This window comes from Hemicordylus capensis, chromosome 1, assembly GCF_027244095.1.
Source record: "Hemicordylus capensis ecotype Gifberg chromosome 1, rHemCap1.1.pri, whole genome shotgun sequence".
NCBI lineage: Eukaryota > Metazoa > Chordata > Lepidosauria > Squamata > Cordylidae > Hemicordylus > Hemicordylus capensis.
The window spans coordinates 310,339,350-310,406,527 of NC_069657.1; the positions used below are offsets into that span (position 1 = coordinate 310,339,350).

At 42.1% G+C, this 67,178-nt stretch overlaps 1 protein-coding gene and 1 long non-coding RNA gene across 6 annotated transcripts; one reads left to right on the top strand and one right to left on the bottom strand.

Annotated features, from left to right (window-relative positions):
• Positions 1-11,699: 11,699 nt before the first annotated feature.
• On the bottom strand, positions 11,700-53,529 carry LCA5 (lebercilin LCA5). Of its 4 annotated transcripts, XM_053287005.1 has the most exons (11): positions 53,261-53,529; positions 42,088-42,464; positions 37,723-38,252; positions 32,663-32,800; positions 31,580-31,676; positions 27,799-27,947; positions 26,627-26,762; positions 24,046-24,839; positions 19,735-19,819; positions 18,185-18,379; positions 11,700-12,051 (listed from the first exon to the last, which is right to left on the bottom strand). In XM_053287005.1, exons 2-10 carry the CDS (start codon positions 42,281-42,283, stop codon positions 18,333-18,335), a joined length of 2,172 nt encoding a protein of 723 aa, XP_053142980.1. In that variant the 5' UTR covers positions 42,284-42,464; positions 53,261-53,529; the 3' UTR covers positions 11,700-12,051; positions 18,185-18,332. The 4 variants fall into 4 exon arrangements, with proteins under 4 accessions (XP_053142980.1, XP_053142979.1, XP_053142978.1 ...); XM_053287004.1 differs by lacking the exon at positions 18,185-18,379 and having other exon boundaries at positions 42,088-42,461; XM_053287003.1 differs by lacking the exon at positions 18,185-18,379.
• Positions 53,530-53,666: 137 nt separating this feature from the next.
• LOC128341017 (uncharacterized) lies at positions 53,667-60,116 on the top strand. 2 transcript variants are annotated; one of them, XR_008314148.1, is made up of 4 exons: positions 53,667-53,975; positions 56,228-56,303; positions 58,653-58,742; positions 59,743-60,116. It is a non-coding gene; the product is annotated as an uncharacterized LOC128341017 (long non-coding RNA). The 2 variants fall into 2 exon arrangements; XR_008314147.1 differs by having other exon boundaries at positions 53,667-53,920.
• The last annotated feature ends 7,062 nt before the right edge of the window (positions 60,117-67,178 follow it).

Consider the following 67,178-nt stretch of genomic DNA (forward strand, 5'->3'; position numbering starts at 1 on the left):
CGCTAACCCTGTCTAACCCCCTTAGTAATGGGGATCTCTCTTGTGAGCTGACCACATATATTATACAGATCCATCATTCAAGAATTCTCATGCAGCTTAAGTAACAATAGTAACAGTATCCTATTGATTGAGGAATTTTTCAATTTATTCCAAAGTCTCTCTCTTGCAATTGAGTCAAATGTCATCTTAAAATCAATAAATGCAGCATATAAAGCTGTATCAGATCCAGTGCTATACTTCTCTATCAAATGTTGATTGATTAAGTGCCATCAAGTCGTTGTCGACTCTTAGCAACCACATAGATAGATTCTCTACAGGAAGATCTGTCTTCAACTTGGCCTTTAAGGTCTCTCGGTGGTGCATTCATTGCTGTTGTAATCGAGTCCATCCACCTTGTTGCTGGTTGTCCTCTTCTTCTCTTTCCTTCAACTTTCCCCAGCATTATGGACTTCTCAAGGGAGCTGAGTCTTCACATAATGTGTCCAAAGTATGATAGTTTGAGCCTGGTCATTTTTGCCTTGAGTGAAAATTCTGGATTGATTTGTTCTATGATCCATTTGTTTGTTTTCCTGGCTGTCCATGGTATCCTCAAAAGTCTTCTCCAGCACCAAAGTTCAAGAGCATCAATGCTTTTTCTATCTTGCTTCTTCAAAGTCCAGCTTCTGCATCTATAGAGTGTCATGGGGAAAACCATTGTCCAAATGATTCTAATCTTTGTAGGTGTAGACACGTCATGGCATCTAAATATCCATGGCATCTAAATATCCTTTCCAAAATCAAATATACTTTCCAAAATCAAATATACTAAGGACTAATATATGATCAGTCATGGAGCGCCCAGGTCTAAAACTGGTCTACTCCTCTGCTATGATCTGTTCATTCTCCAGCCACGTAATCAGCTTCTCATTAATATGCTTTGCATAAAGCTTGCTGACTGTACTAAGAAGACTGATTGGTCAATAATTGGCTGGTAGATTTCTTTTGCCTCTCTTATATAATGGAATTATTACAGCCAAACCCCAATCTTGTGGTTCTTGTGTGGTCAAATCTATATATGTAAAAAGTGAGACAAATACTGATATCCACCACTCCAAGCCACTCTTAGTAGCGTCCGCAGTGATAAAACCATATCTAGGGGTTTTGCCCAGCTTAAGCTGATTAACTAGCCATTCGATTTCAGCTCCAGATACAGGAGGCCAAACGGGTAATTGTTCCACCTCTAAAGCCAGGGTAGGCTAGACTCCTTCCCAGATGTCAGGGAAGATATCAGGGGTTGAAACTGGGGTTTTCTGCATGCAAAGCAGATGCCCTACCACTAAGTGACAGGTCCATCCCTTGCACTATTGACCAATGGTCATGCAATAAAGATGTCACCTAACCTATGCCCTGCACAACATCCATCTGTACAACAGGTTGTGTGTGTTTCTAGAAATTAGTTATAAGTCAGTGGTAGGGCATTTAGCTGCAGATCAAGTGGCCTACTTCAAATGCTGAACTGTGGGGAACCACACTGGGTTGAGGCAGTGATGGGCTGGATGTGGGCTAATACACTGAAAATTAATCCAGACAGTGGTGCTGGGTAGTGGTGAACAAGAGAGCTGAATAGGGGGACAATTCAAGATGTTCTAAATATGTAGCAATCTCTCTGAAAGAGCAGCTACATACACAGTCAGGGGATCCTGCTGGACCCAGCTTTGTTCCTGGATACCCAGATGGCCAGCCACTTTGGCCAGGAGTGCCTTTGTACAGCTTGGGTTGGTGTGCCAGCTGTGACCCTTCCTTGAGAAGGCAGATCTTGCCACTGACCCATGCCTTGGTCATGCTGCAATTAGATTACAGCAGTGTGCTCTGTGCCGGGCTGCCTAGGAGCTGGAGTAAAATGCACTGGCCAGGTTACTCTCAAGGGCCACCCAGAGTGATTATATTGCTTTGATTTTGAAAGATGTGCACTGACTGCCAATTTGTTTCTGGGTTGAATTCAAGATGTGGGCTACTACCTTTAAATTCCTAATTGGGCTTGGCTTGTGCCCAAGAGATCATAAGGACCACCTGCTCCCATGGAACTCTACCCACATAACAAGAGTCGTAGTGGAGGCCTTCCTCTACATACCTTGTTGTTGTGCAGACATTACAGGGCCATTTAAGTGGTTGCCCCCATGCTTTGGAATTCCCTCCTTGAAGGAAAATCTGCTCTCTCACCTTGCAGTTGCACCATATTTTTTATCTGGGTCTTTGGATAGTATGACCTTCTGCTGAGTTTTTTTAGTTTCTGCTGATGTGCTGCTTTGGATTTTGCTGTTCCTGTAATGTGTTTCATTGCTTCAAATTTGTTTTATTATGTTTTACATATGCTGTAAACCACCTGTCTATTTTTATAAAAGTCAGTATAGAATTGTAAAAATATATAAATAATTAGCAAATGTGAGTGGCCTAGTGCCTTTTCCATAGCATGCCTCTTCTAGTTCAATTTGCCTGCTGTCTTCTTAATCTCTGGTCTGTTATTGTTCCTTCCAGAATAAAGAGTATGTGGATTGCTTATCTGAATAAAAATCACACAATCTTTTTTTTTAATGTTGCCCATAGCTGTGATTCATGCATTGGCCCTGTTAGTGTGAATATCCACACTTGAAACCTCCTAAGTGGGTGTTGCACTGACTGCTCCATTCTGCTCTCATCCTTACTTGGTTCCGATGTATGATCCAACACAGATGGAAACAGGGGATGATGGCCCTTGGGTTTTTCTTGGCTCTTCGAGAGATTAGAAGTCATATGCTTATGATTTATGGAAAAAGTCTTCTGACAACATTCCTAATTGGAGTGAAGTGGAAGATATATTCATTAATGTGGCTAGGTGGTATCTGGAAATGAGTGTTATTTGAGGCACCTCACACATGCGAGATACTGGTGTGTTTGTCAGAAGCAGCCGTAAGGATCTTGAAATAGATGGAGGCATAACTCAGTACCAGAGCATTTCATAGTTCAAATGTAAGTGTCCTTTCAGTGCCTTCACTTTAGCAAGCCTATTGCTCAGCCTGTCAGTTCTATTTTCCTCTGTATTCTGCTCTCTTTGTGACTTTTGTGATTTCTGAACTTCTGAAGGACAAATTAATGAAGACATGGGTGAATTTCTAAAGCCACACAAACACTTAATAAAAAAGCCTGATTCTATTCTGCTGTATACCAAGTAGTGATTCATCCAGATCCTCATTTGTGGGAATCCCCACACATTGGGGATTTCCATTCAGCTGTTCTCTGCTCCTTTCACAATTGCTCTGTGCTGATATGCAATTATAATAGAGAGCATCTTTTTGGAGAATTGTGGGGAGAACATACATGAACAACACACTTACTAAAATTAAGAAAATTATCCATAGAATCCCAACATGCACAAATGGTTGGAGATGTTTCCAGGTATAAAAGCTGAGTAAGTATCCTAGCTGTCTCTAGGAATATCCATATCAAGGGCGTAACTGTAATAGGGCTTCCTTCAGTTGTATTCATCCTCAGAAACTGATGTGAGTGTTAAGACCTGGAGCTACCAGAACAGCATGTCTTTCTCTAGTACCATTAAATGACTTGCATCGTCAACAATTTACAAAACCTTTTAAAAAATAATTTAGGATTATGTTCTATTGTGGCACATAGGGGAGATATATATAAATTCTACTATGCCTTTTGTTACCACTATTCAGCCTCATTTAAGATTTCTTTACTTCATGAGCTGAGCTTCAGTGGTGGGGGGCATTTTAAAATCTTGTCTCTGGGCCCACTCCAACCTTGCTACGTCCCTGCTCCATATGGACTACCTCAGGAACACCGTGGCTGACAAGAGTGCTTCTTTACAAGGCTGATGTAATATTGCACAGAGTGTTGCACAGTGTTTTCACAGTTGCAGGAGTGCTCTTGCACAAGTATGCAAATGCTCCATTACAAGGCTGATGGAACATTGTGCAGTATTTCCACTAGTCTTTCCAAGTGTTCGTGACACAACCTTCCATAAGGTATTTCTTTCATGATGGTGGCACACTTTTTCAAGTGCTCTGGTCATGGGAATTGGATCTGGAAGGCTTCTGCTCTGTCTGTGGAAGGGCAATGCAAGGCTGGGACACATGTTAGGTCCCAGAGCTCTAACTGGAATGGGGGGAGTCTAGAGTAAGATATGTAAAAGTGGAATATTTCCACTCACACATGGCTGGGGAGGATTGATTTTTCCCAGTTCACCTTCCCTTCTGCAACTTCTTGTGCCTGACCCTGAGGACCCACAAGCCTCAAGGACATATTTTAGGTGGCACATGGACTGCAGAGGGAAGGGGAGATTGGCAAAAATGGCTCCTCCACCCCATACATGAGTTTAAGCATTCCATTAATGCGGATTTTACTGTGGATGCTGCCCAGTGTGTATTTTGGCCCTTACAGAACATTTTGAACATCTCAATTGGTCCTTAGAGATCCATGGAAGAGAAGTTAGAATGGATGTGACCAAGAGAAAGCTGGGTATAGGCTGTGCATTTATTGGCTTGAGCTACATTCTGTCTTCAGGCCACTCAGACTGGAATATTTTGACCGAAATACCCATCAAGTGCCATGGAGTTACCATACAACCTGGGGAACACTGAAATGTGGATGTTCAGATAAATAGGAGTATTACTTAGATATACTTATATGCAATAGACTTGTGCCCAAAATGTTTCAGAGGCCATTATGAAGGCCTCCGAAATGTTTCGGCTCTGGGGGCTGTTTCGGTGCTTCAGCACCGGCGGAGGTAGTCCTTTAAGGGGGGGGTGCACTCATCCCTCCCACCGCATATCCCCTGCCAGCGCTCTGTTATTTTTAAGCCCCTCAGGGCAGCAGCATTCCTCCCTGCCGCCCCGTTTTCGTCATTGGCTGGAAGTGGCCGGAAGAAGCAAGTGCGCGTGTGCCCGTTGCGGGCGCACACACGCCCGTCTGCCATGCTAATATACAACAACATGAGGGTCACAAATTAATTTGGATATTATTATTTTTTAGTTAAATTATCTCTACTTCAGCTTTCATGTTGGACTAAAATTATATTAGCATGGTTGGTCTTAGACCTGCAAAGAGAAGTGACAGAAGCCCTTGATGCTTATACTTCTAAGATGTAGGGATGTGCTTGAGCCGGTTCAGTGCCTCCTTTGGGAAGCACCAAACCAGCTTGGGTGGCCACAGCCAGATCAGTTTGGCGGGGTGAGGATTAGTTCCCTTAAGGAACAGGTAAGCAGGTCCTTACCTGCTCTGCTGTCGCCCTGTTGCTTTTCCGGCTGTGGCACTCACTTGATCAAAGGCACATGTGCACCAACCACATATATGCTGCCACGTGCAGCCTGCAGGGAACCGTGCCACAGCTGCACTTGGCCTTTGCTCGAGCGAAAGGAAAAGCAGCCTGGCAGCAGCAGAGCAGGTATCACACAATTTCTTATGAATTAGTTATATGAGTTGCCCTTGTTCCCCGGATGAAGCAAATAAGCACATTACATACATTATTACTGGTATACAAGGTTGTTTTTAGATCAGATTATTCTTTGCTTTGCTGGTCACAGCCAAAGCACTGGCAAAACCATTTGTCTATTTAGAACCATTAATAGAAATAATTAGTAATACATTCTATCTGTACGAATTTAAAATAGTTCTATCAGTGTATATGACTGATAAATGTTATATGACTGCATGCTCTTAGGATAATTGTGAGATTCTTCAGACTGAAACAACATCAAAACCTCTGTGCAATTGTGCTTTGTTCTACAGTCTTACTAGTCATGTGAAAAGCAGTGTAATGTTGCAGGAAATGGTTGTGCCACACACTGGCTGATATCCTGACTACATCCTGACTCATAAATTTCTAAATATCACCATTCAGGAGCAGAGGTGCACTTACCCCTGGCTTCTGGGCAGCGGTCCAGGGCCTCCACATCCCCTGCCCCCCCACCCTCAATCCTTTTTGGTCTGTTCTGGGTGGTGTGGCCACCACGCTGCACCACCAGCCCACACTGCACCAGGCGTCCGAGAGTCATTATGGCCTGCGTTGGGTGGCCGAGCGTGACCTCTGCTTTAGAGATGGGGGATGAAAGAAATATGTGGGATGGGGATATGTTGAGTTGAGTGTTGAAATGTTTCTGCTAGTGTGTTTTGCATAAATATACCTGGTTTTAGCCTACTTTCCAGTAGGTTTATGAGATCCCCTGACATTTTGTGTGTGTGTCCCTTATCAGCTTTGCAACACCTGGACCCAATATGAACCAAATTGGGTACGATTGTAAGGACACCTCAACAGCATAGTTTGTGATGATGTCATCCACCCTGATTCAAGATGGCAGGCACATAAACTTATGAGGTGCAAGTGAGCTAACTTGTGAACCGCCAAACCGATTTGAACCAAATTTGCTACAGCTCTAGGGACACATAGGGATGCCCCAATGGCATATTCTGTCCACCCCAATCCAAGATGGCAGATGTGTGAACTTTTGAGGCATAAGTGGGCTTACTTGTGGACTGTCTGACCGATTTGAGCCAAATTAGGTACAGCTGTAGTGAATGAAACACAGGGACACCTCAATGGCATTGCTTGTGATGATATCATCCACCCCAATTCAAGATGGCAGATGTGTAAACATTTGAGGCACAAGTGGGCTAATGTGTGAACCACCTAACCAATTTGAACCAAATTTGCACAGCTGTAGGGACACCACAATGGCATAGTCTGTTATGATGTCATCCACCCCTATTCAAGATGGCAGATACATAAATATTTGAGGCACAAGTGGGCTTACTTGTAGACTGACTAATCAATTTGAACCAAATTGGGTACAGTTGTAGTGAGTGACACATAGGGACATTTCAGTTGTGTAGTTTGTAATGATCCAATATGGCAGACGTGTAAATATTTGAGGCACAAGAAGTCTAACTTGTGGACCACCCAACTAATTTGAACCAAATTTAGTCCAGTTGTATGGCTAGTGAAAGGAAAGTAGGCAGATCTGTTCTTACTAGAACAACTTGTATATTCTTACATTCTTGTGTGTTCAGGTGCTGTTTGTGCCCACAAGAACCCACATGTTAAAAATACTGCATGTGTCACGGTGTGTGTGTGTGTGTGTGTGTGTGTGTGTGTGTAGGCGGAATATGGCTTAACTTGCAATGGGGGGCAGACTCCAAAGGCCTTTAGCAGCAGGTGCCAAAATTACCTAGGTGCACCTCTGTTCAGGAGTTACTCTAAAGTCAATAGGACTTCCTCTAGTAAATTTAGTGAGGTTGTCAGCCCATGACTGACATCCTGACTAACAAAGCACAGATGCCATGAGAGAAACACTAGTGTTTCTGAAGAATTTGAGACTAACGCTGCACTGATGCTAGTGTACCAGTGGGAAAATTTCAGCTATCACCCCTTTCCCTGAAAATCCTTTGTGTAATCCAAAAATAGGTCCCTGATGGCTGTATAACCCTCAGGGACATATTTGCAGGTGGTACAGAGAGCTGACTGGGGAAGGGGGGCCATCAAAATTTGCCCCCACCTCTGAGCCAGCAATGGAGCTGAGTTAGCTGAACTTTTCAGAAGCACCAGTGCTTCTCCCATTGTACCAGAGCTTTGTTAGGATGCCAACCAGTGTTTTTAATGGCTAGAATTAGTGCAATGGGAAAGACAAGTATATTAGGAATATTTAAACACAGGAATATTTAAAAACATAGAATTAAATTGAAAAGCAAAAAGAATATTTAGGCAGCCGTCAGAAATTAGAACCATGCTTCCAAAAATATATGGCATACAGGATGAATCATTCTTACAAACACGAAACTCTACTGGATCTGACTTGCAATCCCAATAGTTAAAAGCTCAGTTAAATGCTTTGTTAATCTCATTTTATCACATTGCTTGCAATTCTAGCTCCTCCAGATATGGCTGCAATAAGTCAGTAAACAAAATGTCAAATTATTCTCCATATTCTTCACAATAGTAGCTGACTATTGGTGAAAATGTTAATGCTGGATCAAATGATCATTGTGAAAATTCAAGTTGTTTCTTGAACAAATGGGATTTGGAAAGGAAGTGCCTTTATGGACCCATTTTTTACATTGATAGCACATGTGCTTCTAAAAATGTTCCAAACATTACATTCAGCAGCAACAAGAATAACAAACCAGAAGTGGAGTGAATGTTTTCAAGAAAGTCTTCTCCGTGGTTAATTATTAAACAATAAACTGCCCGAATGTGTGCCTTTATCTTTTTTACTTACTTTATTGAATTGTCTGCTCTGCATACATTTATCAGTTTCTGCTTTCTGCTTGCACGTAACACAGTGACAGTCCCACTTCTATCAATTTGGTCTTTCTTGGTGTAATATCATATGGGAATGTTACTGCTTGGTGACAGGGGACTGAATAATATGTGATATACAGCTGTACATTGTAGGTTTTATGCTGGATGGCACCCCTGGACTCACTAGTAGAAATCACTGGGCTCCATCCTAGACCTACCAGAACTGCTCTTCTCTGGACCTCCAGGAAACTACTGGGCTCTGGTCTGAATATGCTCAGGTACCACACTTCCTCATCTCAAAAGCTGTCATCACTTCATATCTCCAGTGAAGGCCAAACTACATGTGACAGTGGCAGACCTACATGTCAGAACGGAGTTGCCATCAAATCCCTATAAACAGTTGGTGTGTATGTAAGTTTTGTGTGTGTGAGTTAAAAGTGCACTAGGGGCAACCAAGCAGAGGGCACTGAATCCTTTGGTTGTGTGCACTCCCTTCCAAAAGACGTCCCTGCTTCTCATCAGTCACCTTTCTACCGGTCTAGAGCCCTAGTCAGATTGTACACGTTTTTGTATGAATACATCTGCATTCATTTTAAAAGTGAAGTTAGGTACAGGCCCCTCAAATACATGGTACAGATAGGAAGTGTACTGCTGAACCTGTGAACAACTGTACCTGTGTACATATTTTTACCTGTACACTTGTATGAGTGTTGAACATAATATGTGAATAGGGCTCTGATTCCAGTGGTTTCTTAATATGTGAACCAAAACAACACAAAAGTTCAGGAAAACAACTAATATGATACTATCTCTAAAAGATATGGATATAGATACGAATGGGTATTTTAATACTAAGAGTTAAAAGTTCTACATAGAAAAGCTTAAAACACAATTAAGGTCATTATATAAAAATAAAATATTAAACATCCTCAAACATCCACCAATAAAAGTGTCCCAAAGTATATGTAGTAAAATGAAGTTCACAAATTAAATTACTCTTAAAAGCTAGTCAATTCATTGCTATGTTGCCAAATTTACTTGGTCCTGGTAACTTTGCAGGAGATGATTACATTTTTAGTTTATGTATTTTGATTTTCCAGTTTCTACAAGGGCCTTATACATAAGAAGAATAATGCACCACTAAGTGAGTAGGAGAACTTGAAGTCTGCAGGAGTTATGCCCTCATGATAGCACATGATAAAGTCACTGAGGAAGACATTAAAGTCGAAACATTTGACCTACTGGGCAAGACTTTAAGGAGACTTCAAATTGTTTGGCAACACAGCATTGAATTGACTAGCTTTTAAGAGGATTTTAGCTCATTTGCGAGCATCATTTTACTACATATACTTTGGGACACTGTTATAGTATTTTATTGGTATATGTATGAGGATGTTTAATATTTTATTTTTATATAATGACCTCAATTGTGTTTTAAGCTTTTCTATGTAGAACTTTTAACTCTTAGTATTAAAATACCCATTCGTATCTATATCCATATCTTTTAGAGATAGTATCATATTAGTTGTTTTCCTGAACTTTTGTGTTGTTTTGGTTCATCTTTTGGATCAGGGATACACCCTGTTTTGTATTGTGATTCTGAATATGTGAAACTGCGTTCTACTGAGTCAGACCATTGGTCCATCAAGCTCGGTGTTTTCTATACTAATAGCAGCTCTCCAGAGTCTTTCCCAGCCCTGTCAGGATATGACCAGGCTTGAACCTGGGTCCTTCTATATAAGAACAGCCCTGCTGAATCAGGCCCAAGGCCTATCTAGTCCAGCATCCTGTTTCACACAGTAGCCCACCAGATACCTCTGAGAAAGAGGGCATACCCTCTCTCTTGCTCTTGCACCCCTGCAACTGCTATTTAGAGGCAATCTTGCATCTGAGGCTGGAGGTGGCTTAAAGCCACCAGACTAGCCCTGGATAGACCTGTCCTCCACGAATAAGTCCAAACCTCCTTTAAAGCCATCCAATCTAGTGGCTATCACCACATCCCATGGCAGAGAATTCCATATATTAATTATACGTTGTGTGAAAAAGTACTTCCTTTGTTGGTCCTAAATTTCCTGACCTACAGTTTCATGGGATAACTCCTGGTTCTAGTGTTGGGAGAGAAGGTGAAAAAAAAATATATCTGTCCACTCTCTGTAAAGGTAAAGGTAAAGTGTGTCAGTGTCAACTCCTGGAGACCACAGAGCCCTGTGGTTGTCTTTGGTAGAATACAAGAAAGGTTTACCATTGCCATCTCCCACACAGTATGATGCCTTTCAGCATATTCCTTTATTGCTGCTGCCCGATATAGGTGTTTCCTATAGTCTGGGAAACATACCAGTGGGGATTCTAGTCACCTCTTTTCTAAACTAAAAAGCCCCAAATGCTGTAGCCTTGGCTCATAAGGAAGGTGCTCCAGGCCTCTGATCATCTTGGTTGCCCTCTTCTGCACCTTTTCTAGTTCTACAATATCCTTCTTAAGATATGGTGACTAGAACTGTACACAGTACTTCAAATGTGGCTGCACCATAAATCTGAATAAGAGCATTATAATATTAGCATTTTTATTTTCAATCCCCTTCCTAATGATCCCTAGCATGGAATCTGCCTTTTTCACAGCTGCCATACACTGAGTTGACCCTTTTCAACAACCTGTCCATCAAGACCCAAAGATCTGTCTCCTGGTCAGTTACTGACAGCTCAGAGTCCATCAGTGTATATGTGAAGTTGTTGTTGTTGGTGGTTGCCCCAATATGCATCACATTACATTTACTTTCATTGAACCGCATTTGCCATTTAGTTGCCCACTCACCTACTTTGGAGATATCCTTTTGGAGTTCCTCGCAATCTGTTATAGATCACTACCCTAAATAGTTCAGTGTCATCTGTAAATTTGGCCATTTTGCTGCTTACCCCAACTTCTAGATCATTTATGAACAAGTTAAAGAACACTGGTCCCTGTACAGATCATTGGGAGACCCCAGATCTTACTCCCCCCCATTGTGAAAACTGTCCATTTATTCTTACCTGTTTCCTGTCCTTCAACCAGTGATCAATCCACACCTGAACCTGTCTCCGTATCCCATGACTACTGTGTTTACTCAAGATCCTTTAATGGGGAACTTTGTCAAAAGTTTTGAGTAAACTATGTCAACTGGATCACCTTATCTTACTCCTCCCCCACACTCTCTACAGGATCCCCACTAGGACAAACATCCAAACAACAAAATACAAAAGGTTACTGGATAGAATTAATATGGGAGCATGCACAATGTTGTGGGATTTTTATGATGAAAGCAAACCACTTACACAGTTCTCTTCAAAATACCTCAAAGAATAAGAACAAACATGTGTTGGCAGTCTGAGAATCTGCTCTGACTGTCATGCTGATCTGTGAAAGTTATTAATGAATAATTAAACGATAGATAATAAACATTTTGCATAAGTGACTTTTATTACAAGTTATGCATAAATCTTTTGACAAAAATGAACTACCTTACACCTAATTAATATTACAGCATATGAAAGATGTTCATAATTAATTTTAAAAAGAGGGTTTTTTGCACTTAATTTGCTTCTTCCTAGAAATTCTTGTTGTCTTCTTCCTCTAGCTGCTCTGGATCTTCATTCTCCACCACATTGTCACAAGCATCCTCTTGGTTCTGTGTATTTTGACATGCACAGGAACACACGCCGCAGCAGATCAACCCTGCTTTACGACAGCTGCATCTTCCTCCCTGGAATGTGGAGGCTGTGCATCCACACTTCACCAATTGAAGTACAGCCTTTGGAGCAGGGAGTTGAAACACACACAAAAACACAAATTGAAAACTATACTAAAACAAACTTGTACACGTCAAAAACAACCTCAAACCCTTAACTGGGGAAATGTCATGACCAGCTGGGGTTCAGCTGGTTTCCATAAACACCCCCCCCCACCTCTGATAATGTTGAATTACATTTTTATGGTATAAAGGGAGTTAAATCACTGCCTAACTGTGGATAATTACCTTGTCTGTTGGTGTAACAGACATGAATAATGCTTTTACATTAGGGATTATAAAAGACAGAGCAGATTTTCAGACTGCCAACATGTCCCCCCCCCTTATTTTTAGAGGTGTTCTGAAGATAACCACATAAGTGGTTTGCTTTCATCACAAAACTCCCACGGGTTTCCAAATCATTGTATATGCTTCCGCACTAAATACCACACAAAGCAAAACACAACACAAAAATTCAGGACATAAGAAGAGCAACAACTAAACAAGAGATAAGCCTCAGACTGCAGCTCCTATACTCAGTGGTGCAGCGAGGCTGTTGCTGGCTCCGCCAAGCCAGGCCCCCTGTGTGTGAGGTCAGATGCACCCCGCTGCCTCACGTGTGCGCCAAGCCAACTCTGAGGCATCTATCTATCTATCTATCTATTCGATTTTTATACCGCCCTTCCAAAATGGCTCAAGGCAGTTTACAATTAAAAAGAAAAAATATAAAACAGTATAAAACAATCAAAACATTATAAAAGAGTAATTAAACAATCACAACAATTTTTTTAAAAAGCCCTGGAAAACAGGTTACAACACTAAAACCAATTACAACTATTTAAAAACCCTGAAAGGCCAGGCCACACAGAGAGGCTTTAAGGGCTCTCCTGAAGGCCAGTAAAGAATTCAAATTGTGGATTTCTGCCGGGAGTACATTCCACAGCCCAGGAGCAGCTACAGAGAAGGCCCGCCTCTGAGCCGCCACCAGACGAACTGGTGGTAGCTGGAGACGGACCTCCTCAGATGACCTTAATGTGCTGCAGCACACTCAGTAGCCCAGCACTTGGCTGCCCGGCACCCAGCATGCCGTGGCCAGACCATACAACAGGGACACAGGCATCATCATATTGGGCCCCCCAGGCCTGTGAGGCCCCAGGCTTCTGCCCAGAAATCCAGGGGGAATGGCACCCCTGGAACCAGATACCACCTAGGATTGTCAGCAATCCTCCAGGCATCATTTTAAAAGCTGGTCTGCGGCCATTTTGATTTTAAGCATTCTGGTTCCATCTTGGTTCAAGTGGAGTCTATGCCTTTTGTACAGGCGTTGCTTGCCCCCAAATGTATCCCAGTGTCTAACAAATCTAAACCTCGTAGTGCTCTGCCACTGAGCTATGAGGCCTATGATTCCTCCCCTGAGGGGGTTTCAGGTGGAAAAACTGGGGAGGGTTCAGCATCTTTCTCCCACCCATCTCTAATGTGCTTCAAATCCTCCTCCCTGCTTTATGTGGATTCAGCATGACCAATGTTGCATTATGCCACTGTCTCATCTAGGTTGCCCTCCCTGAGACACAGCAAAGTTTGTGGAGATGAGAAGAGAAAATGTGGTTGGAGAAGGTTTAAAAAAAAAAAAAAATCTTCCTAGGCTCTGTTTCAGCTGAAATTTCAGCACACTTTGCTAGAGATGGGGAGTTAGGTGGCGGGTGGATAAATAAATTAACATTTCAAAACAGAAAGGAGCTTTCAACCAGAAGTTCAGGTGAGTTGCGAAAAGCCAGAAGGGGGTCTTGTCATGTAACAAAAGGAGCTGCTGCCTTCCTTCCTTACAATACCCAGCAGCAGAATGGAGCCAAACAAGCTGTAGCCTTTGTGTAGGTGGAGGACTGAAAAAACAGCACAATAAAAGACTGACAATTCTCTTTGGAATGAGCCTTCATTAGTACCTTGGCAGTCTGCCCACGTGCCACAGAACAACTCACATTTGGTTCACACTTTTTCTTCAACACGACTAAGAGCTGATGATTGCCCAAACGTGACAATCCTTGGCATATGAGCAGGAATACTGGATGGAAGACTACTTCTCAGTTTCTCCAGTGAGGCAGAGAATTGTTTGAAATTTTTGCCTAGTTAAAATTCTTGCCCCAAATGCTTTTCTCCTAGTCCCAGTCTCTTAGATCATTGTTCTGCTAGAGTATATTTGGAAGGAGGGCAAATGTTTAAATGGTTTGCATCTTGGAAAGCCATTGGAAATTCCCAATATAAATATGTTTTGGAAATAGTCAGAGAGTGGAATATATGCTGTTTTGAGGTGGCTTGTTCTTTTCTTTTCTCTTTTTGGAAGTTGACACTGAGGATCTGCCAAATTCCAGAGGGACCTGGAAAAAGATTTTGAAACAATGCTAGGACAGTAAATGTCCTAAAAGTTTCAGTTAGCAAGTGTCAAACTGATAGCTAAGGAGGACATTGCTCCCTCTGTCTGTCTATGTGAGATTCTTTTTCCAAGTGCATTGTACAAATCAGTATCCATGCGTGGAAATTACATATTTCTGAATTGTATATTTTGAATGCTTTATGTTGAGTAATCCCTTTGTATCTGATATAAGAAGTGTGACTTATAAGGGCAAAAATTACATGAACAGTTCTGTCTCCTGGCCAAGCCGCTTACTGTACCAGCTGAAATTGATGGACAACAATTACTTTTTGCCCTTGAACTTTCTGCAAGAAGACTCTGTGACAAAGTGTCACAGCTCAAGTACACAGTCTTTTGTGACACAAGGCCATATCACAAAATACCAGCAGAAGACACATGGGTTGTCTCTCTTTAAAATACTGCCTTGGGATAATTTTATGAAAGGCGGTATATAAATCTAACAACAAACAAAAATAGATGAGAGTGAAAATCTGATTTGGACCCACACTCCACTCAGCATTCTAGGTGTATTTTAAAGGGGCAGTAAAAAATGCTCATGAGCCCTCTCTAGGTGATGAGGCATACATTTTTTACTCTGGTATGTGGACAAAAAGGGAGAATAAGCCCTAAGTTCTCATGAGTGAGAACTGGGATCAGCCATTTCTTATTCTGGAGGTCCATGAGACATGGCATTATATAATACATGTTTTAAAACTGAGATTACTTATACTTTAAACATCTAAACATGAAAGCTAAACCTAAGCCAGGTCTGCTTGTTAGCAGTACTTCATGGAAGTGAATGGTGCCCTCTAAAGGAATTCTCTTTGATTTACAGTGCATTAAATAGCTGTTGTTCCTATTGATGGTCCAGGAACAGAATACTCATAAACTAATACTGAAAGAGACACTATTATGCTAATCATCCTGATCATTTAAATTTGGTATAATGAAAAAGAATCTCATAACCATTTACTAAGCAGATAGTTACTGAGATGAGCAATTTTTTAAAAGGGGGAAAAATGAGCTTCACAGAGCCACTGGCAATTAATTCCTTTTTAAGAGAATACATTATTCCCCAAACTACTTTTTTGTTACAGAGAATTCAGATAATTATCAGGAGAAGAGGTGATAGCTAGAGTATTATCAGAGTGTAGAAAAGGTTGCATAAAATGGAGCTTCATTGATATATATCATTTGAATATATATGTCTAAAAGATGTGTTTAAAAGTTCTTTGAAGAAACGATGCTATTTTTATAGTGGTGACAGTTGTAAGCTACTTGGGGCATTTCTCTTCAATAAATGGAAGATTATAAAAAACAGTGGCTGCATGCAGAACACCTCCACAGCACTTAGTAATCCAGAGCCCTGCTGTGTGTGCTGGGGGTGCTTTTTGCCAATCTCTTCCCCCAGAAATGTTCTTCAATACCCCCAATATATCCCTGAAGGTTGCACTTCTGGGGAAAGGAAAACTCAGCAGCCCCCCACCCCCGCGTGCAACAAAACTCTGGATTATGAAGCACTGTGGAGGTATTCTGCAGGTAGGATCTCTGCACCCAAAATGGAGCTGTTAGCCAATGCTTGTAGCTTGAGCTGCACATCTGTCATTCCTTTGCTGAAAATAAAAGGTCTGCTGTAACTACTTTCATATGTATTTGCAGACTTAAGTTCGTTTCTCTCTTCTAGAAATTATAGGCCGCATTCGCATGTAACGTGAAACTAGAGTTTGCTGAAACAGGGGTTAATTTTTATAATGGTGAATCACATCGCAGACATTTGTCTGACTGCAGCCTGGCAACTTCTAGTTTGAGGACAGGGGAGCCACTCCCTCTTCCTGGTCCACTGAGTCCACAGCCCAGTAAACCCCATAGCACTTGCATCGCCAGACTGAGGGCAAGGATCAAGGGGGTGTGTGTGTGTGTGCCAAGAGCAATTGTGCCTTTTTGGAATAAATGGACCGCCCACTCTCGGCAGGGAAAGGGCATTTAAACCCTTCCCTGGCAGCAATTGCACCGCCACCCTTGTAAGCAGTTTGCAGTAAAACAGCTCACACACTAACACAATTTCTGGTAGTGGGGGGATGCAGGGGGACACTATTTTGCTGTTACGCTGGGAAAGGATCATAAGGCCTTTCTAGGAGGGAATATGTATATGAGAGAAAAGATCCTGGGATCTGGTCCACTGTGGTTCACAAGGATGCTCTTGTGATGGCTGAACCCAGCAAAGCAGTGCAGGGACACCAAACTGCACTCCTGTCTCCATGTCTGTTTGCCACCTGGGGATTAGCCCTCTCATGAAAGGGCCAGTTCACTTGGCAGGACCAAAGGCTCTAAGACCTTCAGTCCTCTGTTGGACCGTGCTCTCATGAGTTAGCCACCCTAATCAAGGGGACCTTGCTTGTGTGGACCCCCGTTCTCGCAGGTTAATAATAGAACTTTTACACCACAACTTCCTCTCCAGGGAAACCTTTCATGCCCCCAAAGGGGCAGTTGCTGTTCCATGTGCCCGGGTGGTACCGGGTGGACAGATTAGGGAAACACCAGGACCGGGGATTGATCTTTACTCTCATTGAAATTTCCCAGGTTTAGAGAGAATGCAGATCAACCACCACAGGGAACTGTGGGAGAGGGGAGTCCCAATTCTCAGTGATCCCAGGAGAATAGGGTTGCCATGACAGTCAAAACCAAACATAGATATGGTCTGAATGAACAGAATGTCAGAGGGACTGCTTGGTCTGCTTCTTTGCAGCAGTTGCCAAGACAGGGAGAAGTGTTGCTCGGGTACCCATCTCCGCAGCTTGTGACAAGCAACCAGGCAGGATGGCAGCTGCCATCTGGCCCTCATGCATATCTCCATGGCCTTTCACTCTCATGAGAAGTAGTCCTTGGGAGAAGGGGCATCATCACACATTAGTAGCTATTCAGCCCCATCCCCAAATACCCCTGGATAATTCTTTTTCCATAAGTTGTGCATGGGTCTCTCCATGGCCTTCTACTCTCATGAAAGCAGTCCGCTCTGGAACAGCATCCACCATTATCACATAGGAAAAATCTCTCCTGTGACTAGAGGCAATGCTACTTCTGATGGATGGTTCTTCCCATTAGTAATGCCATAGAGTGCATGCTTGCATCTGAGGGGAAGGAGATGGGCCCCCTTCCCCAACTTTATTGTACAAAAAAAAAAAAAAAAGATTAGAGCAGATCACTTAAAGAATTCCTGGGTGGGCCAGGCTTGCAAAACCAACACCAGATATCACTGCCCTGCCATTTGCTATCTTTGCAGTGATCTTATTGGGTTACTGGGTTTATGATGCCACCATGATTGCATGTGCTTGTATACATACTTCTTTGTATGTATGTATGTATGTATGTATGTGAACAAAAAACCTTTGTGCCCATCTTGCTATCCTGATTCCTTTTTCGTTTGCGTGCCAGAGGGGGGACAAGAGGCACAGTGGAAAGCAGCTGTTCCCCAATGTGACTTCTCCCTTTGACAGGCTTAGAAGCTTGGGATGGAACAAGGTGTCCCTGTTGCCAGGTAACAGCTTGAGTGGAGCGGAGATGGGGGGCAGGGGCAAGTTCTAGGAGAGGCAACCATGGAGAAGTGCAGCAGGCATGAAGCAGGTGCATTCCTGGGCCACCCTCTCTATTATTTTGGTCTCAGAAACAGCACAAAGCTGTGGTTATGGCAGCATCTGTGTTCAGATGTAACACTGTCACCTTCAAACCTCAGGTTGGAGCAGCGAAACTCACTACAAACTGAAGGTTCAAATTGGAGTTTGGCGAGGGAAACCACAGGTCGCTTTCATGCATTCGGACGTACACGATTTCCAACTTCTGCCCGATGCAACTCCGGTTTGTTATGTGCGAATGGGGCCTCTGTCTCTTTATAAATTCAGCCTCAGTTGGCTTGCCCACTGACTCCCAAATTAGCACCAAGATTTGAGGCTGAAATAGACAACAAAGGACCAGATGTCACCCATACATAAATAATAGTCAAAATCTTCACAGTATCTTATACACAGGCCTCCAAGATACATAGTCAAGCAGAGGCAAAATTCTGTCTTGGGAGACCCACAGGGATGGTCCAAAGTAGAGCCTCACTATCCACTGGAATCTTCCTTCCTCAAAGTGAATGTGTCAGTCAGGTATTTGAGTGAAGTCACCCACAGTTCATAATAAGTGCTGTTAAAAATCCTGATTCTCAAATCTTTAGTAGGATCAGTGAGACCTTGGCAAACTTCTGCAAGGTCTCGCTGATCCTACTAAATATTTGACAATGATGACTTTTAACAACAGTGCCAATACTGCAGATCCTGTAAGAAATATGACATCTGCACTCCTTTTAATGCACAGGAGAGAAGATCCATCAGTCAAGACTATAGCTGCCCAGCACTAATAGTAGTTTGGAATCTACTAGAAGGTAAGTTCTTCTAATAACTGTTCCTTATTAGGGCTACCTCAGCAGTCCCATTCTTATGGAATCACTTGCACAGAACTCTGACACAACGTATGAATTAATCTTGTCTTACAAACAATCTGTTTGTTTAACCAAGTGTTCAATTTGCAAAGAACTGGAGTAAAATATCAACATTGGTTAAAAACAAAGAAACCCCATATCACTTCAAAAGTACTCAAAATACCCACATCTTTCAAAATGCATGCCCACATATAAGCTATATTGACACAAAACAAATATGTGGAAGGATGTCTTATGTGTAGTTAATCAAATCTAGTGTATCCTAGCAACATCGCAGTAGACAGCTGAGAATTATAGTGAAGGGCTGCTTACAGTATTTCTGTGCAGATATAAAGTCCTCTTAATGAATTAAAAAAATAATCATTTGAAATGGGAAATGTTACATTTAGACTGGGAACAATGAAATGTATAAAATGAATATCTTATGGTGAGAATCTCAGTCCCAGGAACAAAGTGGGCCAGTGCAATATAGTAAGAAAATATTACTAGAGAAAAAACTAGAGGAGTCAGGGAATCACAAATCTACCTCAGAGGCCAGAAGTTTTAGTTAAGCTTTAAAATGCAATGCTATACTGAACATTTATATAGGATAATGGCAAGGATCTTCCCAACTCAGCTCAGTATCGCTTCACCTGCATGGTGTAAAGGAGACCAGGACACATGCCATTTAAGTTGAGCAGGGCCTTATTAGTGGAATCAAAATTATCATTGACAAAAATGTGCAAGAGAGCCAGCGCAACAAAGAGGAACATTTCAGATTGACCTTCTCTCTTGGCCTAAATCCTCTTCAGACATTATCAGTGCCATGGGCACTCATACTTACAGTAGCAAAAGCGGGGAGTAAGTTCTGCCCCGCTGCTGTCACTCACTTGCTCCTGCTCGACGAACACGCTTTCGGCATCATTCGTCTGAAGGGAGAGGCACCATAAGTATATTGACTGATTATTCCACGAGCTGTGAAATGATAACATCCGATGAGGGCTCTAGCCTCATAGGATTGTTGCTAAGGGTGTGCACGAACAGAGGTTAGAGTACTGGTTTAGTGCCGGGGGGAAATGAGCTTTAAGAGAACAGGTCTCTCCGCTGTCCCATGCACCTTCCTGCTGGGGTAGTGCTCATCCCAAGTACCCATGTGCCAAGTATCCGCAGTTGCCATTTGTATGGTCAGCAACACCATGCAGACCATGCAAAAGGTGCCTGTGCATGTGTAGACGCCAGGTGCATGCTGGCACTGCACACAGGTACTTGGGACGAGCGCCGCCCCAGCAGAAAACTGCACGGGATGGAGGAGAGCATGTAAGGACCGGCTCTCCTCTTTCTTAAAAGTTCCCACTCTCTGCTCCCCTCCCTGCGGCGCCTAACCAATGCTCAAAACTCAGTTTGTGCACATCCTTGATTATTGCAAGGCAAAGTTAACATAACCCATCGTGAGGCCCAACATGGGAACAAAAACAAGAAAAACCTGCTTGAATCCAGAATGCTGACCACAAACCTAACACAGAAATAGTTTAATAAAAAACATTTTGTTAAAAATTAAACAGTTGCAGGTTGAATTTTTCCACAAAATATAAAGTTATAAAAACAATTAACATTACATAATGAATGTATATATTTATCAGTAGATGATAGTTCTACAGCAACAGCCCCCAGTAATTCTTTTTCAAGGACATACTATATTTTCATAAAAATCTTTTGTTTTTATATTAGCATTTTTGTTTAACTCTTTACTTTGTATAGAGATGCAATGGCCTTCAGTGGTAAGAAGCTTCAGATGATGGCCACACACTACTTATCAACTCTTAGATCCTGTGTCAAGTTCTTTGCTGAACATTTTTGCCCACTATCAAGTTTTACGATGCTTATGATAAGCCAAATTCCATGTGTGTATATCAGTCCAAAACTGAATGTGTGATACGGCCTGCTGTACTGCTATTATGTTGCAGAGACACTCCCAAAGAGTCTACTGTGGGGCTTTTCTCCTCCCCCAAGGCAATAGTTTTAAGTAGTTTGGAGGCCAACCTAGGAGTCTGGGGAATTGGCAAACCTGAGGGTGCTTTTGAGTTCTCTGGACCTATTACAGATGTCAAGCCAAAATCAGAAAAATCTTAAAATGTCAACTAGTTATGTAGCATGATAACCTAGATCTATATGGAAAGGTTCACCGTTTCTCAGTATAGGAGCCTGGCTTGGCAGGGCTACTCAACTTTATACCTCCTGCAGATGTTGGCCTACAACTCCCATCATCCCGGACTATTGGCCACTGTGGCTGGGGATGCTGGAGCTGTCGTCCAAAAACCGCTGGAGGGTCACAGTTGAGTAGAAGAGTAAGGTGGTGCAGCGCAAAGAAGTCAACAAAACGGGGATGGGGGTGAGGAGAAGAAATCCCAAAGGTGCTGACTGAATTGATCATCAGTTTATCAATCTTGATTGACACGCTTTGAGCAATATGCTCTTCTTCTGAAGCAATGGTCCAACCAGCCTGGGGAAGACTTGGCAACAACTTTGGCCTGAGAGAGAGGTGTGATTCTCCAAAGAGAGAATCTCTCTCAGGCCAAGGTTGTTCCCAAGTCATTTGACTATTTCCTTTGAATAAGAGCATATTGCTTGAAGCATGTCAGGCAAGACTGATAAACCTATGATCAATTCAGTCAGCACCTTTGAGATCCCCCCCTCACTTTTTTTTTACCACAGTTGAGTAGCATTGCTCTAGAGTAACCCACAGGTTTTTTGGTGGGGTTTTTTAGCATGTCCCCTCACCTTTATCCTCATTCTAGAAAAGACATTTGTCCCTTGCTTCTATGAGAACTTCTTCTGGATCTCCCATCCTGCCTAAGGGATGCTTGGCACAGTCACTCACAGTATCAATAGTAGGTGAAGATGGATTCAAGAGACAGAGGGAATGCAGGCTCCTAGTTTCCATCTGCATTCCTCATGCCCACCTAACACAGCTGGTAGGTTGAAGCATCCTATTTATAGTCTGACAGGTGGTTTTAGCAGCAGTGCTCCTGCACTCTACAACCTCCAAGTGTTAGCATGGAGGAATTTCACATAAGTACTCTGAGTATATGTGGCATTCCACCCTCCCACAACCTTTTGTACTTGATATGAATTCGATACATACTTCTTTGGATTTTGGCTATGGTCTGCAGGCAAACAATAAACCAGCAAATGTTGCAAAGGTGCTCTGCTTCAAGTGATTTATGTGCAAGTCTAGTACATTTTTCTTCAAGCTCAGACCTAGACCACTGCTAGCCCTTTCATTCATGCTTTTGTTTTTTCTTGAAGATACTTTCAGTCAAGATGTTCCGTACAAACAGAACTGATTTTGCAATTAATCAGAGCCGTAATTAAAACTAGGCAATAAATCTAAATCCACGTTTAACAGTCATATTGTAAAATGTTCAAATATTTTACCTAATTTGTTATATTAAATGGTGTTCCTAAAGCAGAAATTAAAGAATTCTAAGTATTAAAAATCAAATACATTTGCTCACGTATTACTGAATTTGCCATTATGGATTTCTGTAATGCCATGAGATTTAATTCAGAGTTTCTTCAATAGCTTTACACAAAATGTATTTGATATAACCCATTAGGAACTTCTACTCAACCATGAAGGCTGGGGTTGAACAAGTTCTTCACTTCACTTGCTGCCCACTACGTATTTACTACAGAAAAATCTTGTTAATCTCAATTGTATTGGCCTGGTCTAACAGAGTTACAGCTAATGGCAAATTAAGCAATGCTAGATTAACTAAATAGAAATAGGGCACACTTTTAGCTTTTTTACTAAACATTTTTTTTAAAAAAGGTACGTGATGTTAATTTCTTCGTAATTCATGACCAACACTCCATAAGGTTGTATATTCTGTTTTACTGAAAGAGGAGTCCAGAACATTTCTGTAAAAAGTAAAACTGCTTCAGCATTGGTTTTCTCAAGAAAGTATTTAGGCTTATAATGCAAGACTAGGTCAACAAATGTTGACAGGCTGATGACAAATTTTCAAAGTCTGTAAAACACATTCCACCACCTCCCTCATATTGTTCTCATTTAAAAAAAAAAAATTACATTATTTAGAGAGTTCACAGAACAGCTCCAATAATTTGGAAACAAAATGTTTGCACTATATCTCTGGTGTACTGGTACTATACACAGTAGTAGAAGAAAATGAGATGATCCAGGCTCTTTCCGAATCTGTTGCCTTGTTTGCCCATGCAACTCAGCATGCATGAGGGGATTACTCTCACTAGGAGCTCCTCTCCCTGCAGGCACAAAGTGCCCTCGAAGTTTATAAAGGGTTGTTAATGCCTTTTGCCTTGGGGAAACAAAAGAAAGGAAGGTGATGGAGGAACATGCTTTAACTCTAGACCAAGAGAGATCTTGTTATCTCTTCTTGCAGTCAAATGCAGCAAACTACATCAATGCTGCCTTGTTGGTCAAATCCTCTGCTGGAATTAACCAATGACCTGAGACTGTTTAAAAGTGAGATACATAGAGAAGATTAGGCTCTAAGACCAAATGTGACCACACCAGAAAATTTCTGCAGGGAAGATCAGAACTATGTTGTATCTGTAATTGTGGCCACTTTTTGGGTCAAACTATATGTTACTTTGCAAACATGGGCTTTTTTTTTTTTTTTTTTTAAGTACACTGCAGCTGGATCTGGCTCCCCTGGATTGGGGCCAAAGTTTGGGCAGGGTAAGGGGCTTTATTTGTCCCCCCATTGCAGCTGCTATTTGCCAAGAGGGGGGAAAAGTTAATTGGCACATATGGGAGCTTTATTCACTTGGTAAATAGCAGCCACCAGGGTCGAGTCAGATCAAAACCATTGTGTCCCCACCCACCCCCCGCTCCCACAAACCTGCTCAGCCTGCTCCAGCTGATATTTCACCTTCAAAAAACAAAAAACAAACAAACATATGTAAAGTCTAGTTTTTGACCCTTAATCAGCTTGGATGCTATATGATGTGTTGCATTCTTGATTGCTCGTCAGATACCGTACTCTAAATTCCCTGCACATTTGTTACATCATAACAATATCTGAACAGTTTTTTAAAAAATTAAATAGCATATTAAACATTGGTAGTATTTACATATATGCATTTTTAGAAAATATAATCATTGCAGTCGTACTTCTTCAATGTCATCTTCTAAGTAATCAAGAGCCTTAACTGCTGGCCTGCTTGCCATGTGCTGTAGTCGATGCCTTTTGGGATTAAAGCTTTTTCCTTCACTAAATAAAATATCATTGTCATCTTGTACTTTGACTGTAGTGCTTTTATCTGGAAAAAAGCCATTGTTTGTACCACTGTCTTGCCGAAAAGGACCCAAGTCATTTCTCTTAGATGGACTCACAGCATTGGTACTGCTTCCAAACAGCTGTTCCATTAAATTGGACTTTCTCTCTCTCTTAATCTTGAGGGTTACATTTTCCTTAGTACTTTCTTCTAGAAAGTCACCTTTTTGATTAAGCCAGCCTGGCCTCCCCGACACTTTCCCAAAGGAAGGTACATAGCTACCAAAGGTCAAATCATTGCTTGAACACATGGTCCCTACATTTTGCTGTTTGGGGATTTCTCCTTTTGTAACTCCAATATGCTGGTCATATTCTGGAAAACCATTGAGTAATTTCTCTGCCATCTCCGCAAACTGGTATGGTCTTTTACTCTCTTCCAAGGGAGGAGATATTGTTGCTGTGCTTGTGGTATATGTTTGGGAAGCTACCTTTATATTAACCTGGGTTTCTCTGTCAATTTCATACATTTTAGCCAGCAGGATTTCCTTACGTTTTTCTTCTTCTGCTTTTTCACTATTATAGGTCTCATTTCCTATATTATATATTTCTGTTTCCATCTTTGTTTTTTCTTCTTTTTCCAGCAAAAGACTATTTTCTTTCTTCCTCCCCTCAAATTCTTCTTTTTCCCATTCTACACAATTGAAGTAAATTTAGAAATATGTATTATGTTAGTCATATCTGCTGGTGGCTTACAACTAAAACATTTTTTATGTCTACAAGACCCAAGGAATACTTCACCAAATTCAGTGTGCCTTTAAGTTCAAGTAGTTCAGTTTTGGTAGTCATATATAATTATTACCAATAAAGCTTTGGAAAATTATCAACATATATTTTGCATACCTAGAAATGACTTTAGACATTGATAATACTATGATAGGTCTTTAATGCAGAGCCTACATGTATCAGTGTAGCAGAACTTGCACAGAGAAGTAGACATATTCATATAGGCAACAAGATACATTAAACATTCCATATAGCAAATGCAACTCAAATTGACTTAAGTTAATGCACTTAAATCAGTAATTGGTTTAATTAGGGATTTGTATCCTCCCAGCAAAAATGCTCTGAGAATTCTCTACAAGTGAGATTTGTGCCCCCTGAAGCTTCAGTATATATGTAGAGACTCCAGTCCACTGTGCTGGATAGAACATGGGGAAACAGGGCACTTATTGACACCTGGGGTGGCAATGCAAGGAAATGCACTGCAAGGCTGATTCTGGGAGGCCATACAGGTATATGCTTCAAGTTTCCACAATCATAAATCCCACACTCAGACTTAGTTCTAAATTATTGTTGATATTTGGAGGTCCTTGCTAATTTGAGCATCTAAAAAGATCAAATTATTTTATTACTGACTATGGTAAGATCAGAAAAAGAGTTTTATTGAAAGGCAAGTTTAGTCTTAACACTGACTGGCTGGTACAAAATAATCTGGAGTATTCCAGATATTTATGCATGAAAAACTTATAATACATGAAACTCTTATAGACTGTTGGAAATTTTTTTAGTTGTCATGGCACTCTTATTTCTTATGTAAAGAGAAATTCAGATGTCTGCACCCAGCCAGGCCTCAGACGTTTTGAAAGTACCTGTTAGGTAATTCTTAATTGAAAATCTTCTTCATTCAGTCCCAATTCTAGCCATGGAGTAGTGTTCCACTCATTGTTGAAATTGTATATGTGACCCATCCCCCTTGTTATATATTTCTTATCATCTTCTTTATATATATATTTCTCTAAGGCATACCCGTGGCTAATCCCATGTGTGGCAGCTCTCGCTAGTGTTCAGAGAGCTGCCAGATAGCTGTGGGACAGGTGGGGAGGAAGAAAATGGTGGAGGCGGTGGCAGCTAGTGGGCAGGCAAAAAATTGTCAGCGAATGGTGCTGGCTGGAGAAAACAGCGGCAGGTGGGCGGGGAAACAGATGGCTGGTGGGCGGGCAGGGAAGGAAGAAGACGGCGGGCAGGGGGTGGGTGGGGAAGCAGGTGAGCATGGGGAGAATGCGGCAGCGGTGGGGAGAAAAGCGGCAGCGGCAACAAACTAGGGACGCAGATGCTCTGCGCTGGATCAACTAGTGTTATGTATTTGTTTTAAATATTTCAATAAAAGTTATTTTTTTAAAAGAACAAAATTTCATTTACCTTTTTGCTCCTCAAAACTAAAAAAAACAATAACAAACAGTAACAAGAAAAAACAGTAACAAGAACTAGAGTTGCATAATTATAACCTGAGAAGAAATAGCTTTCTCACAAGCAGTACAATTGATAATAATTATGAGAATAATTTATGCAATTTAATATAATTGGTGAAAAATAAATATTCCCAATTTTATTAGTGTGAAATAGTTCATATGTGCATTGATCTAACTGAACAAGACAATTACATGATTTCAGTTCAAAGTGCAAAATATAGTTTCTTACCATCTCTCAGTTTCTTAGCTCGTTCTTCCAGTGCCTGCAATTCTTGATCACTTTTCAGTCTCTTTTCCCTTTCTCTGCTTTGTTCTTGCCTGAAAAGTTCTGCTTGTTCTTTCCAGTCCTGTTTAACTGTCTGTTCCTTAGAGAAGTTAAATATAGGATGGAAGGATTTAAAAAATCCGCTTGGATAAAACTGTATACATTGACATTATATTTCTACAAGCTGAAGATTTAGCAACAAATTATAGTTATAGAGAGCCTGATCCTCAAAACCAGAAAAAGGAACTGAAGTGCAAACTGCTGTAGAAGTTAACAGAAACAGACTTATTTCAACTTCCCTCAACCCTTCAATTTTCATAGGGCAAATGCTCCACCCACTTCAGCCAGGCTGACTTCCTACACCAGATCAGCTCATTGCTCCTAGGATCATTTTCTAAGGTAGCCTTGAGAGAGTCTGGTCTAAAAAGGACCCATAGTGGGGCTCCAGTATAATCTCTCTTCCTCCACTGCTGTCCTCTAAGATGCAGATATCTATCCCTTGCTACTTCTTCACCAAGCTTCTCTGCAGTCCAATACTGAAGCATTATGACTGCATTGGAATTGTCACTGCTTGGATCACACCCGGCAGGTTGGGGTGCATTAGAAGAAACCTGGCCATTCCTAAAAAATAGTCAAAGCCCTAGTATAGTCCTAGCATTCAATGCTTCTTTTTTTGCGTGGGATCCACTTCTCAACTCCCAACTCATATCCTTTACATCATTTTAGACAAACTTAGGCCAATTTATTCCCAGCTTCAAATATACCGGACAAAACCAAGGCACCCCTCAAATTCATTAATAGAGTTTAATATTTAGTATAATAAATATTCCTGCTCTTTAGCCTTTTAATTATTTGGCATCTGTCACGTAACATTGGTCAGTCTGCAGCTACCCTTACACCAAACATGAAGAACATAACAGTCCATTTTAACATTTTAGGAACTTACCATTGTCAAGAACAAGGGACCAGGTCAGTCAATATGTCCACAAACGAATTAGAGATGTGAATGAACATGTCCTGCTCCTCACTTGGTGACCTGTTCCTCTTCATTTAACCATATTGGGGGTGGTGGTGCAAGCAAACCAACTGCTTGCATGTGATCAGTGCACAGCCCTAATCCATAACACCAAACTCACCATTCCAGGATATGCATCTTCTTCCTTTTCCTCTGGTATATCGTCAGAAATGATGTCTGGTGGCAGAGGAAATTCTACTGGGGATAAGTGTCCAGTAGTCTGTACTCCTTTTGTCATCTGTACTTCTTTTTTAGTATTCTTATTTTCAGCTGCAATAAATATATACCCCATGCATGTGACTGTTTAAATAGACATATTTAAAACATTCTCATAAACATAAACCCAGTTATTTCTTTCTTCACCTAAAGGCATTAAAAAACAAACATACAGGTGAAACTCGGAAAATTAGAATATCGTGCAAAAGTCCATTAATTTCAGTAATGCAAATTAAAAGGTGAAACTGATATATGAGACAGACGCATTACACGCAAAGCGAGATAAGTCAAGCCTTAATTTGTTATAATTGTGATGATCATGGCGTACAGCTCATGAAAACCCCAAATCCACAATCCCAGAAAATTAGAATATTACATGGAACCAAGAAGACAAGGATTGTAGAATAGAACAATATCGGACCTCTGAAAAGTATACAGTGTACTGTGCTTGATTGGCCAGCAAACTCGCCTGACCTGACCCCATAGAGAATCTATGGGGCATTGCCAGGAGAAGGATGAGAGACATGAGACCAAACAATGCAGAAGAGCTGAAGGCCGCTAATGAAGCATCCTGGTCTTCCATAACACCTCATCAGTGCCACAGGCTGATAGCATCCATGCCATGCCGCATTGAGGCAGCAATTGCTGCAAAAGGGGCCCAAACCAAGTACTGAATACATATGCATGCTTATACTTTTCAGAGGTCCGATATTGTTCTATTCTACAATCCTTGTCTTCTTGGTTCCATGTAATATTCTAATTTTCTGGGATTGTGGATTTGGGGTTTTCATGAGCTGTACGCCATGATCATCACAATTATAACAAATTAAGGCTTGACATCTCGCTTTGCATGTAATGCGTCTGTCTCATATATCAGTTTCACCTTTTAATTTGCATTACTGAAATTAATGGACTTTTGCACGATATTCTAATTTTCCGAGTTTCACCTGTACACTAACCATAGTACCCATATGGTAACAACATAATGTAATGAAAGGTTACATCATTTCATTACATCAGCCAGGTTGAATGAAATGAAAGAAAAATTACAGATGGTTGGATTTGTTTTGTTCCTGCTCAATAACAAGATATATTTAAAAACTTGAAGCACCTAGATATGCCAGCTCATCTCATTTACTGCTGTTCCAGTACAGATTTTATTCTTCCTTGTTCTCATGAGCAGCCTAACCCAGGCTAGGGCAGCCTAACCCAGGCTAGGGCGACTTGTGTGAAGCATGATGATCACTCCTGATCCCGGTGCTCCCACCAGCCTAGCCCCACTTTGTAGCCTGGCCTTTAGCCGAGGTTAAGGGCGCGAGTGCACCCTTGACCCAGCTGCTGGGATCATGTGTGCGCTTGGATAATAGCCTAGCACGTCAGTCTCATGAAGGTATCCCCCAATGCATCATGCTCATCGCATGCTTCATTGTGAGATATCCAAAGGCCAGGATGTGTTTTCCAGCCTCTGGAGATCCGCCCTGCTTGGCACAGCACAAATAGTCTGGGAGCTCAGTCCATGCTCCAATAAAACATGTTTTATTGTCTGGGGGGAAGCTAGGTGAAAATCTGTCTCCCCTGCCCCACCCACCTGGTAGACGTGTGCATACCCTTGAAGTGTTTGATTGCCATACAATTTTATCATTGGAATTTTGATGTGTGATACATCCAGGCTAAATATCATATGACTTTTTCAAACAATCTTAGGTGTCCAGGGTAAGCACATACATGCCAAATGTACCTGCCTACATAATAAAAAGTGGCATGTTTTAAATACTGATAATTACAGCACCTACCAAAAAGGCTGCTAGTGCTACTTTTCAGTTGGTCCTATTAAAGAAGTGTTGAAGTGACTAACCCCATTTTTCCCCACATAACAGGTACTTGTTTCTTAGTTGAAATGAACAGTTTTTATCTCTTATCTAAAGCTTATACTCCTGTTATAGAAATCTAATTCCCCCCACAATAATATTACCAAGAAAATGCAATTCCCCCGTCATGCAGAAAATCCATTATTGCAAATGCTATGAGTCATGGGTAGGGCTACTATATGGAAAAGAAGAGAAGTCTGTATAACTTTAAGTGATGCACAGAAGAGGGAATTTCAGCAGGTGCCGGTTTCCTTCCCCCCTGCATGATAAGCTACAACTGCTAAGATCCCCTCTTCTGTGCATCTCTGAAAGGTACAAGAGGCCTCTTTTCTTTCTAGCAGCCCTAGTCATGCGACTCTACAGGACAGCACCAATGATATCACAGAGCCAGAATTTTGGTCTATGACCGTAAACAAACATGACTATCACAGAACCAGGCCTCTTCTCCCCACTCTGCTCACACCATTTTGTGATTTGTAATTAAAACAAACAAACAAACAACACACAAAAAACCACCCTCTTTGAATGTCCCTGTAGTGTCTATGCTGGACTGACAACTCTTATTTATAATTTTTAAAAGCCGCAAACAATAGCCATCTTATATCTTTCAAAATAATGCCTTGCCATTGTTGTGAAGGTTTCCCCCTTCTCTGCATCTTTACTAATGAAGCAGTTCCCAACCATGAATTGCCAATGGGGACATCAGTTACAATGTTACTAAACACACTTCTGTTTTGAGCTAGAAAATGGACAGTTTTTCTACTGAAAACTGAAAGCTGTTTTACATTTGTGGAATGGTAGTAGTATTTTAAGATATTCCAGTATTCAAAACTGCAAGCATATCTGTACAGATGTAGCTACAGATGAATAAAGATGAATAAAGAGCTCAGCAGTGAAACAATAAATGGCAAGGTTCACATTCTAGCAATACAGAAGGCAATGGCTGACATATCCTGAAGCATTAGGACCATTGCTACTACTGTGAATATTTATACACTTCTTTTCAACAGAAGTTCTCAAAGCAGTTCACATAGAAAATTAAATAAGAAGATGGCTCCTTGTCCCAAAGGGCTCAAAATCTAAAAAGATAGACACCGAGAACAACTACTGGAGAGAGGGAGTGCTGAGGTTGGATAGGGACACTTGAGCCCACTTTAAAAGCTGCCTCTTTGCTCACTTAGTAGGGGTCACCCTCAAAGACATATTTCTAAAAGCCAAAAAGTACTTTTGGAGGGAGGGGAGAGAGGCAAAAACTGCTCTCATGCAGTGGCATAGAAATATTGGTGATGCAATGGGGGCAAAATCCAAAGTAAAGCCTTTGTCCTGCTCCCCACTTTTGCTCACTATCTGTTCCCCCTTAGTTCAGAGCCTGCCCAGCACACTTGCCCCAACTGCCAACAAGAACAGGCCTGCTTAAAGGGGCCATCTGTTCTCAATGGGATCGGGGCTACGGCAGCACAGATTTGGGATGAGCATAGCCCGACAGTGGTGAGCGCCCTAGGGGGGCAGGGCAGGCGGCAAGCGCAGTCTGGACCTGGACACCCATGGTCCAGATGCATTACACACAGCTCTGCTCAATGGTGACTATGCCACTGCTCCCACCTCCCCCTGCGCGCACACACACACACACACACACACACACACAACTATAGGACAAAAGCCTTTGACTGAATTCTGCAGCAGGCTTTCTGTGAGGGGAGATGTTGCGCTTCCCTCTTCACACTGCAGAACATGTTGAGCACAGTAAGTAGTAATCAATGTGCCACTTCACAGGTAAAACCTGGCTGTTTTGCTTACAGTTTTTGAGACAGTTGTTACCTTTTTTTCTTGGTGTAATATCAGCATCTTTTTTGGGTGAAGGTTTTAACATTCGATTGGCATAAATATTTTTTGCATCTAGCTCTCTTTCTTTCTCCTAAAAATAAAATAAATATGCAATTGACAAAAAACTAACCAACTCTCCAGCTGAATAGACCAATGTATCTTCTGATGTTCATTTGCTTTACAAGATTCCAATAGATTAACCTCATGGAAATACATACTAAAATATTTCCTGTAACCATCATTTCTAAGGCTTGCTTTTCTGGGCTGACTTGTGCATTCAAAATACAGAAGCAACTGCATGTGCAAGATGAGTGAATATACATACAAAACTCAGCAATATTGTGTGCCATGATCACATTCTCACAGCCACAAGCATTGCATATCCAAATTTAATACAACAGAGCATGTGAAGGGAAAAATTGGTTGTATATTTGTTTGTCCTCGACCAAAGAGTCCCTTCCCAACACTGTGGGAGCTGGATCATTCCTGACCACTATGTTGTTGCCAGACTCCAGAGAAAGGAGAAGATGAAGTGATAGCTGATATGCCTTGCCTTCCAATTCGCTTCTGAGGGCAGAAGTGCTTTCCCATTGTCATCAGCTCTAGTCAAAGTCTAGCAGCTCCCCTCATGCTCACTTGGAACAGAAGATGTTATGATGTTGGAAGAGAAAGCTTCTGCTCTTGCACAATCCCCTTGCTGTACCCAATGGAACACTTGGTAATAGGTTGCAGTACCAGACAAAGTTATGATGGCGCCCACAGCTACTAGAGGCCACCATTTCAATCCTAGAATATGCTAAATATCACACAATAATTGCATGTTATCCATTACAGCTTACATCTAGATATCCACCACTCTATAGAGAATTTAAAAGCAGTTAAAAGAGGTAAAAGTGATTAGCAATTATTGCATTAGAGTTATTATGCTGAGAACTTATGTTATGTTAGTTACTTCCACTGACAAAAATTATATTAGACCGTTCTATATCAGAAAATTGCAGTTTTTACCTTTTTTACCAGTTTTAACTTGTTTGTTGTAAGTAAATCTTCATTATATTTTATATATAAATCTTTTACCTTTAATTTTTGATTTAGTCGGTCAACTTCCACTTGGAGAATTTTATTTTCTTCCTGGATCTCACTTAATTTCTTTTTCTCAGAATGCAATTGTCTCTGAAAACTACTATTACTAAGCTCAATGTTCTTCTCCAAATCCTGTAATTAAATATTTCAGAAATATTCATTTTTATAAACATTGTTAGATTTTTAATAAGTGGACCAAAGACTTCATATAGCATATTACAACTTCCAATTGAAAATGAAGCTCCAGTCTCCCTGATCTTAAAGCCTACCACAATACATTTCTAGTTGTTCAAGCTAAGTTCTGTAAGGATGAACCATAAAATATAGATGCCCAAAGTAGACCAAACTCAATAGTCAGAAAGGCTTTGGCTGACCATACCTCCCAAACCTCACCACATTTGCCCCAACCATAACTGCTACTAAAGGAGTGTGGGGTAGTCTGGGATCTTCTTTGGGTTTTGGTGCCTATTTACATGAAGGCCTGCAACTATGGGCTAAGCTGAAATTAATATAATCCAATTAAGTAGCTGGCATCTCAGTAAACCAATGATGGAGCTAGAATTTGATAATGACTGTGACTATGAGTTATTAGCATGTGATGCTGCATACTGATCAATGAGACAAAGGGAGGTTTTGGAGGAATCAGCAAACCATGATTTGTTGGGTTGTAAAACATAGAAGCTATTCCCACGATCACTAGAAACCAGGCTAAGGTAGCCCAGCCCAGCGATCACTAGAAACCGGGCTAAGGTAGCCCAGCCCGGTTTCTAGTAATCATCAGAACCACCAGGCTTGCGGATGAGCCAGATGGCTCCATGGCGGCTAGTCCGCCTAAAATCTCCTCCCACTAAATGAGGTTAACAGAGAGAGTACTCTGTTCGCTGCGGCTGCTTGCAACAGTGGCTGACACACTCAGGGTTGGGGGGGAGGGGGCCCAGGAAGCACCGCACACTTGCGCAGTGCCTTCCTGGGGCTCTAGGAGTCAGGGCACTGCACGGCACTGCTCCTCTTCCCCCGGAGCTCCCCTGTGAGAGCCCGAATGAAGCCGCAGCTCATCTGGGTGGCCAATCTGGGGACAGATCATGTGTGGGGACAGCAGGCTAGGCCCGTTCTCCCCGCCAAACCCCTTGAGGCTCTACACCTTGATCATGTGTAGAGCCTCACAGCTTCCAACCCTCTTGAGTCCATGCACTCCCTCCTCCCCCTTTATCTCTACAGTTCCGGTGTGAAGCTAAGACATAAACACTGTTTGTTAAGCTTCACTAAAACTGAGCTGCTATCTAATTGTAATTCACAAAGCACAATTAACTAGGTTTCAACTCTGCTTTCATATTATGGTTTAGGAACCAGAGTTAAAGAACAACTCTGTGTATGGACAACCTGTGGTTGAAAAAGCACGATTCCCCTGGCACATCAGTTCAGGACATAGGGAGAACAGGCAGTGAGGCTGTTCTAAAGCACAGCCAAAATCAGGCTCAGGAAGTCAAGCCTGGTCTGGCCTGCTTGTAAGAACTACTGAGATTGTGCATGATCCCGGTGGTGCCTTGGCAGCAAACCCACTAAAAAGGCCTGCCTCCTAAACAAGGTTAAGGGAGTGAGCACTCCCTTAGCCTCATTCTTGTGCAGCACCAGGTGCTTTTAGCCAGCACTGCAACACTGATGGGCACTCACCCGTCGCTGTGGGAGCCCCACAATACACCTCACACAAGAAAGTGCATTGTGGGAGTTCCAGGTCATCCTGACCCCGGCACTTTTGCGCTGCTGGGCTAAGTAGACAACCGTCTGGGTATGCGGGATCACATGCTCTGACCCTTCTGGACCGGCAGCTGGATCATCTGCAGGGAAGGAGAGCTTCTGATGCCTTCCCTGCCACCTACACCTACTGATCGTGAGAAAGGGCTCGGTGTGTGGATTCAGAAAGGTTAGAAGCTGCATTCACCAGCAAACCATGGTTTCCAGACCAGAGTCAGGTGAATATCGATTCATTATTCATTTGCTTAAAAGTTATTCACAAGCTATGTTCTTGTTTCTTTTTTATTTATAAGAACTGACTTGGGTTTTTCTAGGTCTCTGGGATAAAATTAATACTGAAACTCTTTCAGGTTTGCCAACTAAGAGAGAATTAAGACTCCAGGCATTCAGCAACCAGAAAGAGACAACTGGTACGGGCTCCTAGAAAAGTAATACCCTTACATTAGGACAGGTCATAGGACAATAATCTAGAGCACTTGGGTCAAATTAGCAATTATGTCATTATACCAACTGACAGCTCTGTCTCTTTAAATATTTTGAAAACCAAAAATCTTTCTTTTTTATATACCACTTTTCAACAAAAGTTTCAAAGCAGCTTACATAGAAATGATGATGATGATTCAGCTACCTATCTTAGCATTTGGTAGTCCTTACAAATGATAAATTGTCTCAATGCTAAATTTGGTCCCATTGCACAGGCAACATCTACAACCCCAGACATACTATGCTGGCTGAAATGAACAGAAACAATCCCACAAACACATAGGGTACTAGATTCCTTTATTTGTACTAAACTAGGACTTGCATTTGATGAGCTACAACTTAAATGGAACACTGAGGTATAAACGCACATGGAGTCATCACAATGGAGCTCTATTTTCAAAGGTATTAAGCTGTCCTCCACGGATTTAGGATTACATGGGGGGGGGGAATCATTCTACATGCCCCAATGAGCACTTCAATGAGCAGCTCGAGGCAAATTCCACAGGCTAGGACTTGCAGTTAACTGCCTCTGCTTCTGATACCTGGTGGAATTCAAGCACATATGCTATGGGTCTGTCCCATCATAGTTCCATTCTAGCTAGCAGCAAAGCAGTGGATGTTTTTCTTTTTTTCAGCGCTTGATCTAACTTCGGTCTATATATCATCTACATGGGCAATTATAAAGTGCAATATGTAATATGATACCCTATGCATGTTGCAAGCTGCCATATTAGTTAACTGTTTAACTCTCCAACACTGAAAGGCATCAACCCTTTCATGCATTGAAAACTGGCCAGAGGAGCTTCTGCACTTGGCTGTCAAAGAACCAATAATATTTAATAAATGTAATGCTAGCATCGCATTTAACAAAATGTGGTCTGAATTCTTAGAGCTCTTTGAATCGAGATCTTTTCTTTTCTGGGAATCTCTTGTAGCTCATCTCACCTTCTCTTCCTCCTCCTCCTCCTCCATTTCTCCCACACTTTCTAGGTTTCCTGGGTTTGGGTCAGGGGAGGGGGTATTGCTGTTAATTTTTCATTAACAAAAATGTTTCAATAAACTTTAATTTTAAGAAGAGGCCAACATTAAATAATTTTTACATGAAAATATCCTTTCAAAAGGGAATTCTTCTGTTTAAAGGTCTTATGATCTTAAAACCAGTCAGCCAGGACCTTAAAATATTTAATATCAATTATGCAGTTTATTTCACTAGCATAACCATATTCTTGTCCTTCTTAAAGCACTGGAATATATGCTGATTAGAAGATGGGTCATTTTGAAAGAGTCCTTATGAATAAGAAAGACTCCCGTTTGAAGATCTATGAACAAAAATATAGCAATTTGGTGGAATGAATTGTAAAATTATTGGCACTTGCTACCTATGCATCCGCTCAAGCTAATTAGTCTGGGCTGCTAATGAGCAAGCATAATAATGGCAACATCCTTGTACATTTGCCTGAATTATTGATAAACATTCAGTTATTCAAGTCTGTCTAATCAACCAATGGACCATTTTAGTGCTATTTATAATGCTACAGACTTAAAATCCCATCACCATTAGGGAGATGATCTGCCAATTTTCACTGCATGTGCACAGATTAAATGTTGCTTAAATTAAATAAATATATTTGTATATCAGAGACTCCAAATGGTAACCAAATAATCAAACATCTTCAGTACATGTCATTTGTGTATTTCTTAATTGGCTGCCAAAGATACAATGAATTACACTGATTTTCTCTCTCTTTCTTTCTACATGCTATACTACAATATGCCTTGAAAATCATCATTCTAGTTCAGCTATGGGTTCACTGGATGGCCCTGGGCAAATCACCAGCCTAGATCCAGGAAATCATGTTTGCCATGTTTTACTCCCATACACAAAATTCCCTGAATACAGTATTTTTTTTTTTTTTTGGCATGGTAGTTAAATTAAGATCTATAGTGCCCCACATGGACACATATGCAGAACAGTTTTTGTATGAGAGACTCTCTAGATATTTTCCCTATTACTATTCCATTTATTTTCCAAGCAGGATAAATCATTTCAAAGTAAGAACAAGACCTAGTAGCAACTATTCATTTGGCAGATAACATTTTTTCTGCTTTATCTCTGCCAAAACTCCTCATGTACATTCTCTTTGATATCATCTCCCAACCTCCTTTTATGCTGGCTACCATATATGGAATTCCCTAAACCAGAAAAAAAAACCAACAGAAAAGACAAATGGAAGACAGGGAAACAAAAGTATATTGGATGCCTGTGGCCTCTCTTCTTCAGGTGAGTTCTCCCCAAAACACTCCAGAACGGCTTTCAAATCTCTTCAGAGTGATCCAGGACAACGTTTTTGTTTTTGTTTTTTGGATGCTATCTGTTCTCCAGCTGCTGGAATGCATAGTTCTCTCTAGCTGGTTACATGGGTTTGCATTGGTTTGTGTGTCAACCAGGAACACTCTTAGAAGCTAGTCCATCAAGGTTTCTGCCAGAGTCCATATGGTTAGGCTATAGGCTAGTATTGCACAAGAAAAGGCAGAATAGCATACTATTCCTAGCACAGGCTAGGAAACTGGAAAATGTTGCCTCAGAAAGGTGAGAGAATAATTGGGCAACTCTGGATCATGAGGAGTCTGTTTCCTGGCAGTGCTAACAGGTATCAAATTCTATGACTCCTCTTCTGGCAAGGTAAGCAGTTGTCAGCAGGCCCTGTAGGGATTTTATGCTGAATAAGGTTAAAAAAAATCGATATTCAGCTAGGTCCTGAATGACAAAAATTTAATCAAATGTATATTAACATACAGTAGTTTCAACGTTACCTTACCTTAATTCTCTTCTCATTGTCATCCAACTTACTCTCTGCTAAAGCTAACTTCCTGGCCAGTTCATCACGTTCAGGAAGATGCTTGTCTTCTGCAAGTCTTCTCAATTTTTGCAAGCTACCTTTGGCCTTGTACAGTTCTTCCACGGATGTCCTCAGCTTTTTCTCAGTTGTTTGCTCCCTTTCTTGTGATTTTCTTAAACGCTCCCTCAGTATTCTGATCTCATCGTTATGCCGTGCCAGGAGCTGAGAGATTTCATTTTCTGTGTCTTCAAACTTATGGAGGGCTTTTTCATGCCTGTACTGAAGCCGCTTCAGTGCCCTATTTTCTTTCTGCAGCTCATCAAGTTTGACATGCAGTTCAGTCAGTTCGTTACGAAGCTCATTGATTTTCAGCAGTCTGGCAGAAAGCACCCTTTTTGTAACAAGACCAATATCTTTGGCAGGCGAATCCCTATTGAGGCTCTGGGAGCGAAAACCCCAGCGGATCCCTCTTTTGCTTGGTGCATATTTAGAGGCAATTTGCTTAGTGGCTACAACAAAATTAAACAGTGTTGTTATTACAGTGAAAGCTAGCCAACCACTAAACTTGCCAGTTAAACAGGAGAGATCTTTTCTCCTACTAGCACATTAAAATGTCTTCCACGTTCCCTTCGTAAAACAACCAACTAGGCAACATATGTAAGTGCTAAGCACATTCTCCCCCAGAAAAAGTCACACAAAACCTCTATGGTATAGGAAAGGAAAACTAGTTTTATATGCTTGCATTTATTTATATTGGCTGATATACTGAGCAGTAAAAGGATGGCATTAGGGACCCACCTGTAGAGATGTGCACAGAACCGTTCAGCGCTCCATTCTAGGAGCGTCAAACCAGTTCCGTCAACTGGCATTCGAGCCAATTCAGAAGGCGAGGTTTTTTCTTTAAGGGCAGGGGAGGCGCTGCCTACCTGCCAGCCCCCCGTCCCACTGCTCCCCCCCACCCAGCACTCTCGCAAAAGGCAGGTGCATGAGCTGCATGCCTCCCTGCAGCCTTGGTCAGCGTTGCCACACAAATGGCTGACACACACGTGTGTGTGAGCCGTGTGCATGTGTGTTGGCCATTTGCGTGGCTATGCTGACCAGGGCTGCAGGGAGGCATGCTGCAGCCATGTACCCACTTTTTGCAAGAACGCTGGTGGGGGGAAAGCAGTGGGGCAGGGGCTGGCAAGTAGGCAGCACCGCCCCTGCCCCTTAAAGAACACCCCCCCGCCCTCCCAGAAGTGCATGGAACCATTTCCATGCACATCCCTATCCACCTGACCTGCTGCGCATGGGAAAGCCATCCCTTTTGGAGTTGCTCAGCAGGGCCATTGCAAAACTCCTTAAAACAACATGTAGGCATTTGTGTCACACTAATTCCATTGCAAACAATGGAGGTGGGGTAAAACTGTCTGCACTCCATTTTAAGGAGTTTTGTAACTGCCCTGTTGAGCAACTCCACCAGGGATGGGTTTCCTGTGTGAGCAGCCCAGTCATCAGGGGACACAGCTCTGTGCAGACAAACTGCTTTCAACTCAGCTAGAATGTTGCTGAGCAGTAGAGCACATGCATAGGGAGAGATTTTTGCTGCTCTCTCTTGACTCCATAAATGTTTCTTGCCTTCCAGAAATATGTCCCTGAGGGTTGCAATGCCCTCAAGGACATATTTCTGGAAGACAAAGAATGCTTATGAGGGCAGGAGAGAGCAACAAAAATGGTTCCCCCTCACCCCTGACATGCTTTGCTGCCTGAAACATTCTGCCTACAGTTCTGCTATGTCTCCTGATGGCTGCTCTGTATGTCAGCCAATTTTCCTAGTTAATACTTAACATTCGTATAGCAAAAGTCACTTCACATGCACTGTCTTGATGTAATCCTTACACCAAGCTTGAAAGGTAAGAACACTTTTCCTAAAAATTAAAATCCACATAAAGATGCACTTCTTTCCTGAAGAAACTATACTTGTTTATAGTATATTTTAAAGAAGTATCTGCATTTTAATTATTAATGCCAGCTCAGCGTTGGGGCCTGATAGGCAAGAGGTGGGAGAATGAGGTAAGAGTGAGCCACACTTACCCTAGGGGCCAGGAAAGCCTGGCTGAGAACACACGGACCTTGCCCATCAACCCCCCTTTCAGGCAGCAGTGATGCTGCACCTGCCTAACCAGAGGCTTGCAGCAACACTGGCCCAGCAAGGAGGAGAGGCAAGAATCGTGGGAGTCTCAGAAACTCTCGTGAGAGTCTTCAGAACTCTCATGGGAGTCTCGGGACAGGATCTTGTGCTGGTCCCGAGTCTCACAAGACTTGCCCAGGATGCACAGGGCTAATTAGGAGTGGACTGGCCAATGATGAGGGGCTGATGTTTGGCGAGGCCTTCTGGCCAAGGCCCTGTGAGTCAGCAGGCTGAGAGCCAGAGAAGGGGGCCTAGGTGATGGAACCTCCTCTCTCTGGCAACACTGAACTCTAAGGCCCTTCCCTCAGTTATAAGAAAGGTGCCTGAAGCAAGAGGCACCCTAGACGGATTACAATCAGTATTAATACAAGCAACAGTGGTGTCAACCCAAAGACAAATATTGGAAATTGAAATATATTAAAACAAAAAAATAGTTTCCTCATTTTAGCAGGACTTCATTATTATCAATTTTTAAAAATTACACCATGCCTCTCTAGTACGTTACTGTTCGGGGCAGCTCACAACATTTATAAAATAGTTACAATATAAAATCAGACGAATAAAAATAACCAAATTAAACAAATTAAAAATCCAAGCTAAAACCACAATCAGAATTAGCTTTTACAATTTCAAAGTAAATTCTTTAAAAAGCTAAAAACTAAGAATTAGAAAAACTAAAGACTACAGAACCTACCAGCTATAAGCCATAGGTGAAACATTAAAAAGCCTCTTTAAAAAGATGTGTTTTTAGTTGTGTTTAAAATCATTGAGAGAGGGAGCATGGCGAAGCTCCCCAGGGAGGGCATTCCAAAGCCAAGGGTCCACAACCAAAAAGGCCCTGTCTCTAGTCCCTGTCAACAGGATCTGTTAGTGGTGGGACCATGAGCAGGGCCTGAGATGATGAGTAGTGGGCCCTGGCAGGTTCATATGGGTGAATGCGGTCTGACAGGTACCCTGGTCCCAAGCTGTGTAAGGCTTTAAAGGTTAAGACCAGCACCTTGAATCTAGCCTGGAAGCAGACTGGTAACCAATGAAACTGTTGCAAGATGGGTGTGATATTTATTTATTTAATTTATTAGATTTATATCCTGCCCTCCCAAAAATGGTTCAGGGTGGTTTGGCTCAGGGTGATACTTGGCTCAGGGTGAAGCGCACCCACTAGCATCCTTGCAGCAGCATTCTGAATCAGCTGAAGCTTCCAAACCGCCTTCAAGGGAGCCCCACATAGAGCACACTTCAGTAGTCCAATCTGGATGTTACCAAAGCATGAGTGACTGAAGTCAGGCCGAACTTATCCAAATAGGGTTGTAGCTGGCGTACCAGCTGAATCTGGTAAAAGGCACTTCTGCACACCGCCACCACCTGTGCCTCCAAGGACAGGCTTGGGTCCAGAAGCACCCCCAAACTGCGAATTTTGTCTTTCAGAGGGAGTGTGACCCCATCCAAAACCAGATTTACTTGACTACTCAGATAATTCGGCTAGAGACTTCTATATATAAATTAAATAAATAAATAAATAAATCAGTTTTACCAACCCAGAGAAATTCCATCTTATCTGGATGATGTTTCAGTTTGCTTGCTCTCATCCAGTCCAGAACAGCCTCCAAGCCATGGTTCAGAGCATCCACATCCACTGAAGTACAAAAGTACTTCCTGACTAAGCCATGCAGCCCTCAGGGAAATATTTTTGGGTGGTGCAGGGCACTTCTGGGGGAAGGAGAGATTGATGAACATTGTCCCCCATCTTGTGCGAAAAGTACTGTGGAGCTCAGGAAGCTCCCTGTTGTGGTAATGCTTCTTCCCAGCATGTGGGCACATGCTTAATCAGGATGTCAACCACGATGTTTAGGGCTGGGGCATAAGTGGGAACAAGCGCGGGCCGTGAACGTGCCTCCGGGGGGGCGGGCGGCTTCTTTAAGTGTAAACGGAGCCGGTGCTCCATGCCGCCCAGCAGCCCCTGCGGCAGGGAATCGCTTCCATCACTTACCTGGCTCCCATGGAGGCAAGCCCCTGCCAGCGGCCAGGTGAGTGGCGGAGGCGATTCCCTGCCGTGGGGGCTGCTAGGTGGCATAGAGCACCGGCTCTGTTTACACTTAAAGAAGCCGCCTGCCGCCCCCTTGGAGGCACGTTCACGGCCCCCGCCTGAGTGAGAAACAACTGTATCAGCCACCTACCTTGGTAATGTGCCAGGCTCTTCAAATTCTGTGTTTTATTACTTTTTGCTCCAGTGTTTGCAGACTGGGAGCTTCCTGTTGGCGAGTGGTCAGAGGCACGGGATGAATCATCATCTGAATAGCAGGAATTACTGCTTTTATCACTGTCTGATTTTCTGTTGTGTCCAGAATCCAGACTCCTTCCTCTCTCCCCCATTTCAAAATCAGCATGTGTTCAAGACTTTTCCTCAGGGAATATTCATTTTTCTAGGGGAGGGCTCATAATGTCACGGGTGGAACTGCAGGCTCTTGCTAACTCTTCATGATCCCCACATTCAGAAGAAGAGTTGCTGGGTTTCACATTGGCATTCAGAAGGTGTCATTCAAAATGCATGCTTCTTTCCAAATTCCAGGAAGAAAATTGAAAATGTTAGCTTTGTTCACTTTAAAATGAATTATAACTTTAAAAATAAATAAATGTGTATAGTAAGACTCACTTCCTGCATCTAAAGCTAAAATAAATCGGTGTATTAGCCTAATCGGTTATGTCCGCAGAAAGTGGTGCACTTCTAGAAAGCGCTTTGTTAATTAAAAACACTGTCAAACATGTAAATGTTTAGCTTTATTTTGTGCCACACCAATGCAAGCTTCTCAAAGGCAAACATTAGGAAATGAAATGAAATGAAATGAAACAGCTTCAAAGTAATATTATTTGGAATATAAAATATATCAAGAAAAAGATAAACAAAACTAGAATAATTCAACAGTGCATTAGCTACTAATTTATAAACATTGGAATTACCTAGATATTTCAAAATCGAAGTATAAGCTGTTAGTTAACATTGTGATAACCAGAACTTTATTGTCATTGTTTCAATATGTTGTCCTCATTACAACATATGTGTTAAGCATAATAAGATATTGGGGCTATTCTCATGATCGGGGAAAATTGGGCTAGGAAAGCCTAGCCCGATTTTTCCCGATTGTGGGAACCACCGGGCTTGGCTGCGAACCCGGTGGTTCCTAGGTGGGTAACCCGTCTAAGTGCCCCTGCCCTTAGCCTGGGTTTGTGGCGTGAGTGCTCCGCAAAACCGGGCTCCCTGATCGTGAGTAGCCGTGGTGCGGCTCTACGCCGCGGCTACTTGCGAGTAGACCCCCGACTGGGAGGCGAAAAGCCGCCTCCTGGCTCCGGGTGTCTCCCCAGTATGCCCTGCATGCTCGCGCAAGGCATACTGGGGCTTCCGGGGGCCGCATGGCCCCTGAGCTCCCCAACCCCCACCAGCTCCGTCATGGAGCCGACAATCATGTGGACAGCCGATACGGCCACCCAGGCCTTTTGCAGAGATCGTCTGCAGGGAGAGTGGGCTTAGCTCGCTCTGCCCGCAGTTTCAGCAAAAGCAAGTCTCACGGATAGGGATGTGCACGGTCCGGAGAAGTCCGGACCGGCACCGAAGGGGGGCCTTGTTTTTAGGGCGGGGAGGGCTTGCTTAGCCCTCCCGCCTCCTTGCCCCTGCCAGCGCCCGTATTGTACTGTATAGGGGCGCTGGAAACCAGCCGCCCCCCCCCGCCGCGGCGAAATAACCTCTAAAACCATCCAGCCCTCCCTCCCTCCCAGCTAGCTGCCCGCCCACCCACCCACCCACCCACCCAGTCGCTCACCCGGTCGCTGGATAAAAAGCGAGAGGAGCTCCGGCACAGAGCTCCTCTCGCTTGGAAGGCCTCCAGCAGAATGGTGGCTTGCGCGCGCACGCATGCGCGCGCCGCAAACCATGCCGTTCTCCGGAGGCCCGGTCTACCCGGCGGGAAAGGGCCGGGTAGACCGGGCCTCCGATCGCTGGGTAGACCGGGCCTCCGATCGCCGGAGGCCCGGTCTACTCAGCGATCGGAGGCCCGGTCTACCCGCCGGGAAAGGAGGCCTGGTCTACCCGGCCCTTTCCCGCCGGGTAGACCGGGCCTCCGGAGAACGGCGTGGTTTGTGGCGCGCGCATGCGCGCGCGCGCAAGCCACCATTCTGCTGGAGGCCTTCCAAGCGAGAGGAGCTCTGTGCCGGAGCTCCTCTCGCTTTTTATCCAGCGACCGGGTGAGCGACTGGGTGGGTGGGTGGGCAGCTAGCTGGGAGGGAGGGAGGGCTGGATGGTTTTAGAGGTTATTTCGCGGCGGCGGCGGGGGGGGGGCGGCTGGTTTCCAGCGCCCCTATACAGTACAATACGGGCGCTGGCGGGGGCAAGGAGGCGGGAGGGCTAAGCAAGCCCTCCCCGCCCTTAAAGACATACCCCCCACCCGGACCCGAACCAGGCAGGGCCGGACCGGTCCGGCAGTTCGGCCATTCTTTGGAATGGCTGCCGGACCGGTTCGGACACACCACTACTCACGGATCATGAGACCCGCCTCTTCGCCTTGCTGGATCAAGCCAAAGTGCACCTAGTGTTGCATCCTGGTTTAATAATGGTCAGCGAGATGTAGGGAGCTCACAAGGAAGGTCTGAAAGTGATGGTCATCTCCTGTTTGTTCTCAGCATCTGACAATCAGAACTAGGACTGTCACTGTGGAACACAGAGGTTTCATTTAGCTACTATAGTTAATACCATACCTAGAGGTGCCCTCCAGAAATCTGTCTAATCCTTTTTAAGCACCACATCTTAGGGTAGTGAATTCTAAGTTATTAATGTACTGTGTGAAAGAGAGCTTCTTTACTGTTCTGAACTTACTACAAATCAATTTCTAGTACTATGAAGGGGAAATCCTTTTTCCATATTGTTCATTTTAGAAAACTTCATCAGATTCTAGAACATAAGCACAGCCCTGCTGGATCAGGCCCAAGGCCCATCTAGTCCAGCATCCTGTTTCATAGAGTGGACCACCAGATCCCGCTGGGAAGCCCACAGGCAGGAGCAGAAGCCCACATGCCCTCTCTTCTACTGGTATTCAGAGGCATCCGGCCTCTGAGGCTGGAGGTGGCCTATAGCCTTCAGACTAGTAGCTGTTGATAGATCTCTTCTCCATGAAGTTATCCAAAAACCTCTTAAAGCCATCCTGGTTGCTGGCTGTTGCCACATCTTGTGGCAGAGAATTCCACAAATAGATTATGTGTTGTGTGAAAAAGTACTTCTTTTTGTTGGTCCTAAATTTCTTGGCAATCAATTTCATGGGATGACTCCTGGTTCTAGTGTTATGTGAGAGGAAAAAACATTTCTCTCCAGATGATGCATGATTCTACCTACTCATTAAACCAAACACTTCACATACTTTAGCTTTATCTTGTAGATAAGGTGCTCCAATTTCTCAATGATTTTAGCTGGCTTAAAAATAATAAATAATAAATATTGTAGCCTGGAAATACTTTCTACAAACTGAACCCATGCTTCAATGAAAAGAGAACTTCTTTTTTAGGGTTTGGTTTCCTTTGGAAAGCAGTAGTATCTCCTACATTGTTCCCTGATTTAAATGGCATCTGTTCATTTCCCTAGTGCAGTCGCACTACAGCATCATGATATTCTTTTCATAGAAATCAATCTGCTTCAGATAAAAACACCCTACAGAGAATGTTGGAGCATGTGAGGGCTCAGTTTCAGTTTGTACAAAGTACTAGCAAGGCCTACAGTATTAGGCATAGCTGCTACTACAAACACAGAGTTAACTTTTCTGTCATTGCAGTCTAGTCACAGAATCCTACAGGGCTTTAGAAGTCACTAGAACAGTTTGGAACCAAATACCCTATTGCCAAAATGAATAAGCCTTTGGTAAACTAAGTCAAAGGCTTATAATCAAATATGTTCTTTTGGTTGCTATAACAGCTACATGTATACCAGAAATTCTACCCTCAAATATTAACACTGGCTGACATCCTGACTAACAGAGTGTGTGAGAGAGAGAGAGAGAGAGAGAGAGAGAGTGTGTGTGTGTGTGTGTGTGTGTGTGTGTGTGTGTGTGTGTGTGTAGACTCTGTGGGGATACACTGCGAGCCCGTGAATAACACTCCCGGTCCTCCTGCATGTGCATTGATGCACCACAGGATGAGGACTTCTGAGCACTGCTCACTCTCTGAAGGGTTGGGCACATGCCACTGAGGGCGAGTCCTGTGGCCCAACAGTGTACATGCAGGATGCTGTTGTGTGCGGGTTCCCAAAATGTCTCTGTGGAGCCTCCTTACATGAATGCTTTGCTAGCTGAAATGTCAGCCACTGAATCAAAAAATAAAGTGGGTACATTTTTAAAGTCAATCAAACAATTTATAACTTTATCAAAGAACAAAGAATAAATCTCTCACGTGTCTCAGCCTCTATCCAACCATGCCAAAGCTGACCAAGATGAAACCTCTAACTTTTAGAACAGGTTTCATTTCCAAACAATAGTTTATAAACTGCATTAACCAATACAATTCAATTCATTCCAATTCCAATTCATGGAAGCATGTACCTTCTCATGCCCAATGTGAATCTAGCCTTGCAGTGTGAGATTACAGGATTCAGCTTTCTGGCCTCCCACACATATTCTGGCTACAATCCAGAACTCACAGTCTCAAATAGCCTCACTAAAGTGTCACTGAAGTCTTTGGAAAGTGTGGCTTTATTATTCTAGAATCTGTGGCTTTTTTATTGTGAGAAGTTGTTATGCGATTTGCGGGGGGGGGGGGTAGAAACAAGATTGTCCTTCTCAATGAGTACCTTTTAAAGGCACTGGTTGCCTTCAAAAGGTAGAGATGTACATGAACTAGTTTGCTGCCTCCTTTGGGAAGCGCCAAACCGGTTGCAGCTGAACCAGTTGCAGCTGAACTGGTTCATCAGGGCAGGGACCAGTTCCTTTTAAAAAACCAGGTAAGCAGGTCCTTCTCTGCTCTGCTGCTACCCTGCTGCTTTTTCAGGCATGGCGCTCACTCTACCAAAGGCCGTGCGTGGCTATGGTGCTGTTCCCTGCAGCGTGCATGCATGGTTGGCACACACATAGCTACCGAACATGTGCAGCAGCCACGTGTGTGCCGATGCCGCACGCAGGCTGCAGGGAACAGCGACACAGTCGCATGTGGCCTTTGGTAGAGCAAGTGCTGTGCCCAGAAAAGTGGTGGGGTGGCAGTGGAGCAGGTAAGGACCTGCTTACCTCCTCTTTGGAACCACTCCCTGCTCCACCCGTGCATGCACAAACCATTAGTGCACATCCCCTACTCAAAGGCATGTCAATATCAACAGGAAATAACCAGCTCTTTCAAAAGATTTCTTTTCACATATTGCAGCTGACTCAACCTGACAGGATATACACAACTGTGTTGAAAAGTATGGTTTTGGCATCCCACTTGTGTCCAACATTGATGCGTTCTTGCAGAGTTTTACAACTCGAGATATATTTATCAGAACCTTAAATGTAACATTATTGACAGAACAGAGTCGAGTACTTTAAACACAGCAGTCTAAAAGTACGTTCTCAAAGTACGCTTCCACTCCTTAAGGCTTAAAAGTACAAGAAGGCATTAGAGCATCCCAGTTCCAAAATAAAAGCAACAGATCAAACGTATTCTATTACAGTGGCATTACAGGCAGATTTACGGTTGTAAGCTCTTGAACAATTAATGGACATCTAAGATAGTCCTTTCTAATCTTAAACGTTTGTGTGTTTTATATATTTGGAACCTTATTTCTCCATATGAAATCATGTATATTTTCTGCCAAGTTTTGCCCAGCTTGGTGCCTTGCCAACTTGCAAAGTAATTTCATCAGCCTAAAGAAGTACTGCTCATTTTAGAGGCTAATGAATTGCTTTGAAATTTGAGTCACTTCAGCAAGTATAAGGACTTTTATAATTAAGAAACTTCTTGGTTCATTGCCTTTAACTATCATAGAACACTTTCATTTAATTATGAAGTCATTTTAATTTCAGCACACGCAAGTTAAATCCTCAAGGTTATCTACATTTCCTTGGCAATTTTGATAACATTGTTCAAAATTCCAGTAACTTACAAGCTTTACTTGGAAGTAATACACATGGACTGAAATTTAGTCTATGGCAGTAGCAGCAGCATGATATAGTTACAGAAAGAATGAAAAGTTTTTATTGGCTTTATATAATAATATATCCATTTTTCTCATGGGTCCCATTTCTCAATGCATGTTCAGAGTTACAGATAAGATTAAGTACTCCAATCTTTTCTTCAGAAAGTTGCAGTGCAGGATGTGAATGATGAACAATGCAAACTTGCCAAGTTACCTGGAAGTAATTCCCAGTACAATTAGACTTACTTCCTAGTAAGCATGCTTGAGATCCCACACTAACAATGAATTTCTGTGCATGCTTGTTTATTCTGAAGAAAGTGCCATTATATACAAGGAGAATTAAATCCCTAATGTGTTTAAATATACTTACTAAAGAATAAGTGCCATTGGATACAATGGGGCTTAATTGAGTAAACATGCATAGGCTTGTAAGATTGGGATAGAATCCTAACCACACCTGCTTGGAAGTAAAATCCACACCAACCAACTTTTTTCAAAGTAAGTATGTTTAGGATCAGGTGAGCTGGGGTGGGCTGGGAGGCAAGCCGTACAGTTCTCAAACTGCAGTGCCATTTAAGATTTCACTTATTTCAATGTAGCTTCAAGTGGTTCAGCAGCCTGAGGCCTGACAGGTGATGTAGCAAGAGAACGGAAAGAGTCGCTGCAGAGGTGTTGAATTATTTTGTCACATTCAATTATGTTTGTTCATCATTCATACGCTCTTTTGTCATTAATGACAAAAGAGCGTATGAATGATGAACAGACAGACAAAGAAACACCTCATCCATGCATGGTTGAAAGCAAGAACAATAGTTGCAGAAATACTTGTATAAAAACTAGTGGACATGTATTGTCAGAATATATGCTCTTGCTTTCTTTAAAAACTTTTACTCTTCCTTCCCTATCTAGGACTACAAAAGGAATAATCAAGCAGCACAGGTCAAACAATACAGGGCAACCAAAGTAGTAAAAAAATTGAACAACTCTCATAGGTAAATAAACTCTAAGATATTTTTATTCTGAAGAAATAGTAACATTATTAATATTAAATTAACATTAACCTTGAGAACTGATTAAAAAGTTCCATATTTAAAAATTGCTGTGTTGAGTCCAAACAACACATTGCTTGATTAGTAGCCACTCGGGACTCTCTGTTGCTGCCCCAGAGCTTTTGAATATGCTCCCTCTCAAAACAATCCATCTCTGATTGCTTTTAAAAAGACCTCACCTGTTTTCTCAGGCTTTTTACTGAAATTAATTTTAAACTGTTTAATTGATACTGTATGAAATTATTTTAACTTTTTTATTCTGTGAAATTGTTTTTACTCTGTTTTATATTTGTTGTGTTTTAAACTGTGTGCGCCGCCTAGAGATATACATATCAGGAGGTATATAAATATGAGTGATAGATTTAAAAGGTATCACTATTCTAAGCAGGGGTGGGGGAAGGGCAACATATATGGGCAGGGCTCAGGAAATCCACTAGTCTACCAGTCTGTAATGAGTGAAAAATGATGCCTGATGAATGAAAAGAGTACTGACAAATAATGCACCAACATAGTTCAAGGAACCCTCTAATTAGTAAAATATTTTTCTCTGGCTGGTGAACTTAGACTTGACCCCTGCATATGGGCCCTGCATTTGGACCCTGCATATGGACCCCTGCATTTATTCAGTTCAATGTTCTCAACAGGTTTTAAACTCAGAAGTTCTTCAAGAGAAAATGTCATGCAGTGCAAGCTAATCCATATTTATGAGGCGGCAAATCCCACAAAGTCCAATGGGACCTACTCCCAAGGAAGTGTGCACAGGATTGCAGTTTAAGTGTAAAAAAAGAGTTGAGAACAAGTTATGTCTGTACTTAAGTTTGAAACATGTTGGGAAACTTGTTTATTCAGAGACAGTTTGCTGTTTTCCCATTCTCTTGGGAACTGGCCCTTACCCAGCTTAAACAGGGACAACGTAGTTACCTCACAACACAAAATGCATCCCATTTTACCCTAGCATAAAAAGGGGACACTTTACATGAAAAAGTTCTGAACTGATCCAAAGAATCCCAATTTTTAAAAAAGTATCCATGAACATATAGATTGATTTTATACTATTTTAGTGCCTTTCCTTCTCTCATCTTCCATGCAAATAGATCACAAAAGCCCTATTCACATGTTATGTTCAACACTCGTACAGTCTGTGTACAGTATACTCAGCTACAGATGTATACACAGATACAGTTATTTACATGATATGTTGTACTCAGGCCCAACAGTATACTTTCTATCACTATCCTGTATGTATGTATGTATGTATGTATGTATTTATTTTATTTATTGTTGAATTTATATAAAACTTTTCATTAAAATAATCCCAAAGTGGCTTACAATATAATTAAAAATACACAATTAATACATAATTGAAAGTACAAATATTACATTTAAATATAAAAATAATACATATATTTTAAAAGTTGAAAAAGACACAGAGCAGCAGCAGAAGCAGCGAAAACAATTCTCTCATATAAGAGCCTGGGTAAAGAGCCACATTTTAACTTTTCTAAAAGTTGTAATGGAGACTGAGGAGTGGATACCAGCCAAGAGGGCATTCCAAAGCCTAGAGGCAATGACCAAGAAGACCCTGTCCCATGTGCTCAAAAGCCAACTCTCCCTCATTGCTGGCGCCCCAAGCAGAGCCTCCTCTGATGATCTTGCCAGCCAGGCAGAAACCCTTGGGAACAGGCAGTCCTTCAGGGACCAGAACCATTAAGAGCTTCAGATATCCAGTGCCCAAACCATCAAGAACTTTAAAGGTCAAAACCAGCACCTTGAATTAGTACTGGAAACTGTAGCCAGTGCAGCTCTTTTAGAATGGGTGTAATAGGGTCCCAAATGGGCAACTCCGGATAAAATCCTAGCAGCCATATTTTGCACTAGCTGCAGTTTCCAAATATTCTTCAAGGGCAGCCTCATGTAGAGCTTTGAAGAGGCCTTTACACAGGTTCACTTTTAAAATTAACTAGGACTACAAAAGTAATAATCAAACAGCACAGGTCATACAATACAGGGGCAACCAAAGTACAGTGGTCCCTCGACTTACGAACTACTCGACATAAGTATTTTTCGAGTTACAAACGGCAGTTTTAGATCCGGTTTTAGATGCGGTTTTTTCGACTTACAAATTTTTAGATGGGGTTTCCTCGACTTACGAATTTTACATGCGGTTTCCTTGACTTGCCTGCCTGTTTACTGCCTGTTTATTCTTGAAAAGAAATGTTCCTGTGCAGTTTGCAAGCCTTACTGGGGGTCTGGGTCTTTTTTCTAGGCTCCGGAACGCATTAATCCGTTCCCAATGCATTCCTATGGGAAACCGCTTTTCGACTTACGAACTTTTCGACTTACAAATGTGCATTCGGAATGGATTAATTTTGTAAGTAGAGGGACCACTGTAGTAAGAAAATGGCAACCTATGACAACTCTCATAGGTAAATATACTCCAAGATATTTTTATTCTGAAGAAATATACTTATTAACATTAACCCTGAGAACTCATTAAAAAGTTCCATATTTCAAAATTGCTGTATTGAGTTCAAACAACACGTTGCCACTGGCTTGTTTGGTAGCAACTTGGGACTGGGCCTTCTCTGTGGCTGCCCCAGGGCTTTGGAATATGCTCCCTGTCAAAATAGATCTCTGGCTGCTTTTAAAAAGACCTCAAGATACACCTGTTTTCTCAGGCTTTTAACTGAAATTAATTTTAAACTGTTTAATTGTTATCGTACGACATTGTTTTAACTTTTTTATTCTGTGAAATTGTTTTTACTCTGTTTTATATTTGTTGTGTTAATAGGTACAGACATGCCCACAAACACATGTACAGGTGTACATTTTAATGCATGTACACCATCACGTCTGAATAAGGCTAAGGTACCTCAAAATGCAACACATAGTGCTATTCGTGCAATGTCCAATGTTTGACAGAGGAAAATAGGTATAGTTGTTTTACATTAAGTAAATACAGATCATAGCCAACAAAACAGGCAGGCCATTTTTCATAGAATCTAATGGCATGACCCATCAAGCAAGTTCTGAAATAGCAATATCAAAATGCACACTTCCCTACATTCCATGCTATATATGCTCTGGGGCCAGTCACTTCTCTCTCAGCCTAACCTACTTCACAGGGTTGTTGTGAAAGAGAAACTCAAGTATGTAGTACATCGCTCTGGGCTCCTTGGAGGAAGAGCGGGATATAAATGTAATAATAATAATAATGATGATGATGATGATGATGATGATGATATATAGGTCACAGAAAAACTCTCCAAACATATAATATTAAGTTAGTGCATATATACAAAATGATCAAATAAGATAGGAATGATACCAGCAAAAACATTTAACAGTCAAATATGCTTGAGGATTCAATTAGGTGCACACTTATTAAGGAAGAAGGTACAAGTTGGCAGCATGAAAACAGAAGGAGTTTTAAGCTTTTTACCAAACTTCTTCTATATTAAGAAAATTGATTTTAAAAAACAAAACGCTTCTTCTCATTTTGGAGCCTTGCAAATGGGGGAAAGAGCACCAGAAAGGCTGGCATTTTGCATAGCAACTCCCCAAGAGACTCATGCCACACTCCACAACAGAATAAATGAAAGCAGCCAAGAGTCTTGGGGCATCTTAAAAACACATTGTGGTATTATTTTTTGTGTTGATGAAAGCCCACTTTATCAAAGGTATGAAGTCTTCTCCTCCACTGGAAAAAGTGGGCTCTGGAGTCTGGACTACAGCAGCGAATGCCCTGATTAACCCTGTGGGGGTCCAAGATGGGGAAGCACCTTGGAGAAGCCGCTGCCAGTCTGTGTAGTAGCCAATACAGAGCTAAATGGAGCAATGGTCTGACTCGGTATATGGCAGCTGCCTGTGTTCCTAAGGTGTCACCAAAGGAGATGTCTATAAAAGCTTTGACAAGGGGCGGGGGATCTGAAAGGGGTTTTTCACGGCAGGCTTTTTTGACAGCGCCCCGACTCTGGGAAAGGAAGATGGGTGGAGAGAAGGAGAAGAGGAGCACCAGCCTTCACCCCCCGCCCCCTCCGCACATCCAGCATCGCCTCCTTCCCGCAGGCGCCTCCCGCGCAACGCTCACCATGCCCACCCTCGACCTCCCACTTCCAATCGAGTCTCCCCGCTTTTTGGATGCTTCCCCGTCCCCGCCTGTACCTGCTGCCTCGGGGGCTCGCGGGCCCTGCCCCGAGCCAGACGGTTGCAGAGGCTCGGCTTAAAGGGACCGCAACGCCATCGCAGCAGAGTCGGGATATTTACAGCAGGTTCCAAGGTAACGGGACGAGAAGGAAGACGGGGGCGTGGGTTGGGGGAAGGAGGGAGGCAAGGATCCCGATCTCTCTCCTATTGGGTGCCTGCCTTGCCAAAATCCCCGCCCAAAGACCCAATCGCCGCGTCCTATTTGACCGGAAAAGGCGGGGATGAAGGGCCGCTGTGAAGCTGTGTAGCTTCCATTGGAGGGCGGCTGTTCCGGCAAAATCACCCATTGGCTGTTGGGCTTGAGAATTCCGCGAGGAGGGGGCGGGCTCTCCGTACCCAATAGAAAGAAAGAGTAGTGGGAAGAGGTGGGGTGATCCTTGGCGGCGTTGTTGTGGCAGCTGGTGTTTGCCTTCTGCCTGGAGTATGAGCTCAGCTTTCGCTTCTTTTCCGTGAGCCGCGGTGAAGCTGCAAAGATTCCCGGTTTTTACATCTTACGAAGACAAAAACAAACAAACAAAACACCCCTTGCAGCTTTGGCAGAAAGCGAGAGAGTGCGAGAGCGCGCAAGCAGATTTAAACAAGCCGTTTCACCCTTTTTTCTGTTGTCTTGTAACTCAGGTGGCTCTATTCACATGTTATGTTCACTGCACATACATTTCCTGTCGGGAGGGCGGTGAGTGATTGACGCACTGGGCGGGTCGAACAGCCTCTTTTTGGAACGTCTGAATGAGCCTCAGATAGTACAGATGATACGATGGTATCATACGATGGTACAGATGATACAAAGCCCCGCAGATATGATAACGTAACGAAGGGGTTGCTCTGCGAGCGTACCAGCTGCAACATCGGTGGAGGGCTTTCCGACAGACTCCCGTTGCGTCCCTTTATTGCGCGAGAGGGCTTGTCCTCTGAATCACCTTTCCACACATGCTCCAGTACCTGTTCAAACTGGTATTCGGAGCTTATGTAGCGAGAGAGGGCGATTCAGAAGAGCAGCAATCGCTTGAAGTAACTGCTCAGGAAAAGAGCCTTCACATTCCTTTCAGGCTGGGGCCTGTATTGCTATCCAAGGGTTCAATTTCTGCTTTTGGTTACATCCAGTTGGTTTACCCAAGTGAGGAGGCAAAGTGAGGCAGTCACCTCAAACACAGATTAGGCAGCCATTTTGGAAGCAGAGAAACATTGGCACCCTCCATGATAGCAAACTCAGCCACACCATTGCTAGGGCTATCCGCAGAGATAAGGATAGCCTTTTGACTACAGCCTTTCCCCTATGTGCTTATACAGACATACTTATACTCTTAGAGATGTCTATTTTTTAATGAGATAAATGTGAATTTCTTTACCCATAGGTATATATATATATTTGAAATAACAGGTCTGACTTATGGAGACTAGGGATAGTAACATAGTCCAATATCCATCTGTACAGGGAAGGGTGGATTAGAGGTGGAGTAGCACTATACATAAAAGAAAGGATAGACTCCGACAAGCTAGAAAACTCAGGAGGACCAGAGTCCTCCACAGATTCAATATGGGTGACAATACAAGGACTGAAAGGAAATGTGTTACTAGCAGAGGCGGATTAACATACTGTAGTAGCAAATGTAGCATTTGCTACGGGCCCCACATTTTTGAGGGCCCCACATGCCCGGCTTCCAACTGGGAATTAAAGTTAAAACTTTACCTGTTTTATTTGGTTCATGTTAGATAAAATATCCCTTCTCTGCTAAATGTGCCTTTTAAGAGTGGCTGTGCAGTGGCTGTTGCTGGTGCCTACCACATTTTTCTTTTTAGAGTGTGAGCCCTTTGGAGACAGAGAAGCATCTATCCACTCTTTATTTTTCTATGTAAACCACTTTGAGAATTTTGATTGAAAAACGGTATATAAATGTTCACTGTTGTAGTAGTAAGTGTGAGTTTGTGGCTTGGTCTCCCATACTCCAAAATATAGCAAATGAAAAAAATTGAAATTACTTTACTATGCAAGTAAATAATTTACATTTTAATATTTATGTGCATTAAAAAAAATTTTTAGGGCCCCTTTATAACATATGCTACAGGCCCTGCACTGGCTTAATCCGGCCCTGGTTACTAGGGGTGTGCTATTGCCCTTCCGCTCAAAACAGTGACCTGGAGTTGGAAAAGCAAATCAGAGAGGTGTCGGAGACAGAGCTGTAATAATGGGTGACTTCAATTACCCTCCCATAGACTGGGCAAATTCATGTGTGGGTATTGACAGAGAGGCCAGATTTCTAGGCATGCTAAATGACTGCCTTAGAACAGTTGGTCACAGAACCAACCAGAGAAAAGGTGACCCTGGACTTAATCCTGAGTAGTGCCTAGGACCTGGTGCAAGATGTCAAGAGTTGTAGAACCAATGGGGAACAATGACCATAGTTTGATCCAATTTAGCTTATTTGTGGGTGAAGCACTGCCAAGGAAGTCCAACACTTCCTTTTTGGACTTCTCAAAAATGAGGGACTGGTAAAAAGGATACTGAAAGGGAAGGTTAAGAGGGTCAAATCACTCCAGAAAGCATGGAACTTATTCAGAACCACAATAATAGAACCTCAGTTGGAAGGAAGAAAGGTATTACCTAGTTCAGGAGGATGCCAGCATGGCTAATGAGTAGAGTCAGGGAAGCTTTAAAAGGGAAGAAGACTTCCTTCCGAAAATGGAAGTCCTGTCCAAATGAAGAGAACAGAAAGGAAAATAAACTCTGGCAAAAGAAACGCAAGGAGACAATAAGGGATGCAAAAAGAAGTGTTAAGAGGAATAACAAAAGCGTATTTAAATCTATCAGCAGCAGAAAAACTGCCAGGGAGTGTTTGGTCCTTTAGATGATGAAGGCATGAAAGGGATTATTAAGGAGGATAAGGAGATTGTAGAGAAGTTGAATATTCTTTGCAACTGTCTTCACAGCGGAGGATACTGAACATATACTTACTCCAGAATAGAGTTCTGAAGCTTGGGAGCTGAAGAACTGGGCCAATTTGAGGTGAGAGAGGATGTTCTAAACTGTCTTGAAAAACTAAAAATTAACAAATAGCCAGGGCTAGATGGCATCTACCCAGGAGTTCTGAAGGAACTCAAATGTGAAATTGCTGATCTCCTAGCAAAATATGTAACCTGCCCCTACAATCAGGCTCTGTACCAGAGGACTGGAGAATAGCTAATGTAACACCAACTTTCAAAAAGGGATCCTGGGGGGATCTGGGAAATTACGGGCTGGTTAGAATTAACATCTGTTCCTGGTAAACTGATGGAAAGCATACTTAATGACAAAATTGTCCTTAATATACAATTATATTATTGTATATAGAAGAACAGGCCTTGCTGAAGGAGAAGCTTTTGGAGTTCTTTGAGAGTGACAACAGGATAGGCATGTGGATCAAGTTGAAATAGCATACTTGGACTTCCAAGAACTCTTTGACAAGTTCCTCACTAAAGGCTTTTGAGTAGACTTAGCAATCATGGGATGAGGGTACAGGTTCATTTATGGATTGGTAACTGGTTGAAGGACAGGAAATGAAGGATAGGAATAAATGGACTGTTTTCACAATGGAGGGAAGTGTGGTATCCCAAGCATCTGTACGGGGACCAGTGCTCATTAACTTGTTCATAAATGTTCTAGAAGTTGGGGTAAGCAGTGAGGTGGCCAAAATTGCAGATGACAGTGAACTATTTAGGGTAGTGAAATCCAAAATGGATTGTGAGGAGCTCCAAAAAGCAATCTCAAAACGGGGCAACTGGGCAACAAAATGGCAAATGTGGTTCAATGTAAGCAAGTGTAAAGTGATGCATATTGGGGCAAAAATACACCCCAACTTCATATATACACTGATGGGGTCTGAGCTGTCAGTGACTGACCAGGAGAGAGATCTTGGGGTCATGGAGGACAGCTCGTTGAAAGTGTCAGCACAGTGGAACAGCTGTGAAAAGGGGAGATTCCATGCTAGGATCATTAGGAAGGGGAGTGAAAATAAAAATGCTAATATTATAATGTCATTATACAAATCTATGGCGTGGCCACATTTGGAGTACTGCATGCAGTTCTGGTCACCATATCTTAAGAAGGACATTGTAGAACTGGAAAAGGTGCAGAAGAGGGAAACCAAGATGGTCAGGGGCCTGGAGCACCTTCCTTATGAGGTAGGCTACAGCATCTGGGCCTTTTTAGTTTGGAAAAGGGGTGACTGCAAGGAGACATGATCGAGGTGTATGAAATTATGCACGGAGTAGGGATGTGCATGAATGGGTTCATGCACTCCCAGGAGGTGGGGGGTTTATCTTTAAGGTGCAGGGAGGGTGCTTTACCCGCCCCATCACATTTTCCCCACCAACACTCTTCCCAAAATCATTGGCGTGGGGCGGCAACGTACCTCCTTGCCGCCCCGGTTAGCATCATACTGGAAGTGGCCGGTGCGCATGCGCACACACACCAGCCACTTCCAATACAACGCTGACCAGGGCAGCAAGAAGATATGCTGCTGCCCCGTGCCAGTGATTTTGGTGAGAATGCCGGCAGGGGAAATGCAGCAAGGTGGGGATGAGCACCCTCCCTGCACCTTAAAGGTAACCCGGACCAGTCTGAAAGCTGGACCTCCAAACCAGTTCGTGTACATCCCTAGCATGGAGTAGAGAGAGTGGACAGAGAAATGTTTCTCCCTCACAATACTAGAACCAGGAGTCATCCCATGAAAATGAAGGCTGGGAAATTTAGGACCTACAAAAGGAAGTACTTTTTTCACACAGTGCTTAATTAAGCTATGGAATTCTTTGCCATGGGATGTGGTGATGGCCACTAGCTTGGATGGATTTAAAAGGGGCTTAGACAAATTTATGGAGGACACGTCTATCAATGTCTACTATTCTGGTGGCTATAGGCCACCTCCAGCCTCAGAGGCAAGATGCCTCTGAATACCAGTTGCAGGGGAGCAACAGCAGGACAGAGGGCACGTCCTCACCTCTTGCCTGTGGGCTTCTCAGAGGCATCTGGTGGGCCACTGTGTGTAACAGGATGCTGGACTAGAAAGGCCTTTGGCCTGAACCAGGGGGGCTATTCTTATGTTCCTATGGTGATACTTGTATCCTTATAGATATGGATTTTGCTTGACTCTAATTTATTCTGTACATTTATTTACAAACATACTTGTATTTATAGATAAATTTATTGCTTTTTAGAAGAGAAATGTGAACGATTCTACCTATAGATGTATACATTTGCAATACTAAGCCCATTATGTTGATAGAAGTTCCTTCCACTACAATTTAATGGTGTGCTCTATCTATCTATCTATCTATCTATCTATCTATCTATCTACCCCCATCCATTTTTTCTTATCAGATTATGAAAAAATACTACAGGAAACCTTGAGTAAAATATAAACTACGAAGAAGACCAGTTTCAGTTGAAACTTGTTTAGTGTATCTCAAGGTATGTGAAGGTGATAGTGTGTCTCGGCTATACAGTATATGCCTCACTTTAGAATTTATTATCTTTAACAGTAATAAAGTCTTTGTGGCTATATCTCTTCATAGATTTATGAAGCATTGACTCTAACTTGATCTCTGCTTTGATACTGTGGACTGTATTCTATACTCTTTGTCTTTCCCACATTGAAGAACTGTTTCCTTTTGGATGTTGATGAGATTGGACTTTGGATATACTTTCTTAATAATCATAGGATTCAGTCATATAGGAAATTGCAATGGTTTTTTTGGTCAACTTATTTCTAGTGTTTGTGTATGTTTTATATTTTAATTGTTTTTATAATGTGTAATTCTTAGTAAATGTAATAACTAAAACATTCAGTTTTTAGAAATGGGAATAACTTTCTGAAACCAGGAAAATGTTAAATGAAGGGAAACATTTGCTAACTGCAAATTAACTGCTTTCTACTAGAAAACCACATGGTTGAGCAAACACAGATGGCTCTATTGTTTACCTATTAATGCAGCATAGTAACCGTATGTATGTTTGAGAGTAGTTAACAGCTAGGACACCCAGGCAGGGGAAAAAATAGTTTGTTTTTCTGCTTCATGCTTTGTTGTAAAAGGAGCAGGCACATCTCTGTTTAAGAATTATTATAATGCCAATGATTCTTGAACCAGATAATTGTGTGTATAAATATAAATTTAGTTATGTATGTATGTATTACACAGATGTTCACCATAATGTTGCCACACTCCCTTTCTTTGCACTAGAAGCAGTAAACCAGCAAGGGGGAAAGGTCTGGCCTAGGCTCCTCTGAAAATTACAAACATATATGTATTTTACGTTTGTGCCAACTTAGTTGGCTTCAAAGGAGCCAAAATGCTTATAAGATGGTACATAAGTAAGTTTTTTCCTCCACCATAGTAGTGACAGCAACCCAACCGCTCTTGTACTGATGACTCCACTTCCAGAATGTGACTCTGATGTTTTGGTCTTACAGCTTACTCACTTCTTGGCAGTGCTGAAAGTGGAACATATTGTCTTGCAGGAGCTGTTGGAGCCAGAGTTTGTTTCTATAAAAAAAAGACTAGTGCCCAGGATAGTCACAACTGAACACTTACATTGAGATCGATGGAAGAAGCTTCTGTTTGTAAAATGTGGGGTTGTTTGTAACACTCTCCAACCTTTTACAAGGTTGTGAAGGACATAAGGCCAGTGCCTGTTAGCAGTAGCTGACTGAGTATTTTTATCTCTTGGATAAGAGAATCAATTCTGTAGTAATCTCCTATTAGCAAATATGTGGATTTCAGTGAAATTGGTTTTATATTGATGTATGAAGGCTGAATGTCAGTACAAATTAAATTTTGAAATGTTTTCTGGAATTTTCATAATTATGAAGGTCAGACTTGAGAGTAACTAAAGGCTGCTTCATAAAGCAAAACTATGTATTTAATCGGAATGTGCACAAATCAATTTTTGCGATTCGATTCGAGCTCGAATAATAGAAACCCAAATTGATTCATTAAAAGCAGCCAGCTTGGTGGGCTGCCTCGAAGAATTAACCTTGAATCACTCAAATCAATTTGAGTGATTCAAGCACCATTTTGAGGCCAGTTTTTTCAGGGAGAGTGATTCTCTTTGACCCTGAATAAGGCCCTCTATTTTGAGTGCGATTTGATGTGAGGTCAAATCGAATTGCACATCCCTAGCATTTAAGTGTGTTTATGTATTTTTGTATACTGCTGTTGAAATTATTTTTTCACAGTTTTAAAACAAGACATCCATATTTAAAAGAAAAGTAAGAGCAAGACAATTTAAAACAGCATACAATCAAATTAAAAACTAACTTAAAAACCAGCAGGCATTCAAAGGCTTGGCAAATAAACCAAGTCAAAGGCCTTCATCTTTCTAAATCAGAAATCTTATGTATTGGGATCAGCACTAAGTCTTAAAAGAAAATAATAAAATCTTTGGGGATTTTTAAAGTCTCTAAAATTATCTGATATTTGGGAGTGCATATCTCCAAAAATCTAGCAAATCTTAAATATCTAAATTTCACCCCAGTATTAAAATCTCTTACAAGAAATGTTTGGGAGTGGAATGGGATCAACCTTTATTGGCTTGGGCAAATGAATGATTGATTGATTAAGTGCCGTCAAGTTGGTGTTGACCCTTAGTGGCCACATGGATAGATTCTCTCCAGGATGATCCGTCTTCAACTTGGCCTTTAAGGTCTCTCAGTGGTACATTCATTGTTGTCCCAATCAAGTCCATCCACCTTGCTGCTGGTCATCCTCTTCTTCTCTGTCCTTCAACTTTTCCCAGCATTAAGGACTTCTCAAGGGAGCTGTGTTTTCACATAATGTGACCAAAGTATGCTAGTTTGAGCCTGGTCATTTGTGCCTCGAGTGAAAATTCTGGATTGATTTGTTCTATGACTCATTTGTTTGTTTTCCCGACTGACCATGGTATCCTCAAAAGTCTTCTCTAGCACCAGAGTTCAAAAGCGTCAATACTTTTTCTATTTTACTCCTTCAAAGTCAGGATTTCACATCCATAGAGTGTCACAGGAAAAACCATTGTCCAAATGATTCTAATCTTTGTAGGTATAGACCCGTCACAGCATCTAAATATCCTTTGTATATACTGCGAATAGCAGCCTCTAAAATGTATTTGCTACCCAAATTATTATTTTTGTTTCCAATTACTATATCTTTACACACGTTGTGGAGGTGACAGAATTTTTATCTTTCATTCACACTAACAAAAAAATGAGACTTGGATATAGTGTTCTCTACACAAAAATAACTAATGGTGGAATAGGAATTCCATACTTGCCTATTTATTATGAGGCTTTTCATCTTTGAAACATATTACAGATGTTGACTGATGTTGAATTTAGTTCCTGGGTTAAGATGTAAGTTTCTTCTTATAGAGTTAAATGTTTGCTTCTATTATCAGATTGGATTATTAAGTTTAAAGCAGCAGACAATCCTTTCCTGAGCACCACGTTTAAGAGTTGGGCAAAATGGTACAAGAATCATACTCTCTTCTCATACCAATTTTTTTACCACCCTAAATTTGATGGACTGTCAACATCTTCTCAAATGATAGAAGCTTCTGACCTGGAAGTCAGATTTTACCAGTGGGGGAAGTCTATTGGCTTAGAGATGACAGGGGATAATTTCAGTTCCCTGCATTGTGCATGGTTACATCTCTTACAGTGCAGGTCCTTTTTTTCTACAGCAGAAATAATAGCTCAGACTATTAGACAGCTAACAAAATTTGCAATATTGGTTTTGGAAGCCCCAGATGCTCTTTAGAGTGTGGTTTCAAAGTTATACTATTTGATTATAAACTACACTTGGATGTAGACCCCACAATTACTGTAGTATCCGAATCAGAGGTGTCCAGTGACTCCTCTTATGTGCTCAGGCTGGATCAGTTCCAGTTTGTGATGTGTGAGGATGTGGACAAGCTGCTTGGAGTGGTGCAGCCTGTCACCTGTTATCTTGACCCTTGGCCGACATGGCTTATACTAGCTGGCAGGGAAGTTGTTGTAGAAGGCCTAGTAGAGATCATAAATGCTTCTCTGAGGACAGGATGCCTCCTTGCCTTAAGAAGGCAATTATTAGACCTCTTTTGAAGAAGCCTGCATTGGGTCCCTCTAAATGTATATACTGTGAGTAGCAGCCTCTAAAATGTATTTGCTACCCAAATTAACTCTAAATTATAGAGTTAAGCAACTGTAGGCTTGTCTCCAACCTTCCATGGCTGGGCAAGGTAATTGAGAGGGTGGTGGCCTCCCAACTCCAGGCAGTCTTGGATGAAACTGATTATCTAGACCCATTTCAGACTGGCTTTCAGGTGGGCTATGGGGTGGAGACTGCGTTGGTCGGCCTGATGGATGATCTCCAATCGGGAATTGACGAAGTGTGTGACACTGTTGGTCCTTTTGGATCTTTCAGTGGCTTTCGATACTATTGACCATAATATCCTTCTGGAGCATCTGAGGGTATTGGGGGGTGGGAGGCACTGCTTTTCAGTGGCTCCACTCCTACCTCTCAAGCAGATTCCAATTGGTGTCTCTCGGGGACTGTTGTTCTTCAAAATCTGAACTTCGGTATGGTATCCCTCAGGGCTCCGTATTGTCTCTGATGTTGTTTAACATCTACATGAAACCGATGGGAGAGATCATCAGGCGATTGGTACAGTGTTATCAGTATTCTAATGACACCCAAATCTTTTTCTTGATGTCAACATCATAAGGAGAAGGCATAACCTCCCTAAATGCCTGCCAGGAGGCAGTGATGGGCTGGATGAGGGATAACAAACTGAGGCTGAATCCAGATAAGACGGAGGTACTTATTATGTGGGGTCATAACTCAGGAGATGATTTTGATCTGCCAGTTCTGTATGGGGTCACACTTCCCCAGAAGGAACAGCTACACACTCTGGGGGTGCTTCTGGACACAAACATCTCCCTAGTATCCCAGGTTGAGACAGTGGCCAGAGGTACCTTTTATCAGCTTCGGCTGATACACAAGCTGCATCCATTTCTTGAGATAAATGACCTCAGAACAGTAGTACGTCTGCTGGTCACCTCCAATCTTGACTACTGCAATACGCTCTGCATGGGGCTGCCTTTGTACGTTCGGAAACTGCAGTTGGTCAAGATTTGTGGCAGCCAGTTTGGTCTCTGGGTCATCTCGGAGAGACCATATCACTCCTATCTTAAAAGATCTACACTGGTTGCCAATAAGTTTCCGGGCAAAATTCAAGTCTTGGTTATAACCTATAAAGCCCTAAACAGCTTGGGCCCTGGGTATGTAAGAGAACGCTTTCTTCGCTATGGCGCATTGAGATCTTCAGAGACATTCGTCTGCAGTTGCTATCAGCTCATCTGGTGGCTACTCAGGGATGGGCCTTCTCCATTGCTGCCCTGAGGCTTTGGAACACACTTCCTGCTGAAATAAGAGCCTCCTGATCTCTTACAACTTTTTAAAAGGCAGTCAAGACACATTTGTTCACCCAGGCTTTTAATTAGATACTGTTTTAATTGTTTGATTTTTAATAGTTTTAATCTTTTGAATTTTAAATTGTTGTAATGTTGTAATGTTTTTATTTGTTGTTTTTATTGTTTTGTTGTAAACGGTCCAGAGACTTGCATTTTGGGCAGTACACAAATATGTTAAATAAATAAATAAATAAATAAATACACACACCTTCAATCAGTTGCCTAGCCCTGGAATAATATATGGAAATGGGAGCTGGTTGCTTCTTCTTCAGCCCCAATTAAGGATAACTTTCTTAAAATTTTCCAGTATTTATTTATTTAGCTAGCTAGCTAGCTAGCAAAATTATTGACTGCCTGACTTCCATAGACTCGAGGCGGTTTACATAAATTAAAACAACAATGAGAACAAGAGAAAAAAAGGGGAAGACAGACAGTCAGACACACACACACACACACACACACACACACACACACACACACACACACACAACTAAAAGCCTGGCAAAATAAATACATTTTCAAAAGCTTCTTAAAGGACAGAAAGGAGGTGACATTACGAATCTCAGGAGGCAGGGTGTTCTATAAGGAGGGGGCTGCAACAAAGAAGGCCCTCCCACGAGCCCGGGGAGTATCTCCGGTTGATGGTATCTGATCCCAGTAAAAATAGCATATATCCAAAAACACTGCTCTCTGTTTTGTTGGAGTGGTTGCAGGAAGAAGGGCACTTATTTTCATCTTTGGTGGACCTGCCCTAGGGTTTCATCCTTCTGGATAGAGGTATTTTCGGATGAGTATGATTATAAACTAGAAAACCATGTTATGCCCTCAGCTGGCACTATTAAACATATTTTCTGGGATAAAGATTTAACAGCAAGAAAATTGTGTTCATGGTAACTGCTGCTAGATTATCTACAGCCAAACATGGGAGGAATCAAACCATGATGTTAGACATCTGGTTTAAAAATTTATGGCGTATTGCAATATCAGAAAAGCTAACCCATAATATTTTGTCCTGCTTAAATCAGGCTACAAATAACGCTTTTTATGTTATCTGGTCGGATTTTATTCTTTACACTAATTGGGAAAATTGTTGTTTTCCCCGCTTTAGACATCAGAGTTTGGATGGATTGATGCAGGCTTCCCCAAACTGCGGCTCTCCAGATGTTGCTGAACTACAACTCCCAGCATCCCTAGATACAATTTTTTGTGGCTGGGTATGCTGAAAGTTGTAGTTCAGCAACATCTGGAGGGCCGCAGTTTGGGGAAGCCTGGATTGATGAATCAGGGTTTTGATGTATTATCTATGGTGCTGTTTGTGTTTTAATTACTGTTGTTTAGCATTGTAATAATCTGTTTTAATAAAGAGATAAAAGAAATATTTTTTTAAAAGCAATTAGCACCAGGTGAGTCTCCTTGTGGTTCCATGATTGAGAAGGCCCTTTAAACAGTCACCAGCCTCCAAACTTGAGAGACATTTGGAGTAGGGTCTCTGCTGATGACCGAAGTGTCCAGGAGGCTCATGTGGTAGTTTCCCTTGGCTGTTCTAATAGGCCAAGCAAGGTTAGGATCGAGGGCACAGGTAGTAGGCCTCATACTTCAAAGTGGACAGTTCTTATCCTTAGAATAGACAACCTGAAAGGTATCCACAAGAACAGGATTAGATGACACTCTAATAATCATGAAATGGTGGTTGTTGCATGCAAACTGCTCTGCTGGGTCAAATGAATATGGTTGTCCATCTGCCTCAGAATTCTGTTTCTGACAGTGGCCAACCAAAGCTCCCCCAGGGATTTACAAGTAGGGCAAGATGGCACGAATTCTAGCAGTAGCTCATAGCATAAGGTCCAAATATTTTAATGTAAGAATAAACATGTCCTCACCTGAATACTTACACTTGTGAATTGTGTGTCAGGGTCACTCTAATTACAATTCTAAACCCAATAACACTTCTAAGTTTCTCTCTCTGACTCCCATCAGAGATTATCTTTGTGCTGTGCTCATTCCCAAATGTTTTTGAGTAAATCTCTCAGATTCAGCTACATATTTTATAAATTAGGGTTCTGTTTATATTATTATTCCTGCTGAGTAAACTATTCAGCTCTTGTTAGCATACATTGTGCAGCTATCTGGTAGCTCCCTCACAGGATTTCCTAATATGGCCTCATGACAGTAACAGTATTAGAACTGCTCCCATCAATGATTTCCCTTTTGTACTTTTTGGCAGACAACGTATATGGGGCTATGCTCCTGTAAGCTGAACTGTGTTCTATAACGGATGAAGGCAGCAGGTTGTGCATTGCCTACGGTGAAAGCAATTTGTTTCCCATAAATATGATTTCCCACATCTGTAAATTATGAGCTAATAAAGGAAAATGAAAAAAAAAAACTTGTATATGTCACTTCCTAAAAGTCAATTTCATACTTTTTTTGAATTTATCATTACCTTTAATTTTGATTTTAATCTCTCATTGATTGTTTCTTTATTGAGTATATATAAAATATGGAATGAATGGAAAACAAAGAAGTTGTTGGTGTGCAGGTCAGCAAGCAGACTTGTTATTTTACTGTTTTGCAGTGAGTTGTTGATTGTTCATGTTTCAGTATGCCAAAATAACTTTAATAAACCAAGAGAACAGCCTTGTACACATGTTCAATTTTTGTACAGATAATTGCATGGCAGAGGCCTTTGGGATTGTTTCTGCTGGCCCTATTCTGATGTCCATGAGTTTGTTGTCCCATCTGTATAGAGGCCCAAATGTGCACCCAGTGACTTTTGAGATTAATATTTCTTAAGGGAATATTTAATTTCTTCATGAAACAGCTCAATAAAACTTTCTAGCAGCAATCTCTAGTAAACTCTAAGAAATCAATTAAAACATAAACTTGTTAGAAACATCAGTCCTTAAAGTTGTCCTTTTGTGAGGTACAGCTGTCCTTGGTCCTCTTCTTCATTTGCTGCCTACTTATGCACCCCAAAACATGGAGGCTCTGATTGCACAACTGGTAGCAAGCAAAAATGGAGGATACTGATTGCATGTTTGGATGTACATACCTAGGTCCCTGTTCACGAGCAGTGTGAAGCACTAAAAAGAGGTCTGCAGGGAGAGCGGGTTTGACATACTCTCCCCGCAGATGATCACTTACCCTTCCTCAGGCGGGCGGCGGCTTCCATGCGGTGCTCCCGTGCCTCGCCCGGGCACTCTGGGGGTTGGGCACAGGGAAGCACTGCATTGGGGAAGCACCCAATGATGAACTGTGTGAGTGCACAGTGGATTACTTGGAACCCCCTCCTTGAGTGTGTCTGCCACAGCTGCAAGCAGCCACGGCAGACACACGATCACTTAACCTGGTTTTGGGGTGTGTTTGTGCCCAAAACCTGGGTTAAGTGGTAGGCTACTTTACAGGGCTTGCCGCTGTGT

What these genes read in the sequence shown, in the direction of transcription:
- LCA5 (XM_053287004.1), bottom strand. Translation starts at nt 42,283, where the DNA reads ATGGGGGAGAGAGGAAGGAGTCTGGATTCTGGACACAACAGAAAATCA. An exon ending in GAGCCTGGCACATTACCAAG is followed by an intron (nt 38,253 to 42,087) that starts GTAGGTGGCTGA and finishes ATTTTGTTGTAG; the next exon opens with CCACTAAGCAAATTGCCTCT. An exon ending in TATTACACCAAGAAAAAAAG is followed by an intron (nt 27,948 to 31,579) that starts GTAACAACTGTC and finishes TATTTATTGCAG; the next exon opens with CTGAAAATAAGAATACTAAA.